At 34.9% G+C, this 72,089-nt stretch overlaps 2 protein-coding genes and 3 long non-coding RNA genes across 9 annotated transcripts; 1 reads left to right on the top strand and 4 right to left on the bottom strand.

Moving 5' to 3' along the window:
* The first annotated feature begins 320 nt into the window (after positions 1–320).
* LOC131026009 (uncharacterized) lies at positions 321–10,074 on the top strand. 2 transcript variants are annotated; one of them, XM_057955791.1, is made up of 14 exons: positions 321–921; positions 2,416–2,490; positions 2,580–2,687; positions 3,546–3,578; positions 3,667–3,756; positions 4,514–4,639; positions 5,202–5,345; positions 6,559–6,969; positions 7,236–7,370; positions 8,108–8,326; positions 8,474–8,749; positions 8,851–8,985; positions 9,277–9,582; positions 9,677–10,074. In XM_057955791.1, the coding sequence occupies exons 1-14, from the start codon at positions 733–735 to the stop codon at positions 9,896–9,898; spliced, it is 2,469 nt and encodes an 822-aa protein (XP_057811774.1). In that variant the 5' UTR covers positions 321–732; the 3' UTR covers positions 9,899–10,074. The 2 variants fall into 2 exon arrangements, with proteins under 2 accessions (XP_057811774.1, XP_057811779.1); XM_057955796.1 differs by lacking the exon at positions 2,580–2,687.
* An 11,884-nt stretch (positions 10,075–21,958) lies between these two features.
* LOC131026020 (uncharacterized) lies at positions 21,959–23,083 on the bottom strand. Its single transcript, XR_009102202.1, has 2 exons — positions 22,833–23,083; positions 21,959–22,241 (listed from the first exon to the last, which is right to left on the bottom strand). It is a non-coding gene; the product is annotated as an uncharacterized LOC131026020 (long non-coding RNA).
* A 21,534-nt stretch (positions 23,084–44,617) lies between these two features.
* LOC131026025 (uncharacterized) lies at positions 44,618–47,819 on the bottom strand. Its single transcript, XR_009102203.1, has 3 exons — positions 47,611–47,819; positions 45,471–45,535; positions 44,618–44,875 (listed from the first exon to the last, which is right to left on the bottom strand). It is a non-coding gene; the product is annotated as an uncharacterized LOC131026025 (long non-coding RNA).
* Positions 47,820–54,197: 6,378 nt separating this feature from the next.
* On the bottom strand, positions 54,198–57,402 carry LOC131026030 (uncharacterized). Its single transcript, XR_009102204.1, has 3 exons — positions 57,190–57,402; positions 55,051–55,115; positions 54,198–54,455 (listed from the first exon to the last, which is right to left on the bottom strand). It is a non-coding gene; the product is annotated as an uncharacterized LOC131026030 (long non-coding RNA).
* A 7,111-nt stretch (positions 57,403–64,513) lies between these two features.
* LOC131026036 (probable sodium/metabolite cotransporter BASS5, chloroplastic) lies at positions 64,514–68,509 on the bottom strand. Of its 4 annotated transcripts, XM_057955814.1 has the most exons (9): positions 68,290–68,509; positions 68,141–68,179; positions 67,712–67,800; positions 66,613–66,737; positions 66,106–66,299; positions 65,781–66,033; positions 65,428–65,681; positions 65,252–65,334; positions 64,514–65,046 (listed from the first exon to the last, which is right to left on the bottom strand). In XM_057955814.1, the coding sequence occupies exons 1-9, from the start codon at positions 68,432–68,434 to the stop codon at positions 64,972–64,974; spliced, it is 1,257 nt and encodes a 418-aa protein (XP_057811797.1). In that variant the 5' UTR covers positions 68,435–68,509; the 3' UTR covers positions 64,514–64,971. The 4 variants fall into 4 exon arrangements, with proteins under 4 accessions (XP_057811797.1, XP_057811813.1, XP_057811807.1 ...); XM_057955830.1 differs by lacking the exon at positions 68,290–68,509 and having other exon boundaries at positions 68,004–68,179; XM_057955824.1 differs by lacking the exons at positions 66,613–66,737; positions 68,290–68,509.
* Between the last annotated feature and the right edge of the window lie 3,580 nt (positions 68,510–72,089).

Raw genomic sequence — 72,089 nt, forward strand, 5'->3', positions numbered from 1 at the left:
ATTTAAATTACACTGTGTCATCCGGCGAGCCACGTCACATTTCTGATGACCGAAAAATAGATGCAGGATATATTTGATAAAACCCTTATACTTTGAGAGTTTAGAGAGCATTTCAAAACTTTCAGGGTATTTTTAATAAAACGAGAATAGTTCAAGGTTTAATATGATATTTACCCTTTTTTTAATTGCGTGATATTTGATACTACAATTTTACACATAAATCTATTACGGCAACACATAAAAATCCTAAATATAGCACGGTTGTAATAGAACGGCTATTTCGTATTAAATCCGAAATAAGAATACCATTACTTTGAAATCCACCTTCAACAACCTTTCTTTTGCTGCCGCTGTTTCTTCTTAGTTCTTAACTAAATTTTCTCTCACTTTAACCATCACCATTACTTTTCAGCTCTGCTGCTCAATGTTATATATAAAAATCAATACTTTTTCTTTTTGCCCTTTGGATTTTGAGCAAATGATTTGCAGCTACTTTACTCTCAGTTGCCAAAGATGAACAAAATTGCACTAAGCGCTGAATTCTTGATGGGCCCAATTTTTCTTTCCCTCTTTCTAACGGTATAATCATTGTTTAACTAAGGAGTTGAGGGGGCAAAAAAGAAAAGAAAAAAGAATCGTTTCTGCTTCTGGGCAACCCTCGAGATTCTTGATCTTTCAAAATCATGATCAGTTTTGGAGGAAAGTGAGAGTCTTTATTCTGCATATTGACGTATGGGAAGAACAAAGAAGAAATTGTTTGACGTGAAGGGGGCGGTGGAGTCATGGTACAAGTTGCTGGAGCAGCAACCGCTGCTTCCGTTTGTTGTACCTCTGCTGCTGTTCCTTTGGGCTGTGGAGAAGTGGTTTTTCTCTCTGTCAAATTGGGTGCTTCTTGGTTGTGCTGTTTGGGCAACAATTCAGGTAGTTGTCGATGATCGGGATTGTCTTGTTTTCATGTGATTATAGTTGTGGATCATGTATTGTTATGAAATCTTGTTTGATTCTGTGGAAATATATGTTGTGGTGTTGATAATGTCTTTATGGTTGCAGCAAAAACTGTTGTTGGTCAACTGTATTTATTTAGCTTGAATTGATGACAGGGGCTTAGTAGTTAGTTTAGTTTACCTTCGTTCCTCTGGGATGGACTTAGATCACTGCCTCGATTAATTGATGTGCGAACAAGGGGAATTTGCCGATAGAGACACTAACATCGTGTTGTAAGGAAGAAACATAGTTGAGTTTTCTGTAACAAGTTAAGCACTAGAAGGAAGGAAAGTTGTTAAGATTAAGGCCAGCAGAAATCATGCCTTTCTGTACTTGGCTTTGATCTGCAATTGGCATGTGGCACGGGACGCTTTAATTATGTTTCTTATTTAGGATCACTTGTCTTGAAAGTTTAATTTTTTTTCTTAGGAAAGATGTAAATGTATTTGGTGCTGTTCTCAAGACAGGACCACTTCAACTTTGATGAAAGATTGATAGATGGTGGGAAGAATTCTAAAATGTTCCCAATTTTGTGACTCATTGGGGTTGAAAAGTATGAAATTCTCATGGTGGGCATGCATATGTACATGTCCTGTTGTTCTCGAGATCAAGTGCAAAAGAATATGTCTAGAAATAAGTTATTGCAGCCAATATTGGGCAGGAGTGTGTTTAACTATTTATTTCAATGTGTTGAGCCTGATTGAATTTGCTTCATCTTTGAACACAAATTTCGGCAGAAGTCATATTTATTGATGATGCCCAAACAAGTCATTATAACTAAAATTTGGAAACAACTAGGGTATTTTCTATTTTGTGTAATTAATTCAATATGCCTTAATTTGATGGTAAATTGTTAAACTTGGATCAAGTATCAAAGGATAGTATCTGTTTATGAATATTTCTGACAAAGAAGAAAATGGTACCTGATGTGTTGGGTATTTTGCCTAGAAAGTTTATAATTTTTGCACTGTTGTCTAGTTAGTTAACCCATAACTTTCGTTTATAAACATTTAGATGAAGGAAATTATGGCAGGGAGACTTCTTTTCTTCCAGTAGTGTTGTCATATTCAGATCACATGGACTTTCAAGTAAATGGGAAACCTGACAAAAAACAAAAACGAAAAACCAGCTGAGTGACACTGCCAAATGCCAATTATCATTCTATTCAAATTGAAAATTAGGAAAAGATTCGTCTCATAAATGTGAACATTATCTCAAATCTTATAGTACTACTTGTTATTTGTATTCTCTGTAGAAGAAAATGAAGTTAGAAATGGTTACTAAAAGTGAAATTTTAATCTGACAGATAAATTGAAATCCGGTGTGTTTCATATTTATGTGAGTTTGATCATTTATGCAGAAATTACAATATAAGTAGAGCATATTTAGATGGCCATATCATTTGCTGACTGGTATTTTGTTTCCTCACAGTATGGAAGTTATCAGCAACGAAACATTGTAGACGACTTGAATAAGAAATGGATGCAAGTAGCACTACATGCTTCAGTATGTACTCACTTTATTTCTAGGATCATATTGTTTTTATTCCTTGTTTTGTACATTATAAAAAATGACTGTTCTTCATATATGTACAGCCAGTAACACCTTTAGAACACTGTGAATGGCTGAACAAGCTATTAATGGAAGTTTGGCTTAACTATATTAACCCAAAGCTTTCTTCACGATTTGCGTCTATAGTCGAGGTAACTATTCTGATCTCCATATTTCTTGTTCTTCAACATTTCCATTCATACACTGTAATTATAGAGGGAGAAAAGAAAAAGGTGGTGTGAAATCCTGAATAATTGTTTGGTTTTTTAATCACTGATTTTTCGTTTATCAGTCTATTTATGCAGCTGCTGATATATGTAACATACATATTTATATGCAAATTATATTCACCAATGACATAACTATTCTATATTATTTGGTTTTGTGCTTGCTCTGTTTTCAACTGGCAAAAATCATTTGCGGACTTTTACACTATGAAATCATAAAACTATAGATATCTATTTCTCCTGCATCTAAAATTATAAACTAATTAAGAGTAGACATGCTGTTTTAGCTTGGGTAAAACATGCTGAAGTTGTGGAAGTAGTGTTAAATATTTATATCAGACAGGATTTGACAGATTTTATCAATTACTAAACCAGAACTTTTTTCTTCAACTGCAACCTGTCCGTTCATGTGAATCCTCGTCTTTCTCCCATTTCCTAGAATAACTGGTGTTTCTATCACAACAATCTTGCATCTCTTACTCTAGGATATGAGCCATTTCCTATTCATCTTGCGGAGAAATAGTTTTCGTTTGCTCCAATCGAACTATTTTATGTGTTACTTCATTCACGATTCCAGATTTTCTGTGGTCAGGAATGGTTCATTACATGATTTCCATGGCATTATTGTACATTGATATAGAACTTATTGTCCTTTCCAAAATTATATATTTATATACAAATCTGCTCCTGCACCATTAGTACACCTAATGCACCTACACATCTTTAGATATAGAGAAGAGTTGTTACGTATCTATTACTTATTAACTTGTAATAATTACACAGAGGCGCTTGAAGCATCGGAAATCAAGGCTAATTGTAAGTCCCAAATCTCTATTTTTATCATGTGAAGAAATAATTTTCTATCATGTCGGTATTAATATAATGAAACATTACACATATTTAGGAAAGGATTGAGTTACAAGGATTTTCTCTTGGCTCTCGTCCTCCTTTACTTGGGCTGCAGGGTACCTGTTGGGCAACATCAGGTGATCAGGTTTGACATTATTTACTTATTAAATGCAAATATTGCTTCCATTTGTAAAATAGAAGAGTTCTAATAAGCTACAATTTTTTTTTAATAAACTGAAGGGTTTTCATCTCATGAACACTAAAACCTCAAGATATGATGCTGTTGTGTGGCTTGTGCCTAATAGATTGCTCATTCTCAACCTTTTCTGAATTGTAATTTTGTTTATATAAAAATTGTGATGACTAAAAGTTGTTTACAGAAACGCTTTTAAGGGAAAAAATAAACAAAATTTACTGTTTTGAAGATAGAACTGTCTGGACTATACTTCTATTTCCTTCAATGATCAGAAGAAACTAACATTAACTAATAAATGAGTCACGAGCATGCAAATTCCCTGTAATGCGCTGAGAACATGGATTGGTAGTTAGTATAATTGGTGACGTCTTTCCCGGTTTTCGCATGCAATAGTGTGGAAAAAAATCTCTCATATTATCACTAGGTGGGACTTGGAAAATTCTTGCAAATATTGTTCAGCATGATAATGAAAGATAGGGAGTGGTAATCCTCATCCGTACACAAACAGATATGTTATTCAATCATTAATCATATATAGTGAAATCAAGTTTTAATCTTCTATAAAACTTTTATTACCAGTAATTCTTTGAACTCAAATATTTTAGCATAGTTTTATATAACTGATCTTCCTAATCCAGTTTCTCTCTCTCTCTCTCTCTCTCTCTCTCTCACTCGCATGTATACCTTATAATTTTGCATGAAGCAGCGAATCTTGCGCTGTAGTTTTGACTGGGACTCAGATGACGTAAATATACTGTTGTCGGCTAAGTTAGCCATGCCTTTAATGGGGACAGCTCGAATTGTTGTAAACAGCATCCACGTCAAGGGCAATGTACGCATCAATCTTGTTCTCTTTTTTCTTAGTATTTTCTGTATCAGTTCTTGTTTGTGATTACAATCATCTGATTTATTTCTTGCATTGATTTTTAAAGGATATCTGTTACAATACTTTCTGTTGTGTTCTGCTCTTAATTTTTTTCCCGGATACCATGAAGAACCTATAGAGAACAACTTGATGAACCTTATAGCCATTGTAAGGCTGGTAGATTAAGGAACTTCATTCAATTTGGTCTTGCACAAGTTATGCATTTTATGTTAAACACAGGTGATGTTTAGATGGAGTAGTTTGTCAATTAAATATTAATTACGAATTTCCTGGCACGTTGTCAATGATTGAATTATGTCACTCTTTTTCCTGTATCCTCTTCTTTCTTGTCTATCAGCTCTGAAGGGAAGAGGAAGTCGATGTAATTGTTTACCTAAAATATATAACGATCTAAGTAATTGTTGCAAACAATTCTGACAATACTAAGGATCCATATTTTCTTGTCCTATTTCCTATTTGGTAGAGAACATTGTCCTCTGAAAAATATTGTGACATTTGCATTTTGCAGCTTCTTTTCATGCCAATATTAGAAGGAAAAGCGATAGCATACTGCTTTGTGTCGACTCCTGAGGTCAGACTTGGCGTGGCTTTCGGAAGTGGTGGAAGCCAGTCTCTACCAGCAACAGAGCTTCCAGGTGTTTCTTCATGGCTGGTATGTATTGTGATTTTTCACCAATGTTGTCTATGATGAAATATCTTGAAACTCGAGACTGTTATGTTGCCCACGAGATATAGATAGGGTTTTCTAAAATTTAAACATGTCACCAATGCGAGAGCAGAGCTGAAAAAGATTTAACGATCTTCTAAAATTTCAACATTTACTACAAAACTTGTATCATATAGAATCCCTCTCTGCTAGTTGCATGTAAGCAACACCGAACACTGATCGAGGTAGACAAGGCACTAGACTCCAACTAGTTGACTCATGCTGGAAAAATAATCTTATGGAAAATAAATTGTCATGATCTTTGAATTAACAAATAATCTTGCTTTTACTCTTTTTTAGCTCTAAATCTATCAATCTCCTTGTAGTTGTAGGCTTTCAATCTCACGCCAGTTCAATATGAACTCATTATTAAGCTTACGGTGCAGATGAATGGCCTATAAAACGACCACCGGCACCAAACCTTTGGAATCCTTTTATGTAATGGCAACTGATGTGGTTTTTGACAGTTATGGCAAATTGCTGAATCTAATTTAACTTCACATCTTGATTAGAGCTTCATTATACTTCTGTCCAAGTTTCTAAAATTACTAGAAAGCGTCGTATGGATCAAACACTTTTCCTCTTGTAATAGTTATGGAAAATCACATAGTATAAATTAGCTTCACATCTTGATTAATGTGCCTTTCGTTTCTCTTCTATGTTTCTAAAAATACTAGACAACACAGCGTTTCTGAAAACATTTAGTTAATACTCCCTCCATCTCGGAATAGTATGCACTTTTAGCCATTTTGGTACGTCCCACAAAAGTGTGCACATTCCATTTTTAGACACTACCCCACTACAAAGTACAAACCCTTTATTTTTTATTCCCACTTTCTCAACTTATTCACAACTTTACCACACATGGCCCGCCACAAACCCTTATTTTTTATTCCCACTATCATAACACAACAAAAGTGAGTCTCTTTCTCCACTCACAACACACTCACCTAACATTTGTTAAAACCCGCCGGAGCTTGGTGTGCACACTATTTCGGGACGGAGGGAGGGAGTATTAGCTAAAGACTCAAAGTTGGTAAAGGATGCATAATTTATTTAGAGCTGAATGTCGTTACCACTCCGTTTCATCATAAGAATTATAACATGTCATATTGTATTTTCAGCACATTTTAAACGTGGAACATATACTGTTTTTAAGGTCAAACTAGCTACTGAGACATTGAATAAGAGGATGGTTGAGCCCCGTCGTCAGTGTCTTGCTTTGCCACCAGAAGACTTGCACAAGAAAGCTGTCGGTGGTATATTATATGTAACTGTGCTCTCGGCTAGCAAGCTTTCGGGTCATAACTTGAAGGGCAATGGTTCCTCGAAGCAATTCAACTGTTCAAATCCAGATGCCCCCATTGAAACCAAAGAGCTTCAGACATTTGTAGAGATAGAACTCGAGGAACTAACCAGGAAAACAGAAGTAAGAGCAGGATCTTCTCCTAAGTGGGACACAACATTCAATCTAATCCTGCATGAAAATGCAGGAATTCTTAAATTTCATCTCTATCAACGCACGCCTGGAAGTATAAAGTATGACTATCTTACTTGCTGTGAAGTTAAGGTATGTTTATTCTAACCTAGTAATCTCTAATTCTTGTTTTGTGATGTGGATTTAGAGTTATTAGTAGTTGGTTCAAATTTTGTTTCAGATAACTGATAAATAGTTCCATACTGTTCAAATGCAAAACAATACTATCATATTTATACTCATTGGTTCTCAATCGGATTATCAAATTTTTCTGATTGGTTATATGTCTCAAGTATGCTTAGTTTTGGGTTCTCGGCACCTTGATGGAGAACTTTATACAAACCTTTGCAACAATGCAGATTAGATACGTTCAAGATGATTCTACCATATTTTGGGCCATCGGAGATAATAACAGTGTGATTGCTAAACATGCTGACGGTTGTGGAAAAGAAATTGAGATGACACTTCCGTTTGAGGGGGTTAATTTAGGAGAGGTATTTTCTGAACTAACGAACTAATAGTTCATCAAGATTGTCGAGGTACAGGGATTATTTTTTCAGTTTTTCCACCTCATTTAGATGCGTCATCATCTCATCTGTTTGCGGGATGATGCAGAAACTAAGTCCACGTTTGATTGGGTGTTTTTAGAGGTTGGAAAGGGATTCAATTAATTCAATCTATTACTTGTTGTTTGGTTTGAGTAATGATTTAACCATTACCCTTACTTGAGGGTAACTCAATCACCCAATTTATTACCCCTCAAAATAAAGGGAAAACAAAAGAAAGGGAATCCCTTACTAATGATTCTTTTCCATTGTTTAACCAAACACTCAATAAAAGTAATGGTCATTGTTACCATTCCACTCCTTTATTTGATTCCATTCCCTTCTCTTCTTCTACTTGAACCAAACGAGCACTAAGACTTCTGTTTCGGCTGTACTTTTATAGTCATCTAGAGTCTAGACTATGATGTTTAGAGGATAATGTCTGGTGACGGCCGTTCATGACATATGAAGAAGTTCTACAGTTACATGTGATAAAAAGATGAAAATAGAATGTTTCACTGCTAAAATTTGTCTGGTCCAAAGTCTTGCTTGATGCTATCCGATAAATTGTGTCACAGACTCAATAATATTCATAACAAAAACTGACCCCCGTTAACTGATAATTTAGCAGAACAGTAACACTATATTCATCAAGCCATGCGGCATTCCACTAAACTGCCTTGCAGCTTACCGTGAGGCTTGTACTAAAGGAGTGGCTGTTTGCTGATGGTTCACATACCTCGACTAATTTGAGTGCAAGCTCTCGTCATTCACTTAGTAGTTCATCGAACTATTTTTCCACAACCGGGAGGAAAATTTGTGTTACTGTGGTCGAGGGCAAGGACCTCCTCGTGAAGGACAAAATCGGGAAATCTGACCCCTACGTTAAACTGCAGTATGGCAAGGTACGTATCTCCTCTTACTATGTTGCTGCAGCCATGTAACATGTTGTCTTCGTTCTAAGTTCTCATTTCAATATTATTAAATAGTGAACTTTTTAGCAGAACACAAACATAACACGGTCTTCTTCGTTGTACGTGTGTCTTCTCCAGGTTGTCCAAAGAACAAAACCCGCCCCACATTCTCCGAATCCTACTTGGAATCAGAAGTTTGAATTCGACGAAATAGGAGGCGGGGAATACTTGAAGATAAAATGCTTTACTGAGGAAACACTTGGTGATGAGAGCATTGGCAGTGCACGTGTGAATTTGGAAGGACTTGTGGAAGGTTCTATAAGAGATGTGTACATTCCCCTCGAAAAAGTCAATTCTGGAGAGCTGCGACTTCAGATAGAAGCGATAAAAGTTGATGATTTTGAAAATTCAAGGGTATGTATGAATAGCTTTTAGCATATGGTCACTATTTCATTTTAGTTTAGTTAAGACTTGGTGAAAAGCATCCTCTTCATTTTATCTCTTGGTAATGTCAGGGTTCACATGGTCGGAGTAATGGTTGGATTGAACTCGTTCTAATTGAAGCAAGAGATCTCGTCGCTGCTGATCTCCGAGGAACAAGTGATCCCTATGTGAGGATACACTATGGCAACTTGAAGAGAAGTACTAAGGTTAGATGCATTCCAAATTTCAACAGATTTCCTATTTAGATTTTATACTTTGTCCATCTCCAATGACCCCTTAGCCAATACTCGACGCCTACCAGAAATTCGTATCACTCATTATACGAACTTGGTGTTGCTTCTGGATTATATGTTCACAATAATCTTGAAAAGATCCCACCATATTTGGAACTACATAGCACTGATTCAATCACATCTGAAATTGAATGTTCATGATCATCAACGACGGGTTTTCTCCATTTCACTCCGTTCTCACCATACCACGTCATGTCTCTGCAGGTTATGTACAAAACACTGAGTCCAAAATGGCACCAAACCCTGGAATTCCGCGATGATGGAAGCCCGCTCACGCTGCACGTGAAAGATCACAACACCTTATTGCCAACATCCAGCATAGGTGACTGCGTGGTTGAGTATCAGATGTTAGCTCCCAATCAGATGGCCGACAAATGGATACCACTGCAAGGAGTGAAACGCGGGGAGATCCATATCCAAGTCACGAGAAAAGTCCCCGAACTTGAGAAGAAATCAAGCGTGGATGCCGATTCATCCCCTACCAAAGTTCGCCACGAAATCGTAAACCAGGTGAAAACACATACAACTGCCTTCTCTAGGATCATAACTTCTGCTTTTGTTTGATTGAACGCTTAAACCGGAAACGATTCTTGGCTTCTTGTAGATCAAGGAGACGATGATCAAGCTCCGATCGCAGGTCAACGATGACGATTCCGAGGCGGTTTCGAAGTCTCTGAGTGAGCTTGAAAGCCTGCATGAGAGCCAAGAAGAACACTTTATCCGACTTGAAACAGAGCAAATAATGCTGATTGATAAAATAAATGAGCTTGGACAGGAAATCTTCAACTCATCTCCTTCCCTGCTTAGGACTTCTACTATTCCTTGAACAAATTTCATGGGATTTTTCCTCATACAGATTTTATCTCAAAATTGATAAAATCTTTGAGTTAGAGTTAGTGCAATAGTATCATGTGTAACAGTTGGGATACTTCATTCCATATCACCTCTAACATTATGTATTATATTTACTTGAGCATCTTATCTATTTATAGGGATTTCAAAGTCTGGTCCGAAGCCGACGGATTGATCTGAATAAAAGGAGAGTTAGAACTGAAAATTTCTAGATAGAATAAAATTTAGCCTGGTTGGTTTGGTTGGTTTGAATGTAAGATAATCCCAAGGCTAGTCCGAAATTGAATGAGTTGAGCTCGATTAACATCCCTAAAATAGATGACATTGACAGTTTGGATTATACACCGAGATGAGTGTTTGAAGGATTGCTTGATACAGTAAGTTCAAAGTTGCTCGATCGAGCGATGTATGTGGACTTTAAAAAAATAAAAGAATTATTTCATTTTTGGATTTAAGTCTATGTTTTCTTCCTTTACTTTCTAAAATGGCGGTTTTTTTTATGGGTTAATAATCAGACACACGCATATGATTTTTTATTTTTTTTCCTGAGGAATCAGACACGCATATGATGGGAGTATAAATGTATTATAATTCAGCAGGAGTTGTAGCATCTACAATGACGTGAAACACATCCATTCATGGGCTCTGTTGTCTCTCTTATTGTTTAGGGTTAATATATTTGCTTTAAAATAGATCAATTCGTCAATTATCGTTATTTTTTTAATTTTGTACATCAATTCTAAAATTGATATAAAAATATATGAACTTAACAATTGTTGTACTGTTATTTTCAAAAAACAACTGTTGTACTTTTATCATGACTGAGATTGTCGTCCAAAACAAAATTTCTGTGACAGTCCTGATGGCATAACATGAGTGAGTTGGCTTTGACATGATAATGCTCCAATTGAAATGACGTCGTTTTGATTATGAAAATTTATACTATTAAATTAACGGCAATTTTAATTTTTGTGAAACTCTTAATCGTAATAAAATTACAATAATTATTAACTTCATGTATTTGAGTAACAATTTAAAAGTTGGCGTGTAAAACAAAAAAATGGGCCAAAATTAGTGTATTATGTCTATATATGTCATTTAAAACAATTCAATCTAAGAGGAATGCAGGATTTGTACTATATTTAGTGGTCTAATCTGATTGTAATTTCATTAATAAAAATTCAAGAATAAAATAATTTTAAGACTAAACAGTCAAATATATCCCAATTTTTAATTTATTTTTAATTATACCCTAAACTATATCGAGTTTGACCAATTAATGCCTAGCTTGCAAGAAATTATGTAAATCTATTCCAGGACAAAACTTTCGGTACCTGAAAGCTAAGTAGGATCGTCTCAAAATATTGAGATGTTGTCATTACAAAAAATTAAAGGATTTCATTTTTGATAATTAGTCATTTTTGTTTTAAAATCAATTTTATATTGTATCCTTGCATTTCATATTCTCTCATTCAAAAACATATATACAACCTTAATTATATAATATCAATATTAATTTAGCAGCTCGATTGCAAAAAATAAATAATAATAATAATAATAATAATAATAATAATAATAATAATAATAATAATAATAATAATAATAATAATAATAATAATAATAATAATAATCCCTAACTCCGTTCCATTAGGCTTGTCTCATTTCTTTTGGGCACGGTTATTAAGAAGAAGATAATTAATGTAGTAAATTGTGTAAAGACGTGGGCCCATATTATTTATAGTGTAATATCAGTACCAAATATAGAAACATGATAAAATCAATAGGACAATCCAAGAAGAAAAACAGGACAACATAAGGGGAGTAATAAAATTAGCATCTGCATTAACCATGCAATTGAAGATGTAGGCAGCAGCAGCTACCAATAGGAAATAGCTATACGTTAAATTAATGCATGCACTGATGCATGTGAACTGCGTCGGTGATTAGTTAAAACTTAGGATTCCATTTCTGCAATACACTCGAAAATAGAGTAGAATTTTAATGATGCATGCAAAAAATCTCATTTTCTTGTTGACTAAATCAAATATTAAGTTAGCACCATATTCTCATCCAACTATACAAGTAGCTAGTTGGGCTAGTAAAACATGGATTTGAGTGTTTCTCACCTATCCTTTCAAACTGCCATTATTAGCTCACATTTGGCATAGAGTACAATTTGGACTATATCAATATCAAATATCTTAATATTATCATCACATTAGATTTTATATTGAAAATGAACCTTATGGCGCTACGCCGCCTAGATATATATAATTATGGCATAATTTGATTTTTTTTTTTTGGGGGGGAGGTAAGCATATTTCAATAGTATTGTAAAAAGAATATTGCAAAATCATCTATAGACTATAGTAGTGGTTCCCTCCAAACGACATCGTAAATAACAAAGTGGTTCAACCACGTCGTTTAAAAGTTTTAATTGGAACCCTAGTTTACATAGAAATGAAATGAACCGTATAACTTCCAGTGACCAAATTAAATTGGTGGTCAAATTTGTTACAAAATAAAGTTGCAAGGATTTAAATGCAACATTTTAAAATTTTGGGGTTTAATAATTTGCAGTAAGAGTAAAAAGTTTTTCCTGAAGCGACACTCGGATAAATCAAACCTACATAAAAAATCTATTTCGTATGATGAATCATGTGTTACAATAATCTCGTGTAGTTTGCTGTAAAGTGTACTCTGGGTACATCAACGAACGAGTAATAACTATAGTTTATTTTAATTGTGATTAGGTGTAATTCTCATCTATAAAATAAATGATCTACATAGATCAATTGACAAAAAAAAAAAAAAAGCTATTGTGATAAAGCTGAGACATTCAAAGACTCTTTTATGAGTAATTTTGGGTTCAATCTCGCCTACGTGCGGTGTAATTTTTTCACCTTTATTTGGGTAGTTGTCCCATCTGCGTGCGATTATTTTTCCACTTTTATGTGGTGTAGAGGTCCCGTCTGCAAAAAATGTATGAATTCTATGAGAACACGTATGAATTCGTTGTATAAATGTATGAATCGCAAAAACTAAAATTTTTGCTATCTATGAGATTCGAACTCAGGACCATGAATTCATGTAACAAGGTGATGAATCAATCGTAAATCTTGATGATCTAAGGGCTGAAAATGGTCCCTATTTTATATTTTAATAGGTGTTTTTATTTTAGCCCACCCATATATATATATATATATATATATATATAGGGAAATGTTCAAGAAAGAACCACTAAATAAAAGAAGAACGGAGAACCATTTTCAGTCATTCGATCATCAAGATCTACGGTGGATGCATCATCTTGTTGGATGAATGCAGTTCCTGGGTTCGAATCCTGAAGAGAGCAATTTTTTATATTTTTTTTAGTGCATTAATTTTTACAGCGAATTAATGAATTAATTTTTACAGTGGATTCATTAGATTTGATGGTTCTCATATTCTCACAAATAATGTAGTTCTCTCTAGAACCACACCCTATATATATAATAGGAAAAGGTTCAATGGAGAAATCTAAATGTAGAGAGAAAAGTGATACAATCTCGTTCATTGAAATAACTCAATTGGACGCTCAATATTTCACCTAATTACATGCCTCCAGATTTTGATGAACATCAATAATTGTGATGAATATTTCAATAATTTTTGTTGAAAATCTCGTACTACAGGATTCGAATCCCAAATGTTCAATAAAATTATTGGTATGTTCATCAAAATTATTGATTTGTTCAATGTACATTTTTAAATTTCGCAAAAAAATAAATAAATAATCTCTCCATAGAACCTAATCATATATATATATATATATATATATATATATATATATATATATATATTAAGACACATATTATTATAATTGTATTATAGTGGATGTCTGCAACATGTCATTAACCGAGGAGCTAGCTCTCAATGTCAAGATTGACGAGTTGGCACTTATTTTTCAAGACAAATATAATGATCACATTGAAGGTTGGAGAAAAAAAAAAAAGGAAAAGAGTTTGTATAATTAGATGCCCAAATCCAAATCTTTCCAAACATAATAGTCCACACAAACTCAAATTGCACCAAACTGACCCCTCCAATGGTCCAACAAAACCCTAAAATCCCTATACGAAAATGACAAAACGAAGTTGATTGAAGTTCATTTGTACATACGTACACTTGGTGCACGAAACATTTCCCAACATTAATCATAACTCAATGTATATTCTCAACAATTTTTCCAAATAAATTTCCGATCACATCCAAATTAATAAGAAAAATAAATGATGGAAAATCAAACTTTTTTTTCTTCATGTTTATGCATGTACTACATAGTGGTAGTATGTGTGTGTGTGTGTGGAGAATGGTTTAAATTAAAACATTCTTTATTATTAGAGAGTGAATACTACATGTTGTATATATATAGGAAGATCGAGGAGGAATGGAGTAGCCATGAACACTAGCTAGAGTGCAAAATATATGGTGAAGGTCATATTCATAGGCCGAATTATTAGTTGGGGATGAATACAATTGAGTACTCAATTGCAACAAGAATAAATAATGCCCATTTTAAACGGTCTTGCATGTATCCATTACCTTGCTGAACCTAGATAATGATGCCTTTACATCAACATATATTTTATCAACACAAATTCATATTTATGAATTTCCTCATCTCATCATATTTGCGATATAACTTAATCAAAAGCTCACCTTGTGACTCTTACCAAAAAAAAAAAAAAAAAGCTCACCTTGTGACAATAATGGAAGACATTATTATTTCCGAAAGCCGAGTTCGAGAGGTTACACAAAAGTGCAATTAATGAGTACATATAACTAATTGCCTCTGTGAAATAATTAATTAAGTAGTCTCATATTCATCTATCTAAAATGAAATAATCCCCCATTAATTATCTGTAAATTATGTAATTAATATGGTCTCTGTCTTCCTTTCCACTTGAGATTAAAGGCTCATCTTTAATGACGACGTTTCATCTTCACAAGTAAGTTGAAAATTCCAAATCACATTTTTTTCTTAAAATCTGCTCAACTACTTAAATAGAATTTACTCTTTTTTTTCGTTGAAAAGTCAACAATATTAGTATATCACAAAATCTTGGGTACACCTGAGTGTACCATACAATCGGATTGATCCATACCCAGAATAATAGTCTTATGTATATGGGTTGAGTCAGGATATGGGTTCAATCAGGGTGTGGGTCAAAGTTTAAGTGAAGGTATAACCCGGTTGTACGGTACACCTGGGTGTACCCAAGACCACCTCTTAGTATATAAGTATAGCATTTACTTTTCATCCATTGATTCCACTTGCACACAATTTGCACCCTCTTGGTGAAGGCTGCTGCGCTTGTTGCTCATCAAATGTATCATAAATTAAAAATCAAAGGGTTAATTGGCCATAAAATACTGAACTTTCATCCAATTCTGATTTTGTACACAAATTTTGAACGGTGGCGTCATAATTACTAAGCTTTTGATTTTATCTGGTTTTGCTACTAATCCAAATTTCGGCCAAGCTAATATATAATATGGCGTGCCAATTTTGACGTAGCGTATTTATTCTTGCGTGACAATTAGTTGGTAAAATAATAGTTTTTTATTTAATTTCTTATCAATAAAAAAAGAGCACAAAGCAAATAACTCAAATTGTCAATAATTCAATATATCAAATCAAATAATAGTGTTTTTTTAATTGAATTAATTAATTGAATAAATTCAATAATAGTAAGGGGATTCTTCGAATTTAGGTGTGTCAGCCAAAGAACATTTTAATTATCAATAACTTAATATATAAAAAAATTATTTAGCTAAGTACTAAAGTTTATTAAATTTCATTATTTAAAGATTAATTTTTTTTATAAACTATATATATTTATACTATTTGAATGACTTCTATTTTGTATATTGGAGAAATCAGTTGTGTAATAGTGAACTAGAAAAAAATTGATTTAAACTTGAGAATTAAAAAATACTATTATTTGATTTGATATATTAAGTTATTGACAATTTGGGTTATTTGCTTTGTGTTCTTTTTTTTATTAATAAGAAATTAACAGTTGGTACGTCACGTCAAATATTGGTACGTCATATTAGCCTGATATTTGACCAGAATTTGGATTAGTAGCAAAATCAGATAAAATCTAAAGTTTAGTAATTATCACGCTACAATTCAAAATTTGTGTGCAAAACCAGAATTGGACGAAAGTTCAGTATTTCATGGACACCTAACCCAAAATCAAAATATTCTTTCACTTCGTAGAATCCAATTAAATGGATCAATGACATCAAAGGAAGATAAATATATTATCAAGCTCTCAAGTGACTTTCGTATTCCATTTGGCTCCTTCATTTTTATTAAGTATCAATCCTTTGAAATAATTAATTAATTGATGATCAACGTCATTCGAATTCGTATATTATCCGGCATAAACATCACTCCCACAATAACAAGAAAATTACAACACAAATGATAGAATTCCAATTCTCATGTCAAATCAATTCGGCCAACTAACACATCAATAACCAAAATAAAAGTGAATTCGTCTTTCTATGCCACTTTTTTTTTACATAATATCAATTTCATTGACGTAGATGAAAACATATCAATCAGCATTTTTTTGTCTTTGATAATTAACCAAATCCAAGCTATAGCCAACAGTATTTCAACGGTACCTTCAAATTGTCAACCAAACATCGAAAGCTAGTAACTGACCAACAAAGTTTATGTGGTGTAAAGTTGTGTGTGATAGGTTCTTTAGATTTAATTTGCGTCAAATTACAAAATTTTGATGGGGGGAATCTGAAGTCCATGGTTTGGGGTTTTCCTCGAAGCTTTCTTTCGATTTCGTCTTCGGATGTCCGTCAAAAGAGTATATTTATCGGGAAATTGATGCTAAGAAGTTGGTTTCGTGACATCGATGTTGGATTCAAAAATTAATTTGAGAGCTTTTGTATATTCAATTCCAGCTACGATCGAATCAGTCAGAAAGTTGACTTTATATCTAGGGATGGCAATGGATCCTGGATCCGGTCCAGATCCTTTTTACAGGATCTGGACCTTGTAAAAAATGGATCCGATGGATCTGGACCGGATCTGGATTACTCTTAAGATTTGCGGATCTGGATCTGGAGCAAAAGTTTAGAGACCCAGATCCGATCCAGATCCGCCCACGGATCCGGTTATATATAAAAAATATATATTTTATTTTATTTTTATCAAACTCTACCTTAAAGATCTATTACTAATCTAAACATCTATTTTCATAAATAATGTATATAATTCTATTAAAAATAATATTTTATTTTATCTTAATTTAAATTTTAGTTTTTGTTATTATTATTATTATTATTATTATTATTATTATTATTATTATTATTATTATTATTATTATTATTATTATTATTATTATTATTATTATTATATCTCTTATTTATATTAATAATATTGTTTTTTTTTCAATGTAAAAATGGAAGACACATTGTTCCACTGTTACTGAATATTGTGATGAAGATAGAGATAAAATTGATTGTAATGATATGATAATTAATTTTTCATGCCTTTTTATATATACAATTAAAATAAGTGTGTATCTACTAATATATTATTTAATACTTGAATATCATATTCTTACTTATTATGAAATTCTATACTAATATTTTTATATAGGTTATGATTTAATATTTATTTTTAAATAATTGTTGATACTCTAGATAAAATTCGATTTTTTTTAGTTAATTCAAAATTTATAAATGTTTTAAAAGAGTAAAAAGTATGGATCTGGACCCGAGACCCTGTGGATCTAATGGATCTGGGTCTGGATCTTATTTTTTTGGATCCAATGGATCTGGATCGGATCTGGACCTAAGTAAAAAAATTCGGATCTGGATCTGGACCAAGCAGGATCCGGTCCAGATCCGGCCCATTGCCATCCCTATTTATATCTAATTATATGATGGAATTGTTAAAACGGTGATAAATTGATAATATAGATTTAATTTGTAATTTTGCATACTTTGGATTACAATTATAATAAAATTCAAAAGTTAGTACATAAAATGGCATTTTCCCTTGTCCAAATTAACAATGAATGGACAAAACTAGCTACCTAAATGAATAGGACAGTATAATAAGAGCACCTTCAATGGGAGGCCAAGGCTCTATAAAAGGGCACTATCTATACAGGAACGGATTCAGAATTTTTTTGTTACGGGAGCACAAAAAAAGTATATATATATAGGGTTGGGTTCCGGTAGTATCCAAGCTTATAATAGATCTGTAGCTCCAAATCTAGACCACACATTTATGACATATGACGCTTCAAGATGGTGACACGTGGCAAGGCATTTCAAGGTAAAATCTGGAGAGGGATAAAATTGGAATCTAATTTTCGAAATTAAAAATAAAAAAATTAGATTTTCTCAAAATAGATACTCCCTCCGTCCGCCAAGATTATGTCACAATTACTATATCGGGCGTCCGCCAAGATTATGTCACTTTCCTTTTATGGCAATGGTCTCTTTAATATTTTATCCTTACTAACACTCTTTATTTACAAAAAAACAACTCAAAATTCAATCTCAACCACTCATCTCATAAAGTGGTGGGACCATTTATCCACTACATCAAAATCATCACCAATTTTATTAAATCTCGTGCCCAAGCAAATTGCCATAATCTTGGCGGACGGAGGGAGTATATTTTAGATGCATAAAGTTTCATACGAGAATGCATGAACTTTCATATAAAAATGCATAAAGTTTCATATAAAAATGCATAAGATTTCACCCCACCCCCACCCCCACCCACCCCCTCCCCCCCCACCCCCACCCACACCCCCCCCCCCCCAATTTTTTTTTTAAAAAAACTGATTTTCTGACCACTGACCCACCCCTATCCCCCACCCCCCCACCCACCCCCCACCAATTTTATTTTATTTTTCTCAAAAACTGATTTTCTGACCACTGACCCCCCCACCCACCCCACCCCCCAAATTTTTTTTTTTTGAAAAACTGATTTTTACATGCATAAAAAAATTACATGTTTTACATGCATATACTTTCGCACAGAAATGCATATACTTTCACACAAAAATGCATTACATTTTTTGAAAAAATATAATTTTTTTTTGGGCTGGAGGGTGGGTGGGGGGGTCAGCGGTCCGAAAATCAGTTTTTGATATAAAAAAAATTTGGCGGGGGGGATGGGTGGGTGGGTCAGCGACTCAACAATTAGAAAATCAATTTTGAAAAAAAAAATTTGGGGGTGGGGGGGGGGGGTGGGGGGGTCGGTGGTCAGAAAATCAGTTTTTTAAAAAAAAAAATTGGGTGGGGGTGGGGGTGGGGGTGGGGGTGGGGCAGGGGTGGGGTGGCGAAAATACTAGATTTATTAAAATGAAATGCATTTTTTGTATAATTTAATGCATTTTTATGTGAAAACTTTATGCATTTTTGTTTGATTTTATATGCATGTGAAACATGCCTATTTTTGGGGATGGTAATGGGGAGGGTTGGGGGTGGTGTGGGGTGGGGTGGTGAAAATACCAAAACTGTAAAAATTAAATGCATTTTTCTGTTTAAAGTTATGCATTTCATGTGAAAACTTTACGCATCTTTGTGTGAAACTATATGCACCTAAAATATATCTATTTTAAGAAAATCTAAAAAAATATATACTCCCTCCGTCCCGCTAAAAGTGGCCACATTTTCTTTTTGGGTGTCCCATTAAAAATGGCTACTTTCTAAAAATGGCAAAAATTTACTTTAATTAAGTCAACAATTACTCACTAATTTGGTCAACAATTGTAGGCCACTTTCTAAAAATAGCAAAATTACTCATTAATTTGGTCAACAATTGTAGGCCACTTTCTAAAAATTACTCACTAATTTTGGTGGGTTGACACTCAATTAAAACATAACAATCCCCTTCTTAATCTCCGTGCCGAAACAAATGTGGCCGCTTTTAGCGGGACGGAGGGAGTATTTTTTTAATTATTAAATCCAAAAATTACATTCCAATTTTACCCCTCTCCAGATTTTGCCTTGAAATGATTGGAAACTCCTTGCCACGTGTCACCATCTTGATGCGCCACATGTCATAAATGTGTGGTTAAGATTTGAATCTACGGATCTATTATAAGCATTGGATACTACATGATCTCATTCATATATATATATATATATATATATAGGGTGTGGCTCTAGAGAGAACTACATTATTTGTGAGAACGGGAGAACCATCAAATCTAATGCATTCACTGTAAAAATTAATGCATCCGCTGTTAAAATTAATGCACTCAAAAAAATAAAAAAAATGCTCCCTTCAGGATTCGAACCCAGGATCTGCATTCATCCAACAAGATGATGCATCCACCGTAGATCTTGATGATCGAATGGCTGAAAATGGTTCTCCGGTCTTCTTTTATTTATGGTTCTTTCCTGAACCTCTCCCTATATATATATATATATATATATATATATAGGGAGAAGATCCATAGAGTATGGTAAGTATTTTGAGAATAGAGAATGAATGTGGGCCCCTAGATTTAAGTAATCTCACGGTTATGATTAATTCAGATTTATAATTTTCGAAATTATGATAAGGGTGTTAATGTAATTCCTTGTTTCATGTAACTGTTTATAGATTAATTAGTGTTGACCGAATCTTATTTATTTTTGGTAGGAGTTATGTATATCTTCATTCTTTTTTTAATTTGAATTATATTTTATACTAGACGTTTTTTTCTTTTTCTTTCTGTTTTCGTTTTCATAATTAAGGTTAAATAATTAAAAGTGTTTGACATTGTTGAATGTATTATCCGTGTTCCGTGAGAGATGAACACAAAGTATGAAGTTTTAATTTAGTTATTTAAGAATTCGAATATTTTTACTTACATATTCGTAGTTTTGTTACCCTTGTTCGAAAAGTTTTTATTAAATATTATATGTCTGCAAAAAATATTTTCGAATAATTTATTTAGACGTTCGTAATTTTATTACGCTTATTCAAAAAAAATTATGTTCAATTATTTTTTACAATTCAATCAAATATCATTATTCAGATTTCTTTACTTGAATGTTCATATTTTTAACACATTCATTCGGAAAGGTTCATGTTAATCCATTTTTTTAAACCACTAAACAAAACAAAAAAAAAAATTGGTTCCTTTCTTATATATTCAACATATGTAAGACTTTTTTTTTTGTAGTTTACTGGTATGATTTATTTTATCACAACATAAGTAAAATTCAAAAATTTTATTTTAGATGTTCGTAACTTTTTAAAACTTGTTCTAAATATTTTTTGTAAAATATTTTAACATTTCAGCAAATAAAATTTGAAAATTTTATTTTACGTTTCGTTCGAAATATTTTTTGTAAAATATTTTAACATTTCAGCAAATAAAATTCAAAAATTTTATTTAGATGTTCGTAACTTTTTTACATTTTGTTCGAAATATTTTTTGTATAAAAATTTTAAAATTTTCAGTCAGATGATATTTTTTGTAAAATATTTTAACATTTCAGCAAATAAAATTTGAAAATTTTATTTAGCTGTTCATAACTTTTTTACGTTTCGTTTGAAATATTTTTTGTAAAATATTTTAACATTTCAGCAAATAAAATTCAAAAATTTTATTTATATGTTCGTAACTTTTTACATTTTGTTCGAAATATTTTTTGTATAAAAATTTTAAAATTTTCAGTCAGATGTCAACAATATTATTTCGTAACTAATAACCACAATTTGTCAATGAACGAAATATATTTTTTCAATGAATGCACAGAATTTAATTTATAAATGAACAAATAATGAGTTTGAGTTTGAAAAAAGATTATAACTTCAAAATTACACACTTGAGGATTGTTTTATCAATCAGCAAATCACTCTAGTTTCAAACAACCAAAACTTTTTAATGACAAATTATTAAATATTAAATTTTCAAATGTCATACCTAAACATCTAACATCTAACTACTAACATCTAACATGACTTTGCCCGATCAAAAAAAAAAAAAAAAAAAAACTACTTTTCAATTAACAATATACAAACACTCAACTGGAAAAGAACATGAAAAAAGTGTAGGTAGCACCGTAGCATAACTTGCAAGCTGCTCGATCCTTCAAACTACTTATCGCATTATCTCTTGAGTTGTAATGCTTAATCATCTTGAAGAATATTCCATAGTATGCAATCCAACAATAAATGTCCTTGCTGAGTTTTCTCGCAAAATTCAGAGAATTACAGCTACAAACCTTAATTCCCACAAACCCTTCTAGGTGCTGCTAGGACCATGGATGAGATGGAAAATCTATAAAAAAACACATCATTTGAAACAATTTGTGAGCCAATTCTCGAGGTAATTACATAAAAGAACCACCCAAAATATAAGCAAATGAATTACAGAAAAAAAAAAAAAAAAGGAATATCCTTGAGACATCAAAAGACAAATACCAGAACCAACGAAATAAAAAATAAATACAGTATAGAAATCAATATACAACTTCTTAATTTAAACTTAATAAAAAAAACAATGAATACAGAGTAATTTCATTCAAAAATTCGAAACATTTGTAAAATATAAATAGTTAAATGAAATAGTAAAGTAAATTCTAGTGCATCATGTAGACTGACTTTTTGCTTAGTATATACTATGTCATTTTCGAAGCTTTATTTTTTAGTGCATCTCAACATTAGAAACAACAAAACATTTTAGATCTACACATTTTTTATATAAAAAAGACAGATGGAGTTTCGAATGAAAAAGTAATCAACATAGTACAACAAAAAAGTGCAATAGAAATCAAGATCGGCAATGGTTTACCCACATTCGAATCTTTTTAAAAAAACTGAATAAATGAAATAAGCGGTTCCAATCTTTCCAAAAACTGAATGAACTCACCGCCGGCGACCTTCTTCAAAATTCTTTTGCTCTCTAAATCGTTTGTCTGCAATGGATTGTCTTTTTCGAAAACTGTAAAAATCTATGGAATAATGGAAGAAAGGGGTTTGCTTTATTTTCGGAAGTGAGATATGTTTCAGATTTTGGGTGTGGTTTAATTGGCCGAACTACCCTTATTTGAATATAAAAATGATTTATATTAATTAAACATGATTTTTTTATGGATATTCGAATTCAATCATGACCGCTACTTTTGCAAGATCTAACGGTAAGGAGTTATTCTCCATTCTTTATTTTATAGGCATCTCTATAGATCCCTCCCCTATATATATATATATATATATATATATATATATATATATATATATATATATAGGAAGAGGTTCTAATAAAAATCTCTGTTAAAATGAGAACTAGGAACCTAATCTTGACCTTTTAAATATTAGATCTAGTGGTTAGGATTTAGTCAACAAAAGAAACTGTGCATCTATTATATTTTACTGTGCAATTAAAAAATATGCAATTTATGCAATTGAAACAAACAATGCAAAATACTCAAGCAAAATCGAAATTGTGCATCTATGCAATCGAAACTGTGCATCTATGCAATCGAAATTGTGCATATGTAGTTTAATCTCAGCCCTCTATCTATACTATATTAAAACAGCAGTTTTCAATTAGAAATTGATTTCAAATCAATTTGAAAATTGAATGGCGATTTTGTAGTTAAGACAAAATTGAAGATTTATTTATAAACTCTATTTATTCTTTTCATTTTCTTTTCTTTAACTTCTTATTTTTTTGTTTTATTTATTTCTAAAATTATGAAATTCGATTAATTATAAAATATTCAATATGCCTATCAAATTAAAGATCACGATAAGAGCTTTAATTTGATATAGTTTATGTAAATATAAGATTTAAAATGTAAAAATTATATTAGTTTAAATATTAAAATTTTAAAAATTTCTCTCTCCTCTCTCATCTTTTTTTTACTAAATCTATTCTTTAATTCATTTTTCATTATTTTTTAATTTTGTAAACTTTTTTTTTACTATTCATAATTTAAAATAAAATATTAAAATATTTAAGTCAACTAACTCACATTTCTAACAAACGTTTATTTACAGTTCTAGAATCTATAAAAGGGGTTTTATTTTCTTTTTCTTTATCTTTTTATTTCTTTGTTTGTTCCTTTCAAAATTTTTGAAATTCGTTTAATTATAAAATATTTAATATGCATATTAAATTAAAGATTGTGATAAGAACTTTAATTTGATATATTTTATTTATAATATAAAATTTATATTTATTTAAAAATTAAGATTTTAAAAAATTATCTCTCCTCTCATTTTTTTTGAATAATTTTTTTAATTGTTTAAATTTTTTATTTTTTAACTTATTTTTTTTATTTACATAATATCAATTTTTTTATTATTGTGGATTCTTTTTTTTTTCAATATTCAATAAAATATATTTAATTAGTTAAAGTTAATTTTTTTTTATTATATGTATAAATGTGATATTGAGTTGTTATCAATTTTATATAAATTTAGAAATATAAAAATATTTCCCGTGCATTGCACGGGGTGCAAATGCTAGTTTTATTTAAATCAATGGTTTTAAATTGGTTCCTAGTTTTCATCTTAAGAGGGGTTTTTATATTAACCATACCCTATATATATATATATATATATATATATATATATATATATATATATATGAAGAGGTTCAAATAAGAACCACTAATAAAATAAGAACGGAGAACCATTTTAAGCCATTCGATCATCAAGATCTACGGTGGATGCATCATCTTGGTGGATGGATGCAGGTGCTGGGTTCGAATCCTGAAAGGAGCAAAAAAATTACTCCCTCCGTCCGCCAAGATTATGGCAATTTGCTTGGGCACGGGATTTAATAAAATTGGTGATGATTTTGATGTAGTGGAGAAAGGGTCCCACCACTTTATGAGATGAGTGGTTGAGATTGAATTTTGAGTGGTTTTTTTGTAAATAAAGAGTGTTAGTAAGGATAAAATATTAAAGAGGATGGTGGGACCATTGCCATAAAAGGAAATTGACATAATCTTGGCGGACGCCCAATATAGTAATTGTGACATAATCTTGGCGGACGGAGGGAGTATTTTTTTCGGATGCATTAAATTTAATAGCGGATGCATTAATTTGTATAGCAGATGCAGTAATTTTATTGGTTCTTATGTTCTCACGATAATTGTGGTTCTCACTATAACCGCACCCTATATATATATATATATATATATATATATATATATATATATATAATACGTTGAATATCCCTTAGAACTCCATCTCGAATATTTGGATTATAATTCAAAATATGAATTCTTAACCCGGGTCTGTAGAAAGGTCTTTTGCATCAAAACCGTCCCTACTTGAGTTGGCACAATTATAATTTTTTTCAATAATTATGGTTCCAATGCTCTTTTATAAACCTAAAATCATACTCTCTCTGTCTCACAAAAACATGAACAAAGAGAAATGACACGGGTCTTAAGAAATGTTAGTTGAGAGTTAAAGTGAGTGAAAAAGGGGTCCCACTTTAAAAAGTGTTGTGAGAGTAATGAATTAATTAAGAAAAGATAGTGGTGGGCCATAATGGTTTTTTTCTAAATAAGTGTAAAAAGAAGGGATGAAAAATAAGGGGACAATTTCCAAAAATAGTAATGTTCATGCTTTTGTGAGACGCCCCAAAATGGAAAAACGTTCATGTTTTTGTGAGACGGAGAGAGTATAATTCAATAAATCAAAAATAAAACATAATTGTTGGAAGATTGTCAGCTGATTAATTTATATTGTAATATTAAATATTTAATTATATCTACTAGTGCTAGAAATTGAGATATTTTATACATACATATATATATATATATATATGTATGTATGTATGTATAAAATATCTCAATTTCTAGCACTAGCAGATATGATTAAATATTTAATATAAAAAATAAAGAAGTTGGGTCTAGGGGCACATGTTGCCGTGTTGATTTAAGTTTGGCATTGGCAATATGAGATAAGTATATAATAAAATTTGTATAAATATACATATATAATTAATAATAAAAAAATAAGTTGTTGGGGCACGTGCCCCCATATTGAGTAAGGTGGATTTGTATCTATATAAGGTGGTCCTCACCATAGAGCCTCTCATCTGCAATGCATTGACTCTATTAAAAAAAAAGCGCTATAAATTAGAGTTTCATTTTATCTTATTTTTATTTTTCTATTTTAAAATATAATATTTAATTAAAATTAAAATTAAAATTAAACATTACATTAATTAAAATAAAAATTACAATAATTTAAATAACTAAAATTTTGAAATAACATTAATTAAAAGAATTACGATAATTTAAATCTACAGCTTTAGCTTTTGCTTCAGCGATAGAATTTGTTGAGGTGCTAAATTCCTCGATTCCTTTGGCGACGCGTTCCATTGCTTCGTAGTATTGAGTCTTCTCCGACGAGGACTCCACTTTCTTCCTCTTGGCTTTATCGCGCTTTGTTGTTTTCTGGTCTTGGGGCCTCGTCATGATACTTGGTTAGGAAGATGTTATCATGGCCTGTCTTTCTGAGCCCTTGGACTTCTTCGATGAGTGCACGGCCTGGGACGCGAAATTGTGACATTCGCGCAAAATCATCCAAGCTTTGAAATGTTTGAATCTGATTCCAATGTTGGCCTCGTATATCTCTTGCGCCTGTTTAGTGATTTGCTCATCACTCATTCCATTACCCCATTTGACTTTACATTTCCCGTTGATTGCCTCCCACAACTTAACGTCCTTTTGGACGCGTTGAAAGTGAGACTTGATTGGCCTGTTGTCACGAACAGAAGCCCCCTTCAGATTTGGTGTCATTGAATCTCCGGGTGATATCTCCCCAATATTGGGTAGCCTTTTGGCCCCTCCCCATTATTGAGTCGTGGCTAGCCTCCGCCCACAAAATATAAATGAGCTCCGTCTCTGTCGAGGTGTACTCGGTATGGGGCTTCAACGTCTTTGGCTTCGAGGCTTCGACATCGTCGTCTTTAACGATTGGCCTTGGGTTCGCCGGGGTTGGAAGAGAGCCCGCAAAGAGATATTCGAGCCTTGAGAGAAAGATGTGAACCCCATCATCAGGTTAAAACTAGGAATACCTGATCAGCCTTGAGCGTAATTCTTCATGTAGTCGTCAAATTGGCGATCGATTTTTTGAATTAATTATATGAAAGAATAAGATCGAAAAGTGAGGGAAGAAGAGGGAATTGTTATATTGAATGTAGAAAAAGAAGTAGAGAAGAAATAGTATTTATAAAGGATGAAAGGAAATTAAAAAAGAAAACAGAAAAAAGGTAAGAGCCGTTTTCAACAGTTAGTTTTTAAAAAAAATAAAAATAAATAAAGCTAAAAAATATATTCAGATTTGATTTTTTAATTTTTATTTTTTTTAATCGCGTGTGCTATCACGCGCCTGTCATTTCTTTCCCAAAGCGCCGGCACGATGCATCAGGCCCAGCACGAGTCGGGGGGACACATCAGCATGCGGCCCAGCGTAGTGTGCCGCACGCCCCCCTCCCCCGCGTTGGAGGTGCTCTAAATCTTATGATCGATAAATACGAAGTCCATAGTAAATTTGTGGGTGAAGAAGCCAAAGAAGGTAAAAGCAAGGCGGCTAAAAGAAGAGCATTCCTAGTACACCTTAGGCTCTTTTTTTTCTTCATGCATGATTACGTGTGGATGGGGTTGACAGCTTCTTGTAATGATTATCATCATTACCATTCTTGAATTTTTAGCCCTCCCTCATTTTGTGCACACACATGCCTTCACATTCATTAAAATTGACAACTTCATATTTTCATCCATCCCATTCCTATACCCCATTTATTCAACTTACAAGGTGTATATATAGACATACACCATTAAAAAAAAACAGCCATCACTCAATTAAAAACAAAGTATAGATCAAAAATGTGTTCTAGTGGCAATGGAGGGACACAAGTGCTCCTTTTCTCCACTAAACCAAGGCGAATTAGAGTTCGTGTTTTCCGACTATCAAGGTACGTACGATATATATATATATGTTGTTGTAGAAACAAAGTTAATTATACTTATTTAAAATAAAATCATGAACGTTATACAGGCGACGGGAAGAAAAGATGGAGAACGACATAGAGTTGAAGAATTTGAAGTTGTACATGGAGAACATCAACATCTATGAAGAGAATGAGAAATTGAGGAAGCAAGCTTGCCTCCTACACCAAGAGAAGCTTGCCTTATTGTCCCAGCTTCAAAGAAGGTCTTTGCAATGTGATTTTCGTGTCGGTGCCTCGCCTACCAAGGAATGATATCATATCAATAATCACGAATTAATCATATTGTCTTCATTTAATAAGTTTCATAATACTACGGCTGTTTAATTATGTATTGGAGTCATAAGTAGAGGAGATCAACTTAAATACATTTTATTGTATCATTGTATGTACTCTAGTTATTGAACAATAATAAAGTTAAGAATTTGGCGACAATGAATTTTATGTATTAGTTATTTCTTTTCTTTTGGGTCCGATTGGAAAGGGTTTAGACAAATTTGATCGATATGATTAAAAAGAATTTAGTAATGTTTATTTATTTATTTATTTATTTTTTTGTTATGGCCCATAAAATATCAGGAATTGAGTTATATGTAGTGGCGAACCAGTAAGGGCTAGGGGAGGCTTAAGCCCCCACCAAACAATTTTTTAAGAAAATTATTCTATTGTAATTATTAAATTATCAGTATTTAATTTGTTTGAATTATTGCATGTTAATTAGAGTAACTTTTAGAAATCTCAAACTTAAAGTTTAGAAATACACCAATGATTTTTTCTGCGTCCACCCATGCCGTTTAGTAATATATATGCATGGATAAAGTTGCAACTAATACTTTTTTTAGGTGGAATTGCTTAATTCATATGTCTATATTGTTAACCCCATGCAGTTATATAATGTTTATTCAATTCTTTTACATTATTTAACTTGATTGTTTTTATTGCACGTTGACTAAATAAATTCTTTTCAAGTAAATTCGGTTTTAATTTATTAACTGTTTTCCTACGAACTCGAGTGAAAAGGATATGAAACCATCTCTTTATTCTTAAAACAAATTTTAGTATACGCTTTCAAAGCATAACTAGTTGGTTTGGAAGTCATCATTCCCCACATTTCATATATGTATCCATTATTTTATTTTATTTTAGATGCAAAAAATAACAAGAAGAAACAATTATGCTTGTGAAAAGGAACTATACTGCGAACACTACAAAAAAATCGTTAATTACCGACGGCAAACCCAAACTTTGTAATTCAGGACAAATCCACGCCTACTAACATGTTTTTTGACCGTAGGTACATCTAAATACGCTTGATTCTTGCACTTCTTACACGGGCACCTAATGTTACCTTGTCCATCTGTGTACGCCGTTTGATTTCTCGCCCACTCAAGGAAAAACTCAAGCCCCGGTTCAAATGCAGTACGATCCACATACGATTATCACTCATTCTTGCAAATTCTAATTGAAAAAAACAAATAAAATATAATAAATTACTTGAAATCTAACAAAATTTCGACAGCATAACCCCACTATCCTAACTACCAAGTGCTCGACTCTACCAGCAACTATAGTGACCATAGTGGTCCTAATTTACTAAGCCTATACTAGGTCTACCCGGCCCCCCAATGTCGAAGCAATAATACAATACAAATAAAAGCAATAAAAATCAGGATAATTAAATTAAAAATAATCATTTGTTGGAAGAAGATCCTTAAGAAATAATCAATTTCTATCCCAAATGGAGAAGATCCTTAAGAATTGATTAAATCTATCCCACAATATATATAATAACATAACATTTCATAAACACATAGCACATAACATTTAATTTAACAAAATTATCCAACATATATAAATTATTCTAACAAACAACTTAAACTAATTGATTAAAATTAATATAATTTAAAATTAATCATGCTTCATAATTTAAAATTAAACTAACAACATATATTAAATGGATTAATATAATTTAAAATTAATCATGCTTCATATAATTTAGTTATAAACAAAATCAATTACTATAAATTAATTAACTATATATAACAAATAAATCTATTTAATTAATATATAATTAAATACATAAATAAATTCATAATTAAATAATTAAATAAATAAATAAGAGAAGCGTACGGTGGTGGTTTTCGGCGGGTGTCGTGAAGAAGGCGGTGAAACGAGGTCGTCGAACTACAATAAAGAATATAAGTGAAAATTAAATAATTATATATATATATATAATTAAAATTAATGAGATATATATATATATATATATATATATATATATATAGATCTAGAGAGAGAGAGAGTTACCTGCTGGGCGGCGGCAGTCGGCGGTGGCGGCGGTCGGTCGGACCGGAAGCAGCAGCAGCAGGGGAAGGGGGGGGGGGGTTTCTGTTCGTGTGCGGCGCAAACTGAAAAAAGAAGGGAATACACGCTGCCTTATATTTTAACAATTACCGACGGCAGTTGCCGTCGCTAACTAGCGGCGGCAATATCGCCACCGTTAATTGTATAAAATTAATTAATTATTGCATATTTTAAACTTAACGGCGGCGTCGCCGCCGCTACCTACCGGCGGCGATTTTGCCGTCGGTAATTGGCCGGTGATTGCGAAAGTTCGAGTCGCCTGAAATGCCGCCGCCGTGCCGCCGTTACCTACCGACGGCAAAATCGCCGCCGGTAATTTTCGCCGGTAAATACGCGTTTTTTTGTAGTGGAACACCTCTGGAATATAAATAAATCTTCGTATAATAATAATAATAATAATAATAATAATAATAATAATAATAATAATAATAATAATAATAATAATAATAATAATAATAATAATAAAATTAGTATTAACGCTAGCTAGAGGAAGACTTCATAGAAGAATTGGAATTGATAGTTGCCAATAGTGAGAAAAGAGGTAATCTAACTTAAAATGGTTAGATAAATATCAATCTTATCTCACATGTATTCTTTGTGGTTAAGATTAAAAGTTGATGCCAAAATGGGCCAAGACTGGACCACGATATTTTAGGTCCAGCCAAAATTTTAGGTCGGATCAGACTGCCTCAAAACTATAGTTACAAGTAGAGCACAGAACTGATCACCTACCCACCGTGGGCAAGCATAACGTGCCCACCATTGATGTGACAATTTTAATTAGAAAAGATAAATAATAAATCTTACTCTAATTAAAATTATCTTACTATAATTACAATTGCAACATCATGGTGGACACATTATGCATGCCCACGGTGGGTAGGTGATCGGTTCTGGAGCATGCTATTTTTTGTAGGAGATAAAATCATAAAAGAGCAAGTGCGAAATCAAATCTGAAACTTTTGACCTTAGACATTAATCATACTATCATTAAACCAATTAATGCATGTAAACAAATTACTGTGAAACTAAATTAGGCATTAAGCATGTAGTTTAAAGTTATATACACATCGTTAAACATAACTTTATCTCATTCTTAAATGTTTCATTTAACATATATCAATATCATTGAGCCCAAAATATTATAAACCCAATTGATCACAATGCACAAATTTCATCTTTTGGATCCAAAGGCAGAATAATTCAAAAGCCCATAGTTTTTGGTTCAAATTAATTTCAAAACATGTTGTACCAATTATATATACCTTTAGATTTTTTGAATGAGAAACATGTGCATAAAAGAGAGTATGCAGACATAGAGCCCGTTTGTTTGGCAGGAAAATAATATTGGCAGTCAAATGGTTTCTCAAATTATGATTTCTAAGAATATGATTCCTACCATATTACTTATTCAGTTATCCTATAAGGAAAGGTGGGAATTATCACTTTTAGCCATTTTTCATAAAAACATAAGTTATATAGCCCCTCTTTATGAAACATAAGTTAAACAACCCTTTTTAACTTAAAAGACTAGAGTGCCCTTTGATTTTTTATATTTTTATTTCATATTTGTATTTATTTAAATTTTACATTTTATAACACATTTTTTATGGAGTTGTGACTCTTCAGTCCGTCCTTCACGCTTCACGCCTCCAGGCCCTCCGGCGACCGGTGCTCTTCCCACCGGCCATCGGCGCCGGTGTTTTCCTCTCCATCGCAGCTGCTGCACCTGCACAAGAACGCTGCTGCGCAGTCCTCTGGAACGAACCAGCGTCACCTGCACAGCGCCGCCGAGAGCACGCCGCGACTCCAGGCGTCCAGTTGCCGATCCAGACTCGGCCGCGACTCCAGGACAGTTCTGCTCGGATTCTCGATCCGGTGGGCGGCGCTGATAGCACGACGGGCCTGCCGATCCAGAGGGCTCTTCTCACCGCGAGGTCTCTTCTCCGATCCAGACTCCAAACTCTCCACCGGCGAGGGCTCTTTACCGATCCAGACTCCAGACTCTCCCACCGCGAGGGCTCTTCTCCGGCCGGCCGCGACTACAGATCCTGCCGGTGATGGATTCGAGTTCGCCGGAAGTCCATCGTGACAAGGGGGGCCTCAATCTTCCCTTGGTCTCTTCTAATTTTGACAGGTCTCGATCTAAGTCCCCTGCCAATGTTCCATCTCAGCACCCGCCTCTCGTACAGCCGGGTTATTCTTCCGGCGCAGTGGCTATTGGGCAGCGCTCGTCGGGTTTTTCACCGGCGCAGAGTTTGATCGGTGAGCCTCACCAGGCCATCCCTGGTTTGATACAGCCGCTGCCGACTACAGTAGCGCAGGTGTCGGGTTCTGCTCCGGCTGTTTCTTTCGCTGCCAAAGTAGCTGATAAAGTCTAACCCAAATCCCTTAAGAAGCCGGATGTTGCAGCGTATGGCCTCCGAGGCCTTCAAATACAGCGAGAAGGAGAGGTTGTCATCCTCTCAGTGCCCAAATCGGAATATCAAACAAAGTTGGAAGAGTTTCAATTTGCACTAATCGGTAGACTTATCCAACGTAAAGGGGACAAGCCACGCACGTTCGCCGACCTCTCTCATGAACTTCGAACCATATGGCAGTGCGCCGACTGTCAACTGGTGCCCATGGCTAAGGGATTCTTCGTTGTTAAATTTTTGACGATGGAAGCGAAAAAGAAAGCTAAGGGGAGTTCTTTTCTCCAACTGTCAATCGGCCACGTACGCTTCCGTGAATGGACTAGGTATTTCGATCCGTATAAGGAAGTGTCGTCTCTGGCTCAGGTATGGGTTCGGATATATTATCTCCCTGTGGAGTTATGGACTCCGGTGATTATTGCTGGTATAGGTCGTGTGCTTGGTCATCCTATGCGAATTGATAATGCCTCCGCAACTGGTCATGTGGGACACTTTGCGCGGGTTTTGGTGGAACTTGACATGGCTTTGCCTATTCTCAACTCGATGTACATTGATGACGGCGATAGATCGTTCTACATTGAGTTTGGTTTTGAATCTATGCCCCTTTTTTGCTCGCGTTGTAAACTTACGGGTCATTCAACGGATAAATGCCGGAGAGCTGATAGGGCCACGAGCAAGCAAAAGATCACTGAGCCTCCTGCTGTGGTTGTGAAGAATCTTGATAAGGAAGAGGGTCTGACTCCTGCATGGCAGCCCAAAGTTGATATTCTTAAACCTCTATCAGGTCCTAATCTTCTAGACGCGGCACCTTTTAAGAAAAATGATCTCCCTCTGGCGGGGGATGCTAACCGATATCAAGCGCTAGATGAGGATGAGGAAGAGGAAGAGGAAGTGGAGGAGACTATCATTGCGGACTCCAATTATGAAGCAGAGCCTTTACATGAGGAAGAAAATGATGGGTCGCCTCACACGGACAAGGCTAGTGATAAGGAGGGCTCGAATGTAGAGGGAACTTTGGAGTTGGATTCTGGAACGAATAGTGGAGCTGTGGTAGAGCAACAACCGGTAGTTGGGGCAGAAGATTCAGCGAGCCAGCGGGTTAATTCGCCGATTAAGGAAGTTGATTTTGATAATAAATCCATTTCTTCTCCGGATGACATGGCGAGTCGTATTATTAGGTTAGAGGAGCAAGTTAATCAGGGGATGCAGTTGCTCTCGGAGCAGAAGCGCGGACGTGGTCGTCCAAAGGGCTCGGTAAAGGGACGAGAGCCTATACATGCAATTCCGGAAGGTTGTATTAAAAGTCGTCTCAGGAATGCGGAAGAAATGGGTAACAAACCGATGGAGTTTGTGGCTGACGTCACCAATAAGCCTAGTATGATTGCAATGAATAATGTCGTCCATAGGCGTTGGTCGGATGATTTGGATAATGATCCTGACTTTCCTTTTTGAGTTGTTCTCCTTCGTTTTTTAAGTTTTGTGCCCTTAGTCTGCATCTTGTGCTTTCAAGGGATGTTTTTTTCTTTTTCACTTTATAATAAACCTCAATTTAATATAACACATTTTTTATATTTTTATTTTTACATTTTATATATTATTTTTATACACATTTCTTTTTTTCTTCATGTTTCTTCTTCACATTGCCGCCATCCGCCGGCGGCCCGTTGCCATCCGCCCCTGCTGCCGCTAGCTCGCCGCAATCCACCCATTGCTGCCGCCGGCCCGTCACCGTCCGTCCCCGCTGCCGCCGGCCCGTCGTCGTTCGCCCCCACAGTTTCCTCTAAAATTGGCCATGGCTGCCATGGCTGATTTTCGAGCTCTACCATGGCTGCCAAACCAATTAATCACGCCTCTCCCTCTCTCTCTCTAGCCTAGAATCATGTCCCAAATCTCTCCAAATCACATCTCTCTTTCTCTCTACCTTAGAATCACGTCTCAAGCTCCAACCCACGCGTCCCAAGTTCTAATCGAAGCCGCATTGTTCAAACCCTCGCGTCCAGTACTCGATTGAGTACTCGATCGAGTACTCGATGGAGTACTCGATCGTCCATCGAGTACTTAATCGAGTACTCGAACGAGTGTTCCATCGAGTACTCGTCAGATTTTTTTTTCTCTTCTCTTTTTTTATTATTGTTTTTGGGAAGTTGGTGCTAAATATGTATTTTGCAATGTATAGGTCATTGCAATTTGCAATATTGGTGGATGTCATTGAGTATCTATACGCATAGTCAAGAATGACTAGAAGATTGAGTTATATAACTATACGTTTTGTTTGAAAACTAAACTATTTTGATATTAATTTGAATTGATTTGTGGTGGATTATAATATTTGATGATTGGATGATAATTTTATATGATTATCATATTTAATGGTGCGATCAAAATTAGCACAAGCGTATAATAGTTAATAATTACATGTAAAATAAGTGTATAATTAATTAATAATTACATGTTTTATAATGACAATACTTAAAAAAACAAACAATCTTTAATCTTAGTGAAAAAAATATATAACATATTTTATAATCACAATAATAAATGAAAAAAAAAAATCATCATTGTTTTTCAGTACTCGATGGTGTTGATCATCGAGTACTCCATCGAGTGGTGAAGAACAATCTTCAATTTTGTCACATGTGTCACATGTTGAAATGAAAAATATAATACCGATAATAATTCTCGTTGGTGATACAAACAAGCAACATGGACTTAAATCAAAATAATTGAAAGAAAACCATCATTGATCTTCACTACTCGATGGTTTACTCGATGACGTTCATCATCGAGTACTCCATCGTGTAGTGAAGAACAGTCTTTAATTTTGCTCATTTTCTCGAGATTTGTCATTATATGAAGTATTTCGCCGGTCTTAAATAACGTGTTTGTGCTAAATTCACTGAAAAATGAACATATTCAGTGTACTTAGCTATTGCACTTGAGTAATGATTGAAGTGTGGAATATCTACTTCATAAGACATAGCGTGGACTTTTATGTTCAAACTTAGGATACATGCCACGTGTTCATCGATTATCACACCCATGTTATATAATATCCAAATATACTCCCGTTGACGTTATAAACAAGGAATGTGGGTTGAAATCACAATAATTGATAAAAAATCACCATTGTACTTCACTACTCGGTCGAGTACTCAATGGTGAACGCCATCGAGTACTACATCGAGTAGTGAAGAACGATCTTCGATTTCGCTATTTCTCTCGTGAATTTTAATGATACGAAGCATTCCCTCGCTCTTAACTAACGCGTTTATGCTAAATATGGTGAAAAATATAAGTATTAAGTGTATTTTACTATTGCACTAGAGTAAATGATTGAAGTGTAGAATATCTACTTCATAAGACATAGCGTGGACTTTTATGTTCAAACTTAGGATACATGCCACGTGTTCATCGATTATCACACCCCATGTTATATAATATCCAAATATACTCCCGTTGACGTTATAAACAAGGAATGTGGGTTGAAATCACAATAATTGATAAAAAAATCACCATTGTTCTTCACTACTCGGTCGAGTACTCGATGGTGAACGCCATCGAGTAGTGAAGAACGATCTTCAATTTCGCTATTTCTCTCGTGAATTTTAATGATACGAAGCGTTCCCTCGCTCTTAACTAACGCGTTTATGCTAAATATGGTGAAAAATATAAGTATTAAGTGTATTTTACTATTGCACTAGAGTAAATGATTGAAGTGTAGAATATCTACTTCATAAGACGTAGCGTGGACATTTATGTTCAAACTTAGGATACATGCCACGTGTTCATCGATTATCACACCCATGTTATATAATATCCAAATATACTCCCGTTGACGTTATAAACAAGGAATGTGGGTTGAAATCACAATAATTGATAAAAAATCACCATTGTTCTTCACTACTCGGTCGAGTACTCGATGGTGAACGCCATCGAGTAGTGAAGAACGATCTTCAATTTCGCTATTTCTCTCGTGAATTTTAATGATATGAAGCGTTCCCTCGCTCTTAACTAACGCATTTATGCTAAATATGGTAAAAAATATAAGTATTAAATGTATTTTACTATTGCACTAGAGTAAATGATTGAAGTGTAGAATATCTACTTCATAAGACATAGTGTGGACTTTTATGTTCAAACTTAGGATACATGCCACGTGTTCATCGATTATCACACCCCATGTTATATAATATCCAAATATACTCCCGTTGACGTTATAAACAAGGAATGTGGGTTGAAATCACAATAATTGATAAAAAAATCAGCATTGTTCTTCACTACTCGGTCGAGTACTCGATGGTGAACGCCATCGAGTACTCCATCGAGTAGTGAAGATCGATCTTCAATTTCGCTATTTCTCTCGTGAATTTTAATGATACGAAGCGTTCCCTCGCTCTTAACTAACACGTTTATGCTAAATATGGTGAAAAATATAAGTATTAAGTGTATTTTACTATTGCACTAGAGTAAATGATTGAAGTGTAGAATATCTACTTCATAAGACATAGTGTGGACTTTTATGTTCAAACTTAGGATACATGCCACGTGTTCATCGATTATCACACCTCATGTTATATAATATCCAAATATACTCCCGTTGACGTTATAAACAAGGAATGTGGGTTGAAATCACAATAATTGATAAAAAAAAATCACCATTGTTCTTCACTACTCGATCGAGTACTCGATGGTGAACGCCATCGAGTACTCCATCGAGTAGTGAAGAACGATCTTCAATTTCGCTATTTCTCTCGTGAATTTTAATGATACGAAGCGTTCCCTCGCTCTTAACTAACGCGTTTATGCTAAATATGGTGAAAAATATAAGTATTAAGTGTATTTTACTATTGCACTAGAGTAAATGATTGAAGTGTAGAATATCTACTTCATAAGACATAGTGTGGACTTTTATGTTCAAACTTAGGATACTTGCCACGTGTTCATCGATTATCACACCTCATGTTATATAATATCCAAATATACTCTCGTTGACGTTATAAACAAGGAATGTGGGTTGAAATCACAATAATTGATAAAAAAAAATCACCATTGTTCTTCACTACTCGGTCGAGTACTCGATGGTGAACGCCATCGAGTACTCCATCGAGTAGTGAAGAACGATCTTCAATTTCGCTATTTCTCTCGTGAATTTTAATGATACGAAGTGTTCCCTCGCTCTTAACTAACGCGTTTATGCTAAATATGGCGAAAAATATAAGTATTAAGTTTATTTTACTATTGCACTAGAGTAAATGATTGAAGTGTAGAATATCTACTTCATAAGACATAGTGTGGACTTTTATGTTCAAACTTAGGATACATGTCACGTGTTCATCGATTATCACACCCCATGTTATATAATATCCAAATATACTCCCGTTGACGTTATAAACAAGGATTGTGGGTTGAAATCACAATAATTGATAAAAAAATCGCCATTGTTCTTCACTACTCGGTCGAGTACTCGATGGTGAACGCCATCGAGTAGTGAAGAACGATCTTCAATTTCGCTATTTCTCTCGTAAATTTTAATGATACGAAGCGTTCCCTCGCTCTTCAATTTTACTATTTCTCTCGTTATTTTTAATGATATGAAGTGTTCTGTCGGTCATTGTTCTTCACTACTCGATGAAGTACTGGTTGGAGAACGCCATCGAGTAGTCGGTCATCGTGTACTCGATAGCACCATCGAGTAGTCGGTCTACTCGATGGACTACCGAGTATCGTATCGAATAATAATTTTTTTTCATTATTTAGAGTACAAACGACGTAACATTTTATTTGTTAATTAATCCAAAAAATAATACAAAAAATATTATTATTTTTCATTACTCGGTGGTGTACTCGATGGAACCATCGAGTACTCAGTGTACTCGATGGCACCATCGAGTACACGATCGAGTACTCGGTGTACATCTTGCACAATTTTTAATTTTACTTATTTTCTCGAGATTTATAATCAAAATTATGTTGCATTTAATTATTAACGAATTATACGCTTGTGCAAATTATAATCGAACCATCAAATATAATAATCAACTAAATTATTATCCAATCATCAAATATTATAGCCACACTCAAGTCAATGCATATAGTTACGCAATGAAATCCAACATTACAAATTGCAATAACCTACACATTACAAAACACATATTTAGCGAAGAAAAAAAGAGAAGAAAATAATTTCTGGCGAGTACTCGATGGAGTACTCGATCGTGTACTCGATGGAGTACTCGATCACGATCGATCGAGTACACGATCGAGTACTCCATCGTGTACTCGCGACAGACAACAACTGGGCGCCGGATTGCAGCAGCAGCGGCTGGGCTTTAAGCCCTAGTTCGGCGGCGGAGAATGGGGCTTCAGCGGCGGACAAGGGTCGGCGACGGTTGGACGACAAGGGCTGAACTTTGAGCCCTAGTTTGGCAACGGAAAAGTGGGGCTTCGGCAGCGGCAGACGTTGACGGGGGCGTTTGTGCGTGAGCTGGGCTTCGACAACGACGGAGCAACAACACGAAGCATGGATGCGCTTCGACGGCGATGGGTCAGACGACGGAGTTGGGCGAGCAAAAAAATTTTCGGCGAGCTACGGCTGTAAATTACAATTTTGAGAAAGAGAGAGAGAGAGAGAGAGGAAGAGATTGGCTGGAAATCGCAGCGTGCTTGAAATCGCAGCGCGCGACGGCGGGCTTGGCTGGGCTTCGACGGCGGGCTTGGCTGGGCTTCGACGGCGACGGTGGAGTTGCGGCGGCGGCGGCGACGACGGGTGGTGAAGATGCTCACAGTCGCCGCCCCTTCTTCTTTTTCTTTGAAGATGAAAAACGTGAAATTCAAATTGAGAGAGAGAAGAGAGGATTGTAATTGTTTGTCTATTTTGTGAGAAAAAAATTTAAAATAAATAAGGGTATAATAGTACTTTCAGCAAAAAAGGGTTGTTTAACTTATGTTTCATAAGGAGGGGCTATATAACTTATGTTTCATAAAAAAAGGGCTATAAAAAGATTTGCCTCATAAGGAAAGTACCATGGAAACTGTTAGGATTCTGAATTTTATATTTGACTTGAATTTATCATAATTAAATTATCATTGATAAAATTCTCAAAAAAAAAATATCATTGATAAATATAAAAAAATATCTCATATCATTTTTCTAATACAAATAATATTTATTATTGTTAAGATACATATGATATAGTACTTATTTTATAATATTAAAATTTTAATTTAGATGTACTGAGCATAAACTAAAAAATTAAGGACATATAAGATTAAAAAACAAAAGTATGCATGCACAATATGGAATAGAGATAAAAATATGTAATAATGTAAGTAGTCAATGAAACAAGTAAAGAATAAGCTCTAAATAGTCGTGTGCGTGTGTTGTGCATGTATTAATCTAATGGTAGTAGGGTTAAGAGGCAAATCTTTTTATAGCCCATTTTTTATGAAACATAAGTTATATAGCCCCTCTTTATGAAACATAAGTTAAACAATCCTTTTTTGCTGAAAGTACTATTATACCCTTATTTATTTTTTATTTTTTTCTCACAAAATAGACAAACAATTACAATCCTCTCTTCTCTCTCTCAATTGAATTTCACGTTTTTTTATCTTCAAAGAAAAAGAAGAAGGGGCGGCGACTGTGAGCATCTTCACCACCCGTCGTCGCCGCCGCCGCAACTCCGCCGTCGCCGTCGAAGCCCAGCCAAGCCCACCGTCGCGACCTCCTTCTTCTTTAAACACGCTGCGATTTCAAGCAGCGCGTTTTCCAGCCAAACCCGCCGTCGAGCACCGGACGCCGTCAGCCCCCGACCCGACGCGAACTGGGGCTCATAGCCCAGCCCTTGTTCGCCGCCGAAGCACAGCCGTCGAAGCTGTCAAAGCCCAGCCGCCGATTTAATCGAGAACTAGGGCTCGAAGCTCAGCCGTTGAAGCCCAGATTTTTCACGAACTAGGGCTCGAAGCTGCGCCGCCGCCGTTAACTTCGTTGAAATGAGCGAAACGGATTCCGACCATCCCCATGATGAGGAAACACAACCTCCATTACTTCCACCGGTACGAAAACTAGAAATTTGATATTGAATTCATATTTTTATTTAGAAATATGTATATAATTAGAGTTTGTATGTTTTAGAATTTGATGTTTGTTTTTTGAACGACCATTGTTGTATGCTTGATTGTTGGTTTGAAATGAAGTATGTTTGATAATGTTGGAATTCATGACAACACGATGGTACGTTGAAATAGTGCACGATATCGGATCAAGTACTCCATCGAGTACTCGATCGAGTACTCGGTGGAGTATTCGATCGAGTTCTCCGCCGTGTACACCATCAAGTAGTTGGCATTGGGTTTAATTTGATTTGAGGTTTTTGTTTAGGTTACTTGATCGAGTACTCGGTGGAGTACTCGGACTTGATGGCATTGGTTTTAATTTGATTTGAGGCTTTTGTTTAGGTTACTTGATCGAGTACTCGGTGGAGTACTCGATCGAGTACTCGACCGAGTACTCGGTCATCGAGTACTCGACCGAGTACTCGACTGAGTACTCGACCGAGTACTCACCATATTATGATTTTTTTTATGTTTATTCTTTTGTATTTTTGGTTTATTGATGCTAAATCTTTTTATTTTGATATTGCAGGCACCTTATAGGTGGAAGGTTGATTTATATGACTCATTGATGGATAAGTATCGAAAGGGTTCAGTGCGGAACACACAGCTAAAGTGTGTCACTCATCTTCTTCGTCGTCTATTGGACGCTGCAGGCTATTGGACACAGAGGCCGGATCTGATGAAGAGAACCGATCCACTGACACTAGTGAAAGTGGAAAGTAGGCACCGGTTCAAGCAATTGGACTCGACTAGTTGTGGTCCATACTCATGCATGTATGTGGATCGTCTCATTTGCAGCACCAATGATCATAGGGGACAACCAATAGATGCAGCCTATATTATTAAGTACAGGTGGATTGTAGGATCCAGAATATTTCATTTGACATGTGATTAGATTACTCTTTTAGATGTTTTGTTTGAAAATTGAACTATTTTGATTTTAGTTTTAGTTAATTTGTGGTTGGCTATAATATTTGATGATCGGAGTTGATTATTACATTTTATGGTTCGAATGAATTTCAATACAAAATGGTGTTTAGCATAAAAATATTTATTTCTAAATAAGCAAAAATGGTGTTGTCATTCAAATAAGCGACGGAACGCTTTGTATCATTAAAATTCAGGAGAGAAATAGCGAAATTGAAGATCGTTCTTCACTACTCGATGGAGTACTCGATGGCGTTCACCATCGAGTACTCGACCGAGTAGTGAAGAACAATGGTGGCGTTCACCATCGAGTACTCGACCGAGTAGTGAAGAACAATGGTGATTTTTTTTATCAATTATTGTGATTTCAACCCACATTCCTTGTTTATAACGTCAACGGGAGTATATTTGGATATTATATAACATGGGGTGTGATAATCGTTGAAAACGTGGCACATATCCTAAGTTTGAACATAAAAGTCCACACTATGTCTTATGAAGTTGATATTCTACACTTCAATTATTTACTCTAGTGCAATAGTAAAATACACTTAATATGTTTATTTTTCACCATATTTAGCATAAACGCGTTAGTTAAGAGCGACGGAACGCTTCGTATCATTAAAATTCAGGAGAGAAATAGCGAAATTGAAGATCGTTCTTCACTACTCGATGGAGTACTCGATGGCGTTCACCATCGAGTACTCGACCGAGTAGTGAAGAACAATGGTGATTTTTTTTTATCAATTATTGCGATTTCAACCCACATTCCTTGTTTATGACGTCAACGGGCGTATATTTGGATATTATATAACATGGGGTGTGATAATCGTTGAAAACGTGGCACATATCCTAAGTTTGAACATAAAAGTCCACACTATGTTTTATGAAGTAGATATTCTACACTTCAATCATTTACTCTAGTGCAATAGTAAAATACACTTAATATGTTTATTTTTCACCATATTTAGCATAAACACGTTAGTTAAGAGCGACGGAACGCTTCGTATCATTAAAATTCACGAGAGAAATAGCGAAATTGAAGATCGTTCTTCACTACTCGATGGAGTACTCGATGGCGTTCACCATCGAGTACTCGACCGAGTAGTGAAGAACAATGGTGATTTTTTTATCAATTATTGTGATTTCAACCCACCTTCCTTGTTTATAACGTCAACGGGAGTATATTTGGATATTATATAACATGGGGTGTGATAATCGTTGAAAACGTGGCACATATCCTAAGTTTGAACATAAAAGTCCACACTATGTCTTATGAAGTAGATATTCTACACTTCAATCATTTACTCTAGTGCAATAGTAAAATACACTTAATATGTTTATTTTTCACCATATTTAGCATAAACGCGTTAGTTAAGAGCGAAAGAACACTTCGTATCATTAAAATTCAGGAGAGAAATAGCGAAATTGAAGATCGTTCTTCACTACTCGATGGCGTTCACCATCGAGTACTCGACCGAGTAGTGAAGAACAATGGTGATTTTTTTTATCAATTATTGTGATTTCAACCCACATTCCTTGTTTATAACGTCAACGGGAGTATATTTGGATATTATATAACATGGGGTGTGATAATCGTTGAAAACGTGGCACATATCCTAAGTTTGAACATAAAAGTCCACACTATGTCTTATGAAGTAGATATTCTACACTTCAATCATTTACTCTAGTGCAATAGTAAAATACACTTAATACTTATATTTTTCACCATATTTAGCATAAACGCGTTAGTTAAGAGCGACGGAACGCTTCGTATCATTAAAATTCACGAGAGAAATAGCGAAATTGAAGATCGTTCTTCACTACTCGATGGAGTACTCGATGGCGTTCACCATCGAGTACTCGATCGAGTAGTGAAGAACAATGGTGATTTTTTTTATCAATTATTGTGATTTCAACCCACATTCCTTGTTTATAACGTCAACGGGAGTATATTTGGATGTTATATAACATGGGATATGATAATCGTTGAAAACGTGGCACATATCCTAAGTTTGAACATAAAAGTCCACACTATGTCTTATGAATTAGATATTCTACACTTCAATCATTTACTCTAGTGCAATAGTAAAATACACTTAATATGTTTATTTTTCACCATATTTAGCATAAACACGTTAGTTAAGAGCGACGGAACGCTTCGTATCATTAAAATTCACGAGAGAAATAGCGAAATTGAAGATCGTTCTTCACTACTCGATGGCGTTCACCATCGAGTACTCGACCGAGTAGTGAAGAACAATGGTGATTTTTTTTATCAATTATTGTGATTTCAACCCACATTCCTTGTTTATAACGTCAACGGGAGTATATTTGGATATTATATAACATGGGGTGTGATAATCGTTGAAAACGTGGCACATATCCTAAGTTTGAACATAAAAGTCCACACTATGTCTTATGAAGTAGATATTCTACACTTCAATCATTTACTCTAGTGCAATAGTAAAATACACTTAATATGTTTATTTTTCACCATATTTAGCATAAACACGTTAGTTAAGAGCGACAGATCGCTTCGTATCATTAAAATTCACGAGAGAAATAGCGAAATTGAAGATCGTTCTTCACTACTCGATGGAGTACTCAATTGAGCCGGAGGTTGGACGACGAGCTGCTGCCTGCCACATTCACATTTACATTGGGTAAAGAATATTCCTCTCTAATGGTGACGTAAACCATTGGATTGTCCTTTTGCTCATAAAGTAAGCGAAATAAATGTGTATCACTTTGCAAAGATGTCACAGCCCACTATCCCAATGACGGGTTAACCGGGGTTATGACTTGGGGTGAACAATAAGAAACGGAAATTAAAGGGGATTTACTAAGTAACCAACATTAATAACAAACTAGTGGTATATATATATAACCACTTGGGTAATTCACAAATGAGTCTGCCATAACGACTAGACCCCAACTGAAAGTTAATTAAAATGAAGTAGTAATAAGTTCAAGTAGAAATGATAAATAAGTCAGAGTGTTTGCAGCGAAAAAACGTGTGAGTTATGCATATGGAGATGCATACTCAAGGTTTCATTACATAAACATCAAAAGGGAAATCCGCTCAACACCGATCCATTCCATCGCCTGCTCAACCTGCACATTTAGAAATACATGCAGGGCTGAGTATAAAAATACTCAGTGACATAAGCCGAAAATACAACATGCATACATATATAAATTGAACTGCCAACAGTAACACACAGGGGTTTTCTTGAATGACCTGCGCTTACTAAAACATTTCATTCATTTTCATAAAGGTGGATGCGCATCCCATTTTCAGTCTATATGATCCATATCTGTCCTTTCTGTCACGCGCCGGGAAGGAGGCCTCCTTACCACGGACGCCAAGACCGGTCGCAAGCGACTCGCGGTCTCCATGAGTGTACACGTTAACCCTAGCTAGCGACCTTTGTCTAGCATAGGATCCCAATTGGATTTCCTTTAAAGTTGGCGAACCAACACAGATAGGATACATATAAAAACATAAACATTTTTGGCAGTCAATCATTTCATAAACATTTCATTTCATTTCATGAACATTTCATTTTCATTTCATAAGAGTCATTTATCATTTGGGCATAATAATAAACTGAAATTAACAGTTAAAATCATCTCATGCATATATTCGTATAAGAGGCCTACGACACGCAGGGGATCTCTATATACGTATAGTAAAAGTAATGCCCACCTCAATTGTTCTTAAAGCTGGCGTGGAGTCGTTTCTTCTTCGGCTTCACTTTCTATCGCCCGGACCTTCATTGATGAAGAGTCGATAAGTTCGTGAAGAAATTGTCATAAGACAAAGTCTAATTCTACGTGCCTAGGGTATCTTTTAATGTTTTAGGGTTCTAGCATCCATAATTCGTTACATTAAAGACAGTCAAAAATCAATCATACCTCGTCTAATCTCATTCAAATACATAGGCAACACAAACACATAAGGCACATAAGAATCACAATCAAACATCATCAAAACATGCTCTGTTTTTACACTGACTCAACTTCAAAATTTAATCTGTTCTCACTCCGACATCTCCTGGACTCGAGACTCATACCGAAAGAACGATCTTCGAGTCTAGTTTCATATAAAAAAAAGTAGAGTCGAAAAATCCAAGTGGTTTGAGAGATATGACGTTTTTACCACGATCTACCATGTTCGGCAGTTTTGAACAATCGAAAACTTGGATTTTTGAAAAATAGTAAACGTTGTCAAACTGGGCTCAACTTTGGTGAATATCTAGCTAACACAATAAGGTTAATACCATAAAAATTTGGAAATCTAGATCACACAGGAAGCTACTGAAATGAATGACTCTTTCCTCTGTTCTCTGAAATTCTCGGTAGTAATGTGCAGTTTAGGTTTTGCATTTTAAAGAAGTATCAAACGAAGTTGAAATGGCTTGAAATGTTACCAGGGTACTCAAGACTCATGTAGGGACTTGCTATAAAATTTTCAAAGCTATTAGACATCGACAAACCGTCGATCACAGTAGGTCAGTAGGCCTACGAAATTCATATTTATAAGTCCTTAAAAAAAATAATTTATATAAATCAAGAAATAAGAGTTTAATCCCAAAAATATTCATTAAAAGTCCATCATAATTTAAATAAAAGAACGGACCTCATTTAAAATAAATAGTCCCAAACTCGTTACGCACATATACTAAATCTTTCATGAAACATCCTTGAAAATAAACTTTGATACATAGAAAATAATTCAACAACTTGAGCTCTTAAGAGGTTGTTTTGCAACAGACATCAAATCTGCCTCGGATCTCCAAATGAGGCTCCAAAAGACATTCTGGAAACTAGACATTTCAAGGATCATTCTCCAATTTGAATCGAATGAAAAAAAATTCAAACGAGCAAGATATGCCCTCTCAAAGATGGGTATTTAACAAGCAAAAATCTGAAAATTTCAGATTTCCAGATTACAACCAAGTCAGTGCGCTTTCTTTAAAAATTCATATCTCCCTTTACAAAACTCCACTGGGAACCCCAAGGGTCAATCTGGAATCTAGGGAGAGATCATAATACTCTACAGTTGGATTTACTCCAAGAACATTCATGGTTTAGAAGATATGACTGTCTAAAGTTCAGTGCACAAAAAGAGTTCAAGTTTGGCAGATTTAGAACATAAATCGGAAAAAACCACTTTAGGCTTCACCAAAAATTCTAAAACTGAACAAGTAAGTTCCCAACATGTCAGTGAATATTCAGTAGAAAGATAGGCTTGAGAATCAAAGATTTAAGTCGGCCTTTGCCACCTCAAAGTCGTAGGTTTGTAAAATCTACTGGATGGTACAAGGAATAAGAACTAGATTTCAAGAATTTATACCGGTTGTTTCCCTTACTCAAAAATGGTGAGACCGATGTCAAAAGAAAGATACGGGAGTCTAGAGTGACATATTCAAGTTTCAAAGGTTTTCACCGATTGAAACTTTACCTATGGCCTCCCAAAGATTGTTTACCAAAAATGTATTGCAGATGGGCAGTGATGTTTACAAATTCATAAATAAATCATAAGAGCTCCAAACCTTATGAAATTTTACCAAAGTATAGAAAACATATGAAAGATGATACACAATTAATTTGGGAATTTTTGGGAACCGTTTGGATGGCTGGAATCGCCTTGCAAAACACTGCCGAGCAGTGTGCTTATGGCAGATTCGCTGCCTTACCTCATGCACGGTTTTTCACCCAATAAACTCTACCAAAATAATCATCCAAAATCATAAAACATATCCTCACATAATATAGCACACAAATGTGTAAAAATCCATGGCCATAAAGCATTTTCAGTTGAGAAAAAGCAAAGAAAAACTCACCCTCGAAGCACAACCTTCACTCTATAGTTTTCCCACACTCTCCCTTGCTTTGCTACTTCTCTTGGGGCTTCAAAGGCTTCTATGGAGTGTGATAATGGTGGGAGAAAAGTTGTGAGAGTGGGAGAAAGAATGTAGTGGTGGGGGAAAAGGAGTAGTGTGGTGGAGAGGTAGGAGTAGTGGTAGGGAAAAAGATTAGTGGTAGGGAAAAGAAAATATTAGTGATGATAGGGAAAAAGATTAGTGGTAGGGAAAAGAAAATATTTGTGGAGGATAATGGGGTGTTACATTAAGTAAATATAAAAATGTGGTGTAGTAATAACCCATGTGTAAGAAAAAAAATATATGTAAGACTAATCATCAATTAATAAAATGCTAGAGCATAAAACTCTTGTGATCAAAATTAGAATAAATAGCACTAACATTAGTGCACTCTCTCAATTTATAAATACATCATAGGAAAATAATTTGAGAAAAATATTGATGGAAAATTTTTATAACTCATCATTCCTAAATTTCTCGGTAAAAATAAATAAATACATAATTTTTTTTTTTGATTTGAAAACTCAAAATAAATCTTTGAGCTCCATCATTCTCTTAATGGACTCAAAATATATTTTGAGTGCATCATCCGTTGAAATAAAAATAAAAATAAATTATCACGTTTGTAATCATCAAATTCACATAAGTCCGTATTTTATTAATGGATGCTGAACCCTAATTACCATAAGAAATCCTTAAATCAATAATTAAAAGTCTATAATCCTTAATAAAAAGTCGGGGCATTACATACTATCCCCCTTAACATAAATTTCGTCCCGAAATTTGTACCTCAGAAAATAACTCTGAGTACTTCACTTTCCTGTTAGACGGTAGTCTATTATTGACCATGATATATTCATAGGTCCCTTACTATCGGTATTGACTTAGTCCTTAGTACCTGAACTTCCCGATCTAAGATAGATTTGGATCTTCCTTCGTAACTCAAATATTGACTAATAATAATGTTGTTCTTATGGATCATATGCTTTGAATCGTAAACATACTTCTCTATTTGCAACACATGGGATACATTACGCACATTCTCAAAGCTTAGCGCTAACGCCAACCAGTAAGTTATTGGGTCTATCCTTTCTACAATCTCGTATGAGCCTATAAAACGGGGTTTAGGTTTACCCTTTACACCGAATCTAACGATTCCTCTTGATGGAGAAACCTTCAGAAAAATTTTCTTTACATCCTCAAACTATAGGTCCTTTCGGCGCTTGTCAGCATATGACTTCTGTCTATCCTGGGCCTCCTTGATTCCTTTTTCTGATTTGACGGACGATCTCAATCATCTCGCCATTTCATCCCAACAAAGTGGTGATCTATATTTCCTCAGGTATAACGCCTCATTTGCCAATCTATCGATAGTCGATTGATAACTGGTATTATATGTCTCACAATGAGTGGCAAAAACATGTTCTCAGCTTTCACCCCGGTTTAGCTCGGTCGTCCTCAACATACCTTATTAATAATTTCTATGTCGTTTAAGCGGAACTATAATGACTAATATCTCTAGAGCATTCTTAAGGCAACTTAAACAGTTTGTAGGGAGACCAACCATTTCGAGCATGTAGGCAGTCAGCCTAAAACGCCGTTATAAACTTTTATTCATTCATCGAAGGAATCTCCAGTCATGTGGGCATTGACTGCCCCCTTTCGTGATAACCTTTGCTTAAGTATGATGGATTCGAAAAAAAATCCATCTCGACAACGAAATTCATTGGTTCGTTAAGGGCTCAGTTTGTCCCAAACACGACATTAAGCTTGACTTTATGAGCTCGAAGACTCAAAGTAACAATGTGATATGTTGTAAAACCTTCACTTGCTAGCACGCAAGACATATTTCAACAAATGAGGTTACATCTCGTTTCATTCCTCCTAACTAGAATTTTTCTAGATCTTAATACATCTTAGTACTTCCTGGTGACAGTATATGGGTGCCATGGCTTTATCTTATTCTTAAGTTCATTGTCATGGACATGCATATCTTCCCTTCAAAGAAGATAGTATTATCTGATTCGTCGTTGTAATTCTTGAAACTTCTTATCCTTATTCTTCCTCGTAGCTTCTCCATCTTTTCGTCCTTCCTTTTTGGTTCTACCACCATTTTTCTCAAACTGGGTATTGTCGCAATAACACTCGCTATTGTATTAGGTGGTTTAATCACTTATATCCTCATCTTGTCAAAGTTTTTAATGAGTTCATCTTCCCTCGTGAGAAAGTATCCTAACTTAGACGAGACTTTAGGACTCAATGCATCGGCTACTACATTGGCCTTGCCTGGGTGGTAGTTAATACCACAATCATAATCCTTTACTAGTTCGAGCCATATTCTTTGTCTCATGTTCAGATCCTTTTGCTTGAAAAAAAAAATATTTCAAGCTTTTATGATCGGTGAATATCTCACACCTAACTCCGTATAGGTGATGTCTCCATATTTTCAGTGCATGCACCACTGCAGCTAATTCTAAATCATGGGTTGGATAATTCAGTTCATGTGGTCTATGTTGTCGCGATGCATATGCTATCACCTTTCCCTCTTGCATTAACACACAACCTAGTCCATTTTTCGACGCATCCGTGTAGATCACATATTCCCTGTCTGGTTCTGGAACTGCTAGCACTGGTGCAGTAGTTAACATGTCCTTGAGCTGCTGAAAACTTCTCTCGCACTCATCAGTCCAAGTATACTTGATTCCTTTCCCAAGTAACTGCGTCATTGGTCTTGCTGTTTTTGAAAATCCTTCAATGAATCTTCGATAGTAGCCAGCTAATCCTAAGAAACTTCTTATCTCATTTGGAGTTGTTGGTGACCTTCATCCTTGTACTGCTTCAACCTTGATACCTTCTGACCTTAAGCCAAATCTCACATTTAGTGAATTTGATATAAAGACATTCACCCCTTAGTGTTTGCAACGCGATTCTCAATGTTTCTTATATTCTTCTTAATCTTGGAGTAGATAAGGATATCGTCTTTGAATACCAAGATGGACTTATCCAAGTAAGGATAGAATGCTCTGTTCATGAGGTCCATGAACACCACTGGCGCGTTTATTAATCCGAACGGCACAACTACGAATTCGTAGTGATCATATCTTATTCGGAAAAGCCGTTTTGGGTATATCTTCATGTCTAACTTTTAACTGATGATACCCAAACTTCAAATCGATCTTAAAGATTACACTCACGCCTTTGAGTTGGTCGAATAAATAATCCTCAAGGTGCCTTCCTTCTTCTTGACAAATAACACAGGCGTTTTCCATGGGATACACTAGGTTTGATAAAACCTAGGTCCAATAATTCCTGTAATTGGATCTTTAGCTCCTCCAATTCCCTTGGAGCCATCCTATAAGGTGCCTTGGATACCGGTGCTGATCCTGGTTCAAAATCGATGGTAAATTCTACTTGTCTATCGAGTGGCAGCCCTGGTAAATTTTCTGAAAAATATCTCAGAATTCCCGTACAATCTCTACGTCTTCAATTATCCCTTTGGTCTCAACTCCTCCGATCAGGTATACCAGGAAAGCTTGGCAGTCTATCTTGTTCATCATCTTCCTCGCTTGTAAGGCTGAAATAATTGGTATCCTGTTCCCCAGGTTTATCTCAAAGCATCCATCCCCGAAAAGTTAAAAGCAATCTTCCGCTCCTTGCATAAAACTGTGGCGTAGTTCTTAGCTAACCAGTCAATCCCTAGGATTACATCAATGTCCTATATTGTATAAACTGCAAGTTGTTTACTATGACCTTAAATGATCCTATGTTTACCTCTTGGTTTGAGTAAGCATGTGTTTCTATCGTCGCCCCTCCTATGGGTAAAGAATTTCTCATGTCCAGATTAGCCCTTTTCAGGTATGAGTTTTAGGGTATTTGCACATGCACTTGCAGAGAAAGAATGCGAGGCACCCGTATCGAACAGAAGTATAACAGGTGTGTTGAGTAGCGTGCCCATACTTATTAGGTTTCCTTGTTTGCTTCCTTATTTATTCTTGTGCGGGGCATAGGTTCTAACTTAAGGGGGTTGTGGTGGATAGAGTAGTTGTTGGCCTAGAATGACCCTAAATGGTTGTGCTTGACCCGGTTGATTCGATCTTCACATCCCTCCTTGTGGCCTCGCTTGGAAATCTTTAGCAAAATGGCCCTTCTGACCATATTTAAAACATGTATTACTATCATCCAAACATATATCATAATATGACTTGGAAAACTTCGGCCATGGAGGTACCCCAGGCTGGCCCTACTTATCCTTAGTAGGTCCTATGTTTGTTTGATGTCCTTGTCCTTGCCTTTGGGCACTATGTTTCCTACCAAGGCCTCTTGCCATTTCGACTATCATAGTAGTCTTGCCTTCGTCCTTGATCATTTGCTTCCTGAGTTGAGTTTGGGTCGAGCAAATCTCGGGCCTACTACCTCGGCGTCCAGAGCTTGGCTGAACAATTCAGAGTTCATAAACTCAGTATAATTGTCGAGTACCTTAGGCCGGAGTGAAACTTGTCTATCATCTTTTCTTCTATGTCCACCTACTGTGGGGCCTAACGGACATGCTGCAGAAAATATGGTCATACTTGGTCATATCCCATCTTGTTTTGCTTTGGATTAAACACTTCTTTTCCTTTCCTCTTATAACGGCTATTAGAAATATAATTGTCATATACCCCCGTCTGAAAATCTTCTAAGACAAGTCTGACAGCTCTTCTTGAGTCATCGCTTTTCTTTTGGCCTTCAACCAAAATCTGCAAATTCAGTCAATTGGAATGCAACACAGAAAGTCGTTCATGTACGCAAACTCTATATTACGGTCTCAATTTGGATTCTGAATTTCTATCATAATGAGTGGTCGATAATATTCATAGGACAAAGACTAATCTCAACTAATTTAAACACAATGAGAGACAACTATACAAAGCTATAGTTTGGGTGGTATACTAGGTCAGTAGACTAATACTTCTTAGTCTTATCGATAAAGGGAATCTACTATGACAACTCACGAGTTGCAAGGCTCAAAATCAACACAACATCAAAGCAAGGTGTTGTAGAAATTGTTCAAGAGATTCAAAAGAATGACCAGAGGGTATGAAATGATTAACTACAAGGTCGAACAAAATGACCTCGAGTAAGAACCCGTCTGGCTTTTCAACCGAAAGTTGAAACATATAGGTTTTCAACCCAAAAGACGTCTACTGAGATTTGGATCATGTGGACTGGCCAGGTCCAACATCATCACTTCCCAGTCACACGGGAAACATTGTCCCGAACTTGAGAAGTCGTGGACATACTATACATAACGAAACTTGAGTTCGTAGTGGCAGCTTAAAGCTCAAACTTAAGGTTCTAGTCCTATTGAACTAGACTCTTATTCCCCAAGGTCTACATACAGACAGTCGAACCATATTTTCTTATATAACTTGTAGTCCCAAAGACATGGGCAACAGTCCAAAGGCGTGTATACTGAGCTATAACAATTCTTATGTCGTCGTCAAAAGCTATACTAAAATCCCGATATGCCCGGGTAGTCTCTGCTGGGTCAAACGCGGAGCTTTCCTAACTATCGGAATATGCCTGGACGTAACCCTCTTTAATAGATAAGGGAAAGTGTGAGTCTTCTTATACGTAAGTAGACGTAAAACTCTTAAATGTACAAGGTTATGAACATACTATGCATAACAAAACATAAGTTTCATTAAGACAACTAAACTTATTTTAAGGTCTTCTATTCTAGTGGACTCGGATCCCATTTCCCATGTATGTCACAAATATATATATAACCCGCAGACAATCAAATCACGCCCTTTTTATAATCTATCGTGTAACATAAGTCGATTCGATGTTCCATCGTGTGTAAACATTCGAACGTAGAGACTTATGCTTAAACCCTTGATGCAATGTTTGCCTTGAATTCATCTTGTATCATCATTCCGTGCTTTTCCTTCAACGCCTACATGTCTTTTCATTCCTCTTTGTAATTCAAAAGAACCATTGTTTTCTTGTGGAAGCTGAAATGCTCTAAGTTCTCTATCATTCTTCTAAATCATCACTTCAAGAATCTAGATTGTAGAGATATCCTACTAATCCAGCAGTCTATGTTCTTTTAGAATCGTGATCATGCAACTTATAGCAATCTATGTTTTCTGGGGAAAGCATGTGTCAATTCTCTATCATTCTTCTTATTATATCATCATAACTGCAATGATATGCCATGAAAGGCAAAACATTCAACATTTCATCATAGCATGCTCTTTACATAAACATCTTCATGAAACAGTTTAGAACAATAACATCTTTAAAACGTTGTAACTGCAGTTACCTTTTTCCTTGATTGAGCACGATGCAATGGAGTGTTGAGCGGTGTCGTATTAACCCACGTATGTCTAGTGAATCAAACTAGACTTGGCTTTTTAGAATAAGGTTTCTAGTGCCAGAGCAAACGAACTGCTCTGATACCACTCTGTCACAGCCCACTATCCCAATGACGGGTTAACCGGGGTTATGACTTGGGGTGAACAATAAGAAACGGAAATTAAAGGGGATTTACTAAGTAACCAACATTAATAACAAACTAGTGGTATATATATATAACCACTTGGGTAATTCACAAATGAGTCTGCCATAACGACTAGACCCCAACTGAAAGTTAATTAAAATGAAGTAGTAATAAGTTCAAGTAGAAATGATAAATAAGTCAGAGTGTTTGCAGCGAAAAAACGTGTGAGTTATGCATATGGAGATGCATACTCAAGGTTTCATTACATAAACATCAAAAGGGAAATCCGCTCAACACCGATCCATTCCATCGCCTGCTCAACCTGCACATTTAGAAATACATGCAGGGCTGAGTATAAAAATACTCAGTGACATAAGCCGAAAATACAACATGCATACATATATAAATTGAACTGCCAACAGTAACACACAGGGGTTTTCTTGAATGACCTGCGCTTACTAAAACATTTCATTCATTTTCATAAAGGTGGATGCGCATCCCATTTTCAGTCTATATGATCCATATCTGTCCTTTCTGTCACGCGCCGGGAAGGAGGCCTCCTTACCACGGACGCCAAGACCGGTCGCAAGCGACTCGCGGTCTCCATGAGTGTACACGTTAACCCTAGCTAGCGACCTTTGTCTAGCATAGGATCCCAATTGGATTTCCTTTAAAGTTGGCGAACCAACACAGATAGGATACATATAAAAACATAAACATTTTTGGCAGTCAATCATTTCATAAACATTTCATTTCATTTCATGAACATTTCATTTTCATTTCATAAGAGTCATTTATCATTTGGGCATAATAATAAACTGAAATTAACAGTTAAAATCATCTCATGCATATATTCGTATAAGAGGCCTACGACACGCAGGGGATCTCTATATACGTATAGTAAAAGTAATGCCCACCTCAATTGTTCTTAAAGCTGGCGTGGAGTCGTTTCTTCTTCGGCTTCACTTTCTATCGCCCGGACCTTCATTGATGAAGAGTCGATAAGTTCGTGAAGAAATTGTCATAAGACAAAGTCTAATTCTACGTGCCTAGGGTATCTTTTAATGTTTTAGGGTTCTAGCATCCATAATTCGTTACATTAAAGACAGTCAAAAATCAATCATACCTCGTCTAATCTCATTCAAATACATAGGCAACACAAACACATAAGGCACATAAGAATCACAATCAAACATCATCAAAACATGCTCTGTTTTTACACTGACTCAACTTCAAAATTTAATCTGTTCTCACTCCGACATCTCCTGGACTCGAGACTCATACCGAAAGAACGATCTTCGAGTCTAGTTTCATATAAAAAAAAGTAGAGTCGAAAAATCCAAGTGGTTTGAGAGATATGACGTTTTTACCACGATCTACCATGTTCGGCAGTTTTGAACAATCGAAAACTTGGATTTTTGAAAAATAGTAAACGTTGTCAAACTGGGCTCAACTTTGGTGAATATCTAGCTAACACAATAAGGTTAATACCATAAAAATTTGGAAATCTAGATCACACAGGAAGCTACTGAAATGAATGACTCTTTCCTCTGTTCTCTGAAATTCTCGGTAGTAATGTGCAGTTTAGGTTTTGCATTTTAAAGAAGTATCAAACGAAGTTGAAATGGCTTGAAATGTTACCAGGGTACTCAAGACTCATGTAGGGACTTGCTATAAAATTTTCAAAGCTATTAGACATCGACAAACCGTCGATCACAGTAGGTCAGTAGGCCTACGAAATTCATATTTATAAGTCCTTAAAAAAAATAATTTATATAAATCAAGAAATAAGATTTTAATCCCAAAAATATTCATTAAAAGTCCATCATAATTTAAATAAAAGAACGGACCTCATTTAAAATAAATAGTCCCAAACTCGTTACGCACATATACTAAATCTTTCATGAAACATCCTTGAAAATAAACTTTGATGCATAGAAAATAATTCAACAACTTGAGCTCTTAAGAGGTTGTTTTGCAACAGACATCAAATCTGCCTCGGATCTCCAAATGAGGCTCCAAAAGACATTCTGGAAACTAGACATTTCAAGGATCATTCTCCAATTTGAATCGAATGAAAAAAAATTCAAACGAGCAAGATATGCCCTCTCAAAGATGGGTATTTAACAAGCAAAAATCTGAAAATTTCAGATTTCCAGATTACAACCAAGTCAGTGCGCTTTCTTTAAAAATTCATATCTCCCTTTACAAAACTCCACTGGGAACCCCAAGGGTCAATCTGGAATCTAGGGAGAGATCATAATACTCTACAGTTGGATTTACTCCAAGAACATTCATGGTTTAGAAGATATGACTGTCTAAAGTTCAGTGCACAAAAAGAGTTCAAGTTTGGCAGATTTAGAACATAAATCGGAAAAACCACTTTAGGCTTCACCAAAAATTCTAAAACTGAACAAGTAAGTTCCCAACATGTCAGTGAATATTCAGTAGAAAGATAGGCTTGAGAATCAAAGATTTAAGTCGGCCTTTGCCACCTCAAAGTCGTAGGTTTGTAAAATCTACTGGATGGTACAAGGAATAAGAACTAGATTTCAAGAATTTATACCGGTTGTTTCCCTTACTCAAAAATGGTGAGACCGATGTCAAAAGAAAGATACGGGAGTCTAGAGTGACATATTCAAGTTTCAAAGGTTTTCACCGATTGAAACTTTACCTATGGCCTCCCAAAGATTGTTTACCAAAAATGTATTGCAGATGGGCAGTGATGTTTACAAATTCATAAATAAATCATAAGAGCTCCAAACCTTATGAAATTTTACCAAAGTATAGAAAACATATGAAAGATGATACACAATTAATTTGGGAATTTTTGGGAACCGTTTGGATGGCTGGAATCGCCTTGCAAAACACTGCCGAGCAGTGTGCTTATGGCAGATTCGCTGCCTTACCTCATGCACGGTTTTTCACCCAATAAACTCTACCAAAATAATCATCCAAAATCATAAAACATATCCTCACATAATATAGCACACAAATGTGTAAAAATCCATGGCCATAAAGCATTTTCAGTTGAGAAAAAGCAAAGAAAAACTCACCCTCGAAGCACAACCTTCACTCTATAGTTTTCCCACACTCTCCCTTGCTTTGCTACTTCTCTTGGGGCTTCAAAGGCTTCTATGGAGTGTGATAATGGTGGGAGAAAAGTTGTGAGAGTGGGAGAAAGAATGTAGTGGTGGGGGAAAAGGAGTAGTGTGGTGGAGAGGTAGGAGTAGTGGTAGGGAAAAAGATTAGTGGTAGGGAAAAGAAAATATTAGTGATGATAGGGAAAAAGATTAGTGGTAGGGAAAAGAAAATATTTGTGGAGGATAATGGGGTGTTACATTAAGTAAATATAAAAATGTGGTGTAGTAATAACCCATGTGTAAGAAAAAAAATATATGTAAGACTAATCATCAATTAATAAAATGCTAGAGCATAAAACTCTTGTGATCAAAATTAGAATAAATAGCACTAACATTAGTGCACTCTCTCAATTTATAAATACATCATAGGAAAATAATTTGAGAAAAATATTGATGGAAAATTTTTATAACTCATCATTCCTAAATTTCTCGGTAAAAATAAATAAATACATAATTTTTTTTTTTGATTTGAAAACTCAAAATAAATCTTTGAGCTCCATCATTCTCTTAATGGACTCAAAATATATTTTGAGTGCATCATCCGTTGAAATAAAAATAAAAATAAATTATCACGTTTGTAATCATCAAATTCACATAAGTCCGTATTTTATTAATGGATGCTGAACCCTAATTACCATAAGAAATCCTTAAATCAATAATTAAAAGTCTATAATCCTTAATAAAAAGTCGGGGCATTACAAAAGAATCATTCAATCTTTCGCCGTCAGTGTTTCCTGTCAAGTAAAACACCAATAAATCTGCACTCGAGGAACGACACATAGCATCCCTAATCTGATGCATAAGACGATCACGACTGATCTGATTCACTGCCATGAATACGGCAACAGTATCTCCATTTACATACTCCATTCCATGCCAACGACCACTGTGTCGTATAATAATACGTTGCCACGACAACATCTGTAATTAAATTAGATAGAAAATACAACTATTTAGCATCAACGAATAAAAAAAACAAGAGAAACAGTTTCTAGTAACTACTTGATGGAGTACTCGATCGTATACACGATGGAGTACTCGATCGTCTACTCGATGGAGTACTCGATCGTTTATTCGATCGTGTACTCGAGTGGTGAACTCAATCGAGTACACCATCGAGTAGTGACAGTCTACCAATGATTGATATTACAACACAAAATCAAATTAAATAAATTGTCATCAAGTAATCAAAAACTCGATCGTGTACACCACCGAGTAGTGAAGAGCAACACGAAATTTTTCCAATATTATCACAATAAACATTGTTTAAGTACTTATAATCATGCTTTTGTAAAGGTATTTTCATTTATGAAATACTAGAACCCTTTTTTATTAGCGAATCATGTATTCGTCACGTGGCTTCTATCGAGTAATGAAGAATCCGATCGAGTACACGATCGAGTACACGACCGAGTAGTGAAGAAAAACCCTATTTTTTTTAATATTATCACGATAAACCTTTTTTAACTACTTTATAATCAGAATTTTGGAAAGGTATTTGCATGTCATCAAATACTAAAACCTTTTTGTCATTAACAAATCATATATTCTTCATGTGACTCCTATCGAATAAAAGAACTCGATCGAGTACACGATCGAGTACACGACCGAGTACACGACCGAGTACTGAAGAACAACCCTAGGTTTTTCAATATATCATCAAGAAAGAGATTTTTTACGTACCTTTGTAAATTCTTACGAGAATAGTGCACTAAGAGGGAGTATTTGCTTCTATTTTATACAAATTTGAACGATTTCTTGAGGAAAAACGAAAGAGCTTTTTTCCTCGTTTTCTTTCTTCCTTTTTTGCATGAATTTGGAGTATGTCTCCAACAACTCTCTTCAACTACTCTCTTCCAAGAAATTAAGTAAAAGGTGGCTTCATTTATATTACATTCACTCAATCAAGTATGTATATGAAAAGTAATTTGTTCCCTACAAAAGATATAGCTTCATATAGCTATTTTCGTAGATGGACATTAATGGTGGTTCATGGGTTGGTGGAGAGAGAGAGACCCGAGATAGAGAGAGATGTGGACGACGACGATCGGTGGCGCGACTGCTGCTGCTGGCGACGGCGCGGACGGCGGCGATCGGTGGCGCGACTGCTGCTGCTGGCGACGGCGCGTACGGCGGCGATCGGTGGCGCGACTGCTGCTGCTGGCGACGGCGCGGACGGCGGCGATCGGTGGCGCCGACTGCTGCTGCTGGCGGCGACGCGGACGGCCGTTCGGTGGCTGCTGCTTCGTCGCGACTACTGCTGCTGGACGGCGACGTGGTTACTGCGGCTGGCGACTGTGGCTGACGGCGACTGGCGTGGACGCCGGCAATGACTTGGAGGCTGGGCGGCGACATGAAATTCCAAACATCAACTTTCTTTTGTTTTTTTTTTAAAATCCCAACCCTATATATGTTGCAAACGTGAATGAATTAGAATGATAGAAATTGTTGATTTTCTATTGTTTTATTTATATATAAAGTTTAAATAAAAATATAATATAAGTATGAAATAAAAGTATTGAAAAGTCAAAGGGCACTCTAGTCTTTTAAGTTAAAAAGGGTTGTTTAACTTATGTTTCATAAGGAGGGGCTATATAACTTATGTTTTTATGAAAAATGGCTAAAAGTGATAATTCTCACTATGGTTAATGTCTGATGTCAAAGATCTCAAGTTCAAGTTTAAAGTGATGTTATCTTTAAATTTAACTGTTAATTGTTAATTTGTACAAAAAATGATCAAAGAAAAAGTTCAAGTAGTTAATAACATAAGCAATCTATGACTAGAATCGATGGCAGCTGATCACACAGCTCTTGACGGCGAGTTGCAAACTTGCAACTCATGGATATTGGCACGAAATAAAGGTTTCGATACGGGCACATCATGCAAGCCAACATATTTGTATCCCTTGGCCTTGAACGCGAGGAACAATGTCGGGCGTTGGACTTTAATAATAATAATAATAATAATAATAATAATAATAATAATAATAATAATAATAATAATAATAATAATACAACGCAACACTATTAAATAAAAATTAGTTTGCATTTCAATTAAATAATAAAAATAATCTTAATTATGCAAATAAGTAAAAAAAATCTTGAAATTTAGAAGAAAAAAAAAATATTTAAGAAAAGATAGGAATTAAGAGTCTTGGAAAATTGCAATATTTTATGGATTTTTTAATATTCTAATTACTTTCACTGTTTAGAAAAGATTAACCAAACACAAAAATTTAAAATTTTGAAATAATATTACTTTTCCAACACAAAATCCATGCTAAGAACTGTTTATTATAGGTTTATAACAATCTATAGACTTATAAAGTTATGAAAATAAAGATGAATCAATCTAACAGAATTTATTAAACTCTACATAGAATTAAGGCAATCCATGGAATTAGCAAAATCCATAGATTATAAAAAGTCGATCAAAATCTTTTAAATTCTCAATTGAGTACACCCCCCTAAATGTAGGAACTTTACTGAGCTCATACTACCCGATGAAGTCTAAAAAATGGATTATATTGAATTAATGTCAAGTTAATTTGTTCATCACAATCTAATACTCCCTTCATCCCATTGAAGACGACTCATTTTCATTTTCAATCGTTCCACTAAAGATGACTCATTTCTATAAAGACAATATTTAACTCTTGAAAAGATATGGGCACTATCACTTTTATCCGATTTAAACCTTCCTAATTTTCGTGTCGAAAAAAAAGTAAGTCGTCTTTAATGGAACGGAGGGAGTATCATTTTTATAATAGCATAAAATGGACGAAGGATGATGGAGCCGAGCAAGTCGACTACGCAGGAGCCCACGACCATGGTGAGACGCACCACCTGCGGCTGTGGTTGTGACCGCTAAGGTCTCTTTGAGCCCTAGCTTTATTTTTTGTGTGAATGGCCATCATTTATGCATTTTTATTGTGTTGATTTGAACTTCAGAGAAGATAATCTACACTAAAATAGGAGTTCGAAGCACGTCATCTCAATAAATCATGGGTTGATAGTTTGAATGAGGGTGTTTGGTGATGTTTTGTGCATTTTGGGAGTTATAAGTTAAAAATTAATCGAGTATGACAATTCTGACCTATAATCTACCGTTGGCTAAGGCTAGTTTTGAGATCGCCCTAGATGAATATGCTATATTAAGAGTTAATTAATCAAGATTGAAGTCCATTACTAATCTATTAATGTCTAGTCCCCATATCACTTTTTTAATTTCATAATTTTGCACTTACTTTTGTTTGATTTATTTTTCCTTTGTTAAGTAATCATTAGTTAATCAAACCACTCGTGTTAATGACTAGTCTAAATAATTTTAGTTCAATGAATTAGTAATAATTACACGAATATATAATTAATTCTCGTAGGATACGACCTTGCTCACCACTATTGCAATTACACTATGCACTTATAGCGTAGTGAAATTAAAAGGCGAACAAATTTTTGGAGCCATTGTCAATGATTAGTTAAGTTTTATTTCTTGTGATATTGTGAATATATGTGCTTATCTAATTTAGATATTACTTTACTTGTATTTGTTTTTATATTCAAAATCCTTTATGATTGTTGTTGACTTGTTGTTTTGTGTTGGTTGATAGGAAGTTTATGAATACAATGTCAAAGGATGCACTTCTTAATCCCATAGTCCTTGAAGTCAAAGCTTTTTACCGATACAACAAAGCAACAACAAAGATGGATAAGCAATCGAAGGCAAACATGACGAAGGATTTGGTTCGTCAACTTCAACGATAATAGAAGACAACGCAAGCACAACTAAATGGATAGGCCACAACCTCCATGTATTAGTGAAATGTTCCAACCCATGGCTCAACAAGGAAGAGTGAATGTCCCAAGATGCTAATATCATCAAACTCAAGCCTACCTTCATTAATATGATGCAACAAAATCAATTCGCCGATCTTTCTCATGAAGATCCAAATGGATATTTTTCGCTATTTTTGGAAATTTGTGGAATTATAAGATGAATGGAGTTTCGGGGGATGTCATTAGGCTTCAACTTTTCCCGTTCTCACTTAGGGGCATAGCTAAGACATAGTAGTAATCTTTGAAAAATTGGTCCATAACCACATGGGCCGGACAAGATAGCTATAAAGTTCCTTATTAAGTTATTCTCTCTTGGTAAAAGTAAACTAGAGCTGGCAAAACCCGGCCCGACCAGACCCAGCGGGCTTTTGAAAATGATCGGGCCGGGCTGGCCCGACTCGAATTTGACCGAGCTACCAATTTACAAAATCAACCCAGCCTCATCCGGGCTATCGGGCGGTCGGCCAAACCCGCCCAATATTTTTTTAATAAATTGTATTTTATTTTTACAAAAATTAAATAAACAAAAATCAATCCAAATATTATTATTATTATTATTATTATTATTATTATTATTATTATTATTATTATTATTATTATTATTATTATTATTATTATTATTAAAAAGCAAGGTTTGTCTCAAACCTCATTTAATAATGATTTCAATTCTTTTATTCTCCAAATATTTTAAATCCTCATTACCTCATTTAATAATGAAATACATATCTTTTTTTCGATAAGTAGAGATCAAATCAACCAATAACTCAAAAACAAACGGAATTAGAATATGTTTGAATTATGTAGACAGGAAATCAGTAACATAAAGCTTATAATTGAGAAGCCAACTGTGTCGCAACTCGCAAGGCCTGTTCGAGTTGCATTTAGGAATGATTTTACGGGAAAAGTAAGGGGTAAACCGTAAAATGGATAAATTAAGGTAATTAATATATCTAAAAATTAAAAAATAAAATTAAAAAACCAAATGATCGGGCGGGCTTTTTAGCCCAAAACCCCCGGGCTTTTTAGCCCCAAAGCCCGGTCAGCCCAACGGGCTTATTGGGCAGGTTTTTTTAGGCCCGTATTTTTTTGAGCCTCTATTTTATAAGGGTAATTTTAAACACAGCCCCCAAATCTTTCACTATAGCCCTCTTATTTCAAAATAATACAAATATTTGTAGATATACTATATTACCCTTATAATTTCCAGCTTTAAATTTTAATAAATAATAACTTAAGAAATATAAATGAGGATTTTAAGAAAATTAATCTAATATAAAAATATATCAAAAAACCAATTCACTTAAGCTAAATAAACCGTAAAAATAAATTCGATCGTGGAACAATTCTAGGGTTTATGGGGGTTATTCCTGAAATAGCATAATGAATTCTTTCATTATATCGAGCCTAATAAATTCAAAAAGTTTATGAAATTTGTCAACAATCTCTTTCTTCTTTTTTGACGGCAATGGCACGTCTTTGAACTTCTCTCACAATTCTTAATATATTATACCTTTGAATAAATGATTTCAGGTAATTAATTTCTTCAATTGTTTTCAAGATCCATATTCAATATTAATTTTGCAGCAGTTTTGTTATTTGCATTCCATTCTTTCTTCTATCGAGTCAAAGTGATTAATTGTTGTAATTAGACCTTCAAAGATGGTTGGGACTTGAGATTCATGATTTTGCTGGAGTTTGGAACAGAGAAATATGCTTTTTACCGATTTAAATTAAATGTAGTTCAACAACCAAACCTGAAAAAATATTTGATGATAATTGATAGGACCGTGGCTTCACAGTTTAAACAGATTTATGGTGAAGAGTTTTCTGCGGACGAATTGAAGAAGACGATTAAACATAGCCCCCAATACCATATATTCCATGATTTCCATCGGTACTAATTTGTAGATATATTCTAATTATATTAAGCAATTGGAGGCTATAAGGGCAGTATGGTATGTTTACTAATATTTTAAATATTTTTTAAATAAAAGGGCTATAGTGAGATATTTGGGGGCTATATTTAAAATAACCCATTTTTTAAAGCCCAATCCAACCCTAAATACGGGCGGGCCGGGTTGATTTTGCTAGCTCTAGGTAAAACTATGAAGTTCAAGAAGGATATCATCCAATTCCGTCAAATCGAGGGAGAATCATTCTATCAAGTTTGAGAAAGTTTGAAGGAAATGATAAAAAAGTGTGTCAACCATGGTTTAGATCAAAATACCATAATTTATTTGTTCTTCACCAGGTGTAGTGGCGAGATGCTGAAAGATATAAATGCATCAACGAATAGAGCATTGTTGTAAAAACCATGAAGAAGCCACACAAATAATTGAGAATATAGCCGTGAATAGTTACCCATTTCCGGTGAAAATGATCACGTTCAAGGAAAGTAAGCTTGGATCCGAAAACCAAATCCAATTAAATTGAGAAGAACAATAAAACGCCCATTCAACTTAAGAGGTCCATACAAGTTTTTGGTTTTTTTTTTTTCTCGAGATATTAGAATATACACTAAAAGGCCAAATGTTTAGTTTCTTTTCCTTTCTACTCTACTTTGGTTCATCGTCAATCTAGCCTTCAAATAAACTCTCAACATGTCACAAGACAAACACAAAATGGCTCCTAATTCTTAGAAATGTGTTCAAGAGTTTCAGAAAACATACCTTTAGTCGTGTGTACAAACTCTGAATCAAGAATCAGACGGCAAACAAACTCCTTTCGTGCATGCCATCTTTTCTTCGCTTCCAACACCTCAAGAGCATGTGTCAGTGTAATAGAGTTGTGAGTTGCACAACGCACCTCACTCTGTTATGAAATCCGTCTTTCATAACATGAAAACTGTATCTCGTCGTCTCATTGGGCAGCAGGTTCTTTCCTTCGAGCCCACAGCATCACAAGGGAGAATCCCATCAATGACATTATCACAGTCTGAAAATTCGCCGTGGAAAATTATCATTTTCACTAATATGGCAATAAAATCAGGGGTAAAGCTGCAAATTTTTTATTCCTACAGAGATGATATAATTGGACAAAGATCCGTAAAATTTATGGTGTAACATCTAGACACGAAGTTCCACTCAAAGCAGAATCATTGATGCCTTCTTTACAACGAAGATCATAGTTATCAACTTACAGAAATAGCAGGTGGAATGCTGACGAGAGGGTCTTGGAAAAACTTATTGGCAAGCGCAAGGCCTAAAAGACTGCTCTGCATGCCTGTTGAAGCGGCATAAAAATCAGTTCGACTCCATCATTGTTCATCCTGATCGTAATAATAGTAGTATGGTAGAGGTTTAGAAAATAAATAACCTGTCTCGTATGATAGTGTTCTTTGCAGAGCTTTTACATCAGGCAAATCACAAAAAGCTAGACCGGTGAGCCAGTATCCAGCAAGGAATGCCGACAAATGAAATGCAATCACCAGCAGCAACACTGAAATCCCAGAAGGGGACATCACTGACTTGACGTTGATAGCAAGTGGCGCTCCAACACAGAGAGCCGTCACAAATACTGAGAGCGGAGGCAGAATCGGACGAATTGCAGTACAAATTCTAGGAAAGAATCTGCAGGTGTGAGCAAACAAAAAGTAAGAGACACCTATTGTATGAAACAAGCGAGGTTGGATTAGGAATCGAGATATCTACTACCAACTTAGTACTTACCTATTCAGGAGCAACCCAGTGGCGATAGGAGTGACAACAATCTGCAGGATATTGGAAACCATTCCTTTCACATCAACGGGCAGCTTGGTCCCGATAAGTAGTAACGACAAGAAGGGGGTGACAAAGACTGCTGAAGCAGTGGACAGAGATGTCATGACGATGCTAAGGGGGGCCATTTCTGGATCTGTTAAAAATGTGGCATAGTTCGAGAGCTGCGCCCCACTAACACAAGAAGTTAGCATGATCCCAACAGCTGACACGCAAAGTAGCATAAGTTAAGGCCTTTTTTATCACTTCTCACAAAATAAATTACAAGAAATCTTACCCAGGGGCATTGGGAGACCGAAGATCGTCATTGAAATCGTACCAAAAAGATATCCAAAAAGGGGCTTGATGACAAACTGTCCAATGTAACCAGCAGAAATGGCTGCTGGTCTCCTAAATGCTTCAAGAAAATCTTTCTCGCTTGAATTAACTCCGACAGCAAACATCAGAAAGCCTAATGCTGGAGCATAATACCTAAATTAAAACCCCAACGATTTAAAATATCATTCAGATTGCCTCGCTGCAAGCTGTTATCTGAACCCACATTAAGTTTAACTGTCATGAGCAATCAAAAACCTTGTCTACTGTACACGATCACTCGTTTCATAACTTGCCATTAAGTTACATGAGGACAGTACGAGGTAGTTGAACTTCTAAAGTCGAGCCAATACACACATAAGGTGTCTTAACACAACAATCATCGTTTGTAGAACAGTGCGACAGAGCATGCCAATGATGCCATACAAATAACTCTATCATTTCGACTATTTTGAGGAATCGAACACACCTGTTAGTGAACCAAGTGAATGAGGGCGGGTATACAAGAGCCAATATTGTGCTCGCTAGAACCACTTGAGGCAGAAAAGAATTTGCTCCTTTCAAAATGGACAGTAAGGAAACTTTCTCCTGAATCTGAAGCCAGAAGCAAATTTACCCTCAATTTGGTATTGAGAGAAAGCTAGCAAAAGCCATGTTCTAAAAGATAAGAGAATGTATATGACAAAATTTTCCAATTACTCCCTTCTTTTTTAGCTATTCTTTTTTCCTTTGGTAGGAGAAACAAACATTTTAAAGACCAAGTGGTAGTGGACTCGAATCTTCAAAGATCTCAGGCATCAACCACTTTACGACTAGGCCAACACTTGCACATTTGTTTTAGCATTTCTTGATTTATAGCAGTATCAGTAGCTAATATTTTTATAAATTATAAATCTCATAACATTTTCAAGAATTATTCTCTACGGTTTTTTCCTCTATGCTCTATTAAGGGGTATGTGGTTAAGCTTATAAGCTCCTTTAAAGAGCTTATAAATTCTTGAGAAATGTTCGGCAAAATAAGCTCATAAACAACTTATATGTTGTAAAAATATGCTCTAATAGCTTATGAGCTCCCAAAAAAATAAGTTTTGCAACCCCAATTTATTTTTTTTAATAACTTATACGCAACAATCATTTTATATAAAAAAATAAACTATTATGGTTTGTTATCTCCATCATCCCTTTGTCCCTCTCTAGAGTGTTCATCACTTTCGGTGGTACGAGTTTTGATAAATATTAGGTGAGTGTGTTGTGAATAGAGAAAGTGACTCACTTTATTGTAGTGTTATGTGGTTGGGTAGTGTCCAAAAATAAAAAATGCACACTCTTGTGGGATGTACCAAAATGGCGAAAAGTGCACAATCTTGTGGGATTGAGGAAGTATATACTTCCAATTTCATTTTTTTTTTCAATTCTCTCTTTCTAATTAGGATTATCTCTCTCTAACTCACAATTCTATCTCTACCTTATAAGCTCAATTATTCAAATACTTTGATAACTCAAAGCTCTTGAGATAAGCTTTGCCAAATGCACCCTAAATTTCAAGAAAATACAGACATGATGGATACCTTAGGCGATTCCGATTGGTGCTCAAAAGGCAATTCCGGCGATAGATTATCTGGAGCATACTTGCTGATTAAAGATCTACTTATTCCACCTATATTTAACACAGTTAAGTAGAAAAAATAAGAGATAATTAAAAAAAGATAATGAAGAGAAGAACAAAAGAAACTACCACACAATGACACAACAGAAGCCTCTGTATTAGTTTTCAAATCTTAAAAAAAACGGAGTAACACCAATCTATGAGACATCACAAGGCCAATGCATATCGATCTATGCATTAAGAAGCAAGAATACCTCATGATATCAAACAAAGATCAGCAATTAACTCCACCAACACCATCATAGATTTTAATTCTATACAACAGAACATTCCTACCTGCACTAAATTACATAGAAATTTTGTTAGAGAAAAAAAGGAAACTAGAACTCACCCGAGCTTAAATGAGAAAGGAAGCTTGACGAACGCAATCCTGAAACAGAATAGGAATTCAATCAACAAAAATCAATCTTTTTCACTGTTCATAGGTTTCTTTTTTTGGTTATGTTTTTTCAAGGAAACGGTTAAAGAGAGAAGACCAACTTGAAAATTGGGAGGAATTCTGCAGAGAAGAAGCAGCGACAGCGGTGGGGGAGCGATTGGGAGAATGGAGGAGAAGAGAGGGGCATCGGTGGAAGGCGTGAGAGTAGTGAAGAAGGTTGCCATTGCCATTGACACCCATAATCATGATTCTGTATCGTAGTCAAATGTGGGGAAATGAACTTCAAACTAAAAGTGAGTTGTTGATTTTAGGCTGTCCAGGTATAACTAAAAATTAGTCGTAACTATATTTATAGTTGGTTTGATACAAATATACTCCCTCCGTCCACGAAAAAGTGCCCCATTTGGGTGCTGGCACGGGTTTTAAGAAAGTTGAAAAAGGTGGTGTAAAAGACTAAAATGGTAGTGTTAATGTATTGTGGTTACTTTTACTAATCTTGCACTAACTATTTGGCATTATTTTATTAGGTAAATTAAATGAAAGCATTTAAATGAGAAAACATTAAACAAAAGTGCCGATTCAATAAATAAATGAACTTGAAATTCAGAAAATAAATAAATTGGAAATAAAATTTTCAGAAAATAAATAAATTGAAAATTCGAAAATAAATAAATAAATAAACTGAAAATTGAGAAAATAAATAAATAAACTGGAAATAAATAAATAAATAAGTAAATAAACTGGAAAATAAATAAACTGAAAAATTCAAAAATAAATAAATAACTAAACTTGAAATTCAGAAAATAAATAAATAAAATGGAAATAAATAAATAAACTGGAAATAAATTAACTGAAAATTCAGAAAAAAAATAAATAAATAAATTGGAAAATAAATAAACTGGAAATTCGAAAATAAATAAATAAATAAATAAACTGAAAATTCAAAAATAAATAAACTTGAAATTCAGAAAATAAATAAATAAATAAACTGAAAATTCAGAAAATAAATAAATAAATAAACTGGAAATAAATAAATAAATAAGTAAATAAACTGGAAATAAATAAACTGAAAATTCAAAAATAAATAAATAAATAAACTTGAAATTCATAAAATAAATAAATAAATAAACTAAAAATTCAGAAAATAAATATATAGATAAAATGGAAATAAATAAACTGGAAATAAATAAATAAACTGAAAATTCAGAAAATAAATAAATAAACTGGAAATAAATAAATAAATAAATAAACTAAAAATTCAAAAATAAATAAATAAATAAACTTGAAGTTCAGAAAATAAATAAATAAATAAACTGAAAATTAAGAAAATAAATAAATAAATGGGATTGATTAGGTGTGGGGGAGTTGGTTTCGTAGTTTTAATTAGTGAGTTAATTGTGTGGGTTAATTGCATAGATTAAATAAAAGTGTGGATTTATTAATGACATAAGTTGTAAATAAATTGAAAAGTAAAGGGTATGAATGTACAAAAAGGTAAACAGGGCACTTTTTCGTGGACAAAAAAAAGGGGTAAGTAGGGCACTTTTTCGTGGACAGAGGGAGTACAATATACTCCCTCCGTCCACAATGTAAAATGCCTCACTTTGGTGTGGGCACGGAGACTAAGAAAGCTGAAAAATGTAATATGGATAAAATATAAAAGTAGTTGGCTAAAGTGATAAAAATATTGTGAGTGGGTCTACTAGTGATAAAGTGTAGCAAATATAGAATAGTAGTATAAAAATGATACTAAAGGTGTTTTAAGGTGGATCCACTAGTGGCAAATGATAGTAAATATAGGAAAAGAAGAAGAATAAAAAAGTACAAAAAGCAAAATAGGACTTTAATTTGTGGACAAAAATTTAAGAGCAAGTAGGGCTTTAAATTGTGGACGGAGGGAGTATGGGATAATTGATAGAGTAATGCTAAACGCTTAAACAGCCACATTGTGGCCACCCACAATTTACTTAAATAAATAATTTAATTATTTAACTTATTTTTTTAAAGAAAAATAAAAAATTTAGTTATTTTATCATATTCTCTATATTGTAGTTATTTTTTTGCAATTTTTTGGTAACTTTTTTATTTTTATTAAAAAAATAAAAATAAAAAAGGCAAAAAAATATAAAATAAGTACAGTGTAGAGAATATAAAAAAATAACTAAATTTTATTTTTATTTAAAAAAATAAATTAAATAAATAAAGATTTTCCTTATTATACTAGTTTATGGGTGGTCACAATGTGGGTGCATAGATTTATTGTAATTGATAAGTATTTATGAATTTATTGCTCCCTCCGTCCCACTGTATTTGAGACTATTTCTATTTAAGGCGTCCCATTGTAAGTGAGACTCTTTCCTTTTTTAGTAAAGATTTTATTCTTTAAACACATTTTCACCTACAAACAAAATACACTTTTCTTAATTTCCATGTAAAAAAAAAAAAGGTCTCACATACAGTGGGACGGAGGGAGTAAATGTCAATATCACATTTAATAGTACTTTTCCGTCCCTGAAAATTGTGACCTTATTATCATATTAGGATGTCCCTGAAAATTATGACATTTCCTTATTTGGAAATGACACCACAAACTTTCTCTCACTGTTTACAAAAAAGTGTGAGACACAATCTCCGCTCAAACACAATTATCACATTTTTTTCTTAAAATCTGTGCCACCTCAATTGGGTCACAATTTTTAGAGACAGATGGAGTAATACATACTCTTTCGGTCTCATTATAAGTGGCTCAAAACTTTTCGATACAGAAATTAAGGAGAATATGTAAACTTATTAAAAGTGATAGGACCTGCATTTTTGTAAGGGTTAAATTTCTATATTTATGGAAACATGTAACTTATCATGGGACGGTCCAAAATGAAATACAAGTCACTTTTAGTAGAACGGAGGGAGTATATATATAAAAAAAATATTATGGTACCATTCTTCTCAAGTATGATACAGAATCAAAAATATATAAATAGTAGATAACAGATCATTCATATACAAACAGTTTTGATTTTTGAAGCAAACAACATATTAGGGTATTAGAGCACTCACAACGCCTACACGATAGCCCCTACACGATAGCACTATCGTGTAAGTGTGCTATCGTGTAAGCGTTGCGGGAGCACCTTACACGAGGGCTACACGTTCTATCGTGTAGCCCATTTTCTCTATAGTGTGAGGCGCGTGTGATGCACGCACCTATTAAAAAAAATGAATTTGACCGTTGGCTGCCTCGTTTTGCGTGATTTTGACCGTTCAATTTTTTTTTCTCTTCTTTTTCTTCTATTTATTCTTCTTCTTCCTCATTTTTTCCCTACACCCTCACTTCTTCTTCTTCTTCTTCTTCATCTTCTTCCTTTCTTCCTCTCTCTACACCCCATGGATCCACACAACCCAAAATACTATAACCTAAATTGGTGCCCCGATCTATCCGACGATTATCATCCCAATTTATCGGGGTGTAACTTAGGGGATGCTCCTTAGTCCGGCGAGGAGATGCCTTCGGCGGCCCATAGTGCCGCCAAACCGAAGAAAGGCAGCCGGAGGAAAGAAGTCGCTCACAAGATCCGGCATGACAGGCAGGCGTCAGTGGTGGAGGAGGAGGGGGCGGAGGATGACGGAGGAAAGACTGTCCGTCATACCTACACCCCTGAGGAGACGGACATCATCGTCCAAATTTGGATGGAGGAGACAAACGACGCCATCCGTGGGACAAATCAAAAGGGGTACGATTACTGGAAGATGATCGTCGCCCGTGTCAACCCCCTCATTGGCGCCAACCTCAAGCACCGCCAGATTCAAGGGCACTGGACCCGAGTGGCCCAAGAGGTGCGGTTGTGGGAGAGTATTTGGGTGGAGGCGAACAGCCGGTGGCCGTCCGGCCATTCTGACGATA

This window comes from Salvia miltiorrhiza, chromosome 1, assembly GCF_028751815.1.
Source record: "Salvia miltiorrhiza cultivar Shanhuang (shh) chromosome 1, IMPLAD_Smil_shh, whole genome shotgun sequence".
Taxonomy (NCBI): Eukaryota; Viridiplantae; Streptophyta; class Magnoliopsida; order Lamiales; family Lamiaceae; genus Salvia; species Salvia miltiorrhiza.

What these genes read in the sequence shown, in the direction of transcription:
- LOC131026009 (XM_057955791.1), top strand. Translation starts at nt 733, where the DNA reads ATGGGAAGAACAAAGAAGAAATTGTTTGACGTGAAGGGGGCGGTGGAG. An exon ending in GCATCCACGTCAAGGGCAAT is followed by an intron (nt 4,640 to 5,201) that starts GTACGCATCAAT and finishes TGCATTTTGCAG; the next exon opens with CTTCTTTTCATGCCAATATT. An exon ending in ATGATTTTGAAAATTCAAGG is followed by an intron (nt 8,750 to 8,850) that starts GTATGTATGAAT and finishes TGGTAATGTCAG; the next exon opens with GGTTCACATGGTCGGAGTAA.
- LOC131026036 (XM_057955814.1), bottom strand. Translation starts at nt 68,434, where the DNA reads ATGATTATGGGTGTCAATGGCAATGGCAACCTTCTTCACTACTCTCAC. An exon ending in GAATTCCTCCCAATTTTCAA is followed by an intron (nt 68,180 to 68,289) that starts GTTGGTCTTCTC and finishes ATTCTGTTTCAG; the next exon opens with GATTGCGTTCGTCAAGCTTC. An exon ending in CCTTTCTCATTTAAGCTCGG is followed by an intron (nt 67,801 to 68,140) that starts GTGAGTTCTAGT and finishes TGTTAAATATAG; the next exon opens with GTGGAATAAGTAGATCTTTA.